Below are 59,232 nucleotides of genomic sequence, written 5' to 3'. Positions count from 1 at the left end.
TTTTTTCTTTGCGGATACGGATATGATCGGATATTTCAAATTTATTTCGGATACAGATATGATATCAGATAGAGAAAAATTCTAAAAATCGAATTCAGATACGTCCAAATTAAAATCAGATATCAGATACAAATGCAGATATCCATATTAGCATTTTAAGCATATACGAATACAAATAATTCAATGTTCAGCCATCCATATCCATCCTTAGGTCGGCTAGCTGTGGCGGCGACGCTCTATGGGGGCAGGCGCGCCGGGGTGTGGACAGGTGCGGGCGGCGACGCAATCTAGCGCAGCAGGCGGAGGCCTGGGCCAGCGTGGGGCAATGCAGGCGGCGGAGGCACAAGCCGGGACGACCCCCGTCTGGGGCGCCCCGACGCGAACGGTGGGGCGGCAGCATGGGAGGATGCGCCTGCGGGCGGTGCAGTGGTGGTGCCAGGGACCTGGTGGGGAGGATGGTTTTGCAGTGTTAAAGTTTGAGCGAGATCAAACATATGTAATTATTTGCACTAATCTCAAATAGTGCAAGATCGGGAAGAAAAAAACTTCTAGGAGATACAGAGAATTCCCGATTTCTATCTATGGGTCCAACATCCAGCCCGGTCCACCAGCCCAACCCTATGAGTCTATCACCCAAAACTGATTTAACAATGGTTTATATTAATTATTTTTGTTCCATGAAGAGGTCGAAAAATACAGATTTCTGATGCAATTCGCTGAACCCATTTGCCGGGCAGTTTGGACTTTGAACAGCTAACGCAGAGCATCTCCAAGAGTTTTTGTAAATTTCACTCTCTAAATTATCATTTAGAGAGTTTTTTCATAAAAAAACACTCTCTATATGTTTCCACTCTCCAACAGTTTTTCTATATCTTGAGTACACTCTAGAAAGCTATTTCCGTTATGTATCTTTGGCTAGCTAGAAATGAGGAATTAAGGGTGGCTACATTTGGATGACCATTTAGAGAAGCTGTTGGAGGATATTTTCAATCGAAATCTCTATTCCTAGTAATGAGAAAATATATAGAGAGTCTCTTGGAATGGCTCGCAGCAAACAATTAATTTGGTAAGGAAATTGGAGGATACAGATCCTAGACTCTTTTCACACACATCCCCATCACATGCTACGGAAATTGTAGGACAAAATTAATTGATAACTCAAGCACATACATATATACTATATAGAAATAAATAGGCTTCTGTTTATTCATTCATTCATCGTAGATTAATTAGATAATTGCAAGCCATATCTTATTAGTAGTTAACAAGTGATCTAGACTTGCAGTCCATCCTCCCTCTCCTCTCAAGGGGTAACACTGTAAAGCCGGTCGCACTCCTCCCAAGGTCATCTGCTGTGGAATCAAGGTCTGGTGAACTGGGAACTCTCGAAAACTCCCATGAACCCTCAGCCAAATTCCTGCGTTTCAAGCAAGCCTTGGTTGAGTTGTCAGGTGCGATCCATTTTCCAACATCGAGGTTCAGGTGCTCGTGCAGCCTCCTGTTGCCACTGTCGACGCGAATTTCTTCAAGAACCACGGCGTTTTCAGCGAAGAACTTGAGCAGCCGCACTCCAAGGCAGCTGGAGCCGGGGTCGCCGCCCAGCCGGAACTGCAGGCTCACTCTTCTCAGGCTGCTCTGCAAGCAGGCGAAGGAGCTCCCGCTCAGGCCAGGGATCTCATCAGGAACATCACCGTATCCGATCGTCGTCTTCGAGCTCCGGCGCGTGAAGCGATCGATGGACTTGCTGTAGTCCAACCGATATTTCCGTTCCAAGAAAGGCCTGCCATACACGGCAGGCTTCCAAGACCGAGGCGGCATGGTGCTCAGCCGGAGCACGAGGTCACGGACGGCAGGGCAGCAGCGCAGCAGGCTCGCGACTGCCACGGCCGCCGTCCTGCTCGCCGGGCGGTGCACCCCTTCCAGCTCGAGGCGCTCGACGTTGGGGAACGCGCGCAGCCGCGCGGCGCGCCTCGCCGCCTCGCCGACGGCGGCGATCTCCTTGAGGTCGAGGTTCACCTTCAGCTTGAGGGCCCTGGCGTCGGTGAAGTTGTGCATGAACTCCCAGAAGAGCACGGTTGTTCTCTCCCTGTCCTCCTCGCGCCGGGGGCCGTGCGGCTCGTCCTGGAGGAAGTGCAGGTCCACCCGGGCGAGGTCCGGCGACGGCGATGTCAAGAGGAATCGCCGGAGCAGGCCCTTGTATGACAGGGACCGGAGCCTCGGCGCGTCGATCTCGATGGCACAGCTGTGCCAAACCCCTCCGCCGCAGTGTGCCAGCACGAGCGTGGTCGCCGTCCGGAGGCGCAGGCGCAAGCCTTCGTGTCGGGGGGGACAGACCAGGAGTGGTCGTCGGGTCTTCCCGGAGGCGGCGTGAAGAAGGCGGAGTCGAGGTGCACGGCGGCGAGCTCCGGCGCGGCGTCCGCCAGGGCCTGGAGATGCTCGCGCGGCACGGTGCAGGAGCGGAGCCGCAGCGTCGCCAGCCGCGGCAGGGCCGGCGGCGCGAGGGCGAGGTGGCACCCGGTGAGGTCGAGCACGCGGAGGGTCTCCGGCGAGTGGCGACGGCAGGGAGAGGAGGGTGCAGATCGCCGGGACCGCGACCCTGTCCGGGAAAGCCGAGGAGTCGGCGCCGAGGGTGACGCGGAGGTCCTCGACGTGGCTCGCCGCCTTGGGGTGCGAGAGCACCGCCCCGACCACGTCCGCCTGACCCACATCTGTGTCCCAAGCCTTGACGCCGTAGAGGAACTGGCGGATGGAGGAGTTGTCGCCGCCGGCGGCGTCGAAGTCCACACGCAAGGTGAGCCTCGTGACGGGGGCCTCGGCGGCGGCGAGCGCGGCCGCGGCGGCGCGGGCGAAGGCTTTCTGCTTAATCGCCGATGAGGATGGGTAAGTGTTTTCTCTGCTTAATCGCACGGTGAGGTTGACGGCGCCGGATCGGAGGAGCGCCAGAGCGAACCCCACCGCCGCGAGAGCACGCTGGTGGACGCCGCCTCCTTGGCCGGGACCAAGTAGAGGATGCGCCGGAGAAGGTCGTCGGAGAGGGCCGAGAGGCGGTCCACGCCGCCGTCCATCGTACGTTGATCGATTAACATTCCAGATCAACAGTCTATCTGGCTGCGGGGCGACGGAGATCAGATCGATCTGACGGGATTATATATATGGCCGGAAGCGGAACGTGCCGTGCTTTAAGAGCATATCCAAGAGTGTCCAAAATAAAGTCATACAAATTAGTTTTGGGAAGAAATGAGAAAAACACAGCTCCAACAGTAGCCTAAAACGGTGTCCAATTTATTCGCACGCCCAAAACCAGCGGCGGACGGAGCTGGATTTGCCTCCCTCGCTAGCACGCCCAATCCGCGCGATTCACGCGCTCCTCGGCTGCTTCGTGGCGGTTTGCAGCTGGGCGTCGACCCTGCCTGCGTGACCACGTCACTTTTCTTCGGTGGAGACCAGGGTGGTGTTTTTTTTTTCCTTGGCGTCCTCCTGATTAGTCAGGTGATGGAGATCAAGTAGAAGTAGGAAACACTATCCTCTTTTTTCACAGCAGTAGGGGGCTTGGTCACGGTTATTTTTCTTTTTTTTATTGGAATGTCGATTAGCTTCATCAAGTAAGTATAGCAGGAGCGTTGCATTTGGACATTTGGTGGATCCTGTATAAAAATTCATGAGCTGGAACGAGTGAATTATGACGTGGAATAAATAAAATCTATTTTGGGAGTCAATTTTTGGGAACAGTTGGTGGATGACATTTTTTTAGCTCCCAATAACTTTTGGCAAGGTCTCAAAACTGATTTTTTTAATTCTATTTTTTAGGCACTTTTGGAGATGCTCTAAGATCTCATCTGATTTTCTTTCTTTTTTGTTTAGAGATCTTGATTTTTCGCGCAACCGACTCAACCGCTCCATATATAGAGAGAAATTAAAGGCGCCGCGTCCTCGGGACCCCCATGGAATCGGGCGGCGCGATGGATCGCTCCCAGCCCGAGCCCTCCGCCGGCGTCGGCGACCGCCTGAGCAAGTTGGAGGACCGCGTGCTCGGCAACATCCTCTCCTTCCTCCCGGCCAAGGAGGCGGCGCGAGCGGCGCTGCTCTCGTCGCGGTGGCGCCACGTCTTCGCCGCCGTGCACACCATCTCCCTAGAGGAGCCGGAGCCCCCGATCCCCGACGACGACTGGCGCGGCTACTGCGACTCCCCGTCGTGCCGGCCGCCGGGGGACCCCAACGCCCCGCCGCCCTTCTCCAGCGCCGTCAGCGCCGCGATCATCGCCCGCCAGCGGCGGCGCGGCGCGGCCCCCCTGCGCCCCCTCCGCGTGGCCATGGAAGACTACCGCGCCGGCGACTCCTCCGCCGTGGACCAGTGGGTCTCTTACGCCGTGCAGCAGGCCGCCCCCGAGGGCCTCGACCTCCGCCTTAGCTGCCGCCGCCTACCCTGCCCGGGGGCTTACTACGAACTCAGCGCCGGTGACGACCAGCAGTTCCAAAGCATGGACGATCCGGCGGCAAAGAGACGGAGTTCGACGTCCGATCCGGGTCCGACGACGACGACAGCAGCAGTAGCGCCGCCGTCTCCACTGACGACGAGCTCGAGGATGTCCGTCTACCCCGGTGGGAGTGGGTTCAGCCGGAGTACACCGTCCCGAGACTCCTCTTCTCCTGCGCCGAGCTGCGGTCGCTCTCCCTGGGCTCCTGCCGGCTCTCCCCGCCGGCCGCCGCCTGCCTGCCGTCCCTCGTGACCCTGCTCCTGTGCGACGTCCCCGACGGCGGGGCCGACGTGGAGCGGCTCATCGCCGGCTGCCCGCGCCTCGCCGACCTGACGCTCGAGGCCTGCGACGCGGTGACCGCGCTCACCGTCGCAGGCGGCGCGCGGCTCCGGAGGCTGGCCCTCCGCTGCTGCCACAGGCTGGCCGCGGTCGCCGTCGACTCCTCGGAGCTGCGAGCCTTCGAGTATCGCGGCGCCGTGCCGTACTACGCCGCCTCGTTCCTCACCATGCGCGGCGGCTCCGGCAGGGTCGCCTACTGCAAGGTCCACATCTGCGGCGCCGAGACCAGTAACCCGTGGCAGCTTGTGCATCTGTTCGCGAACTCCAGGCACCTGCACCTCGAGTCGGCTCGCCTCGGCTCAGGCTTCGGCATGGCCGTGCCGCCGGCGAGGTCGTCCGCTTCCTTCTCCAGCATCCGCCACCTCGAGGTGAGGGGATGCCTGCCCGACCACGACGCCGGCGTCATCGTCGACGCCATGAGCGGGATCCTCGAGCTCGCCCCGAACCTTGAGGCGCTGTCGCTGGCCTTCCACCACCAGGAACAGAGATTTCTCGCTTATTCAGCGAGGAGGAGCTGCTGGACGCGCACCATCTCGGCTACAAGTCCTCGCCGCGCCGACGACCGCCGCCATGATCCCTTGTTGCCTGAGGAGCCGGGTGAGGGAGGTCAACCTGGTGCATTACCAGGGGGGCAGGGCGCAGAGGGCGCTGGCCAAGTTCCTGCTCTGCAACGCGCCGGGGGTCGACAAGCTGTGGTGCGAGTTCGCCGAGGGGCCCCTGTGGACGCAGGTTCAGTTGATGCGCGAGATCAAGTGCTGGCTGATCAACAAGTCGGCCAGCACCCACTTCGCTTGAATTCATGTATGTGAGGCGTCATCATCTCATCTTTGATGCAAGTTTATAAGCCAACTTTTAGCAAAGATATATACATCAGAGGCTATTTTGTTTCCAATGCATGGAGCGAGGTCTTGTTTTCCCTCCCCAGGTCGTGTGCCACATCACTGGGAGAACTGATTGCTATCAAATCACTACGGGAAACGGCACGTTTGCCGTGTGCTCAACCCTTTGCCGTCTTTGCCGACGCTTGTTGCCGTGTGCAACACACGGGAGTTTGCCTTGTAGATTCCAGCCTTTGCCGTGTGCATCTGGCACACGGCATAATGAAATCTTCCTATTGACCTTGAACAGAAGATCATATAAAAAAAAATCTCTGAACGACAAGAAATGCACCATCACATGACACATTCACATTCTTCAAACCGAACACCCGTTTTATCACACTTCATTTATGTAACGGCATGTGTCTCGTACTACAAAACAATAATACAGGTTTTAAGGTACACAGTACACTTTCCAGTTCCCCACTTTATAATTAACTGAACTAATAACTAGCTAGTAGTATTGCAGATACGATACGCATAGTAGAGCTAATAATTAAGTAGTAGTATGCTTTTTGCTGAGCGCGCGTGCTTCAAGTCAAGTTGAAGAAAGCAAGCCGCTGGTGAAGGGCACGCCGGTCTGCGGCAGCCAGTTGTCGCCGAGCACCATGGTCGTGACGGTGAAGTTGCCGGCGTCGGCGCCGTCGCCGAGGACGTGGTACCCCGGCCACGCCACCCGGCGGCTGGTGTCGGCGCCCGGCCCGGTGTTGTTGTACTCGGCGTAGTAGAGCGTGTCGAGCGCGAAGTCCCCGGACCACGGCATCCATCCGGCGGGGTCGACGAGCGCGCCGACGTACGACTCCATGACCACCGTGCGCGAGAAGTTCTTCCACGGGCGGCCGAGGTAGGTGAGCGTGGCGAAGGCGGCGTTGGCGGCGAGCTCCGGCGCCGGCACGAGCGCGCAGCCCTGGATGGAGGTGCCGGTGTTCTGGTTGGGGTCGCTGCGGCCCTGCGCCGTGACGGTGTTGCTCTGGCCCTGCATCGGCAGCCGGGAGTAGAAGGTGCAGCCCTGGAACACGACGGCGGCGTTGCCGAAGACGTAGTCGACGGTGCCGTAGACGTCGCAGCCGCGGTAGAACTGGCGGAGGGAGTGCGTGTAGAGCGTGTCCTGGAACGCCTCGAAGCTGCAGCCGTAGAAGGCCGACAGGTCGGCGCCGGAGCGGAGCGCCACCGCCTGGTGCTTGGCCGGCCCCGCCGTGTTCCGGAACGTCATGTTCATCGCCACGAAGCCTTGCCCAACCACGGCTAAAGCAGCAAGGAAGGAAGGAAAATTATTATTGGGGGAAAGAACAATAACGAAACAATATATCTAATTGATTTGCATGTGTTCGATCGTGTGCACGATCAATGATGCGACGAGACCACAAATGATAGAGATCTTGTGGAATGGGACCAAATAAAAGCGACGTGTTTTTTAGGTTTCAGCCCCCCTATCCACTGTGCCTACTGTCACACTTGGCAGGCACTCCAATTTCATGTTTTATTTTTTAATGAAAGTGCAAGGTCACTAGTGTTGCGGCTCTAATTTTGAATCAGTTTCAAATCATTATTTTGTCCTGTGTCGTTCAAATCTCAAAATTTTAGCCTAGTGAGATTGTCTACCAGCAGTAACGCAAGCTAAGCGATGCATACCGAACGTGGCCGATTGGAAGGTGGTCCAGCCGTCGACGACGCTCCGGTTGCCGGTGATGACGGTCTGGCCGATGCCGTCGCCGACCATCATGATGTACTTGCTGTGCTTGGGCACCGTCACGTTCTCCTCGTAGACGCCGGCGAGCACGTAGATGAGGTGGTACCCGCCGCTGCCGTCGAGGTTTCTTGGCGCCGCCGCCACGGCGTCCCCGACCGTGGTGAAGTTCCCGGCGCCGCTCTGGTCCACGGTGACCACGCTGCTCACCGCCACCGTCCGCTCGGGCCCCTCGATGGCCATCCGCCGCACCATCTCGTCGTCGGTCACGTCGAACAGGCCCCTCCTCGCCGAGGGCCGCTTCTTGCGGTTGCCGCCGCCGTGGCCGCCGTGGTGCCCGCCCTTGTGCGAGTGCCCCCCCGCCTTCTTCGCCGTGGGCACCCACGCCCTGGTGAAGAGCGACAGCGAGAGGCTGTAGAGCTTGGTGCCGTTGGCGATGGGCGCGTCGAGGCCGCCGCCGTCGGACCACGCCGCCGCCTGCAGGCCGTCGAAGCACGTCTGCTGGTTGGTGAGGATCGCGGAGAGCAGCGTGTGCACGTCGTCGGCCTGCGGGTCGAGGAGGGTGTCCGTGGCCCGGATCGTGGCGCCCGCGGCCGAGAGGAAGTCCATGTTGAGCTCCGCCATGAGCTGGCAGTCCCGCAGCGCGGCGACGGCGCCCGGGGAGAGGTGCCGGTGGCGCGCGAGGTAGCGGTCGACGAGGGCGGCGAACCTGCGGGCGCCCGCGAGGGACTCGGCGACGGAGAAGCGGCCGTACGTGTAGAGGTCCCCCTTGCCGCGCGGCGGGAGCACGGACCGGCAGAAGGTCGGGTCCGTGGTGGCGTTGCACGCGGCCGACGGCGACACCGGCGTGGACGGCGGCGCGTCGGAGAGCGCGAGGCCTGAGATGGAGAGCAGCAGGAGGGCGCAGAGAGCGGCGGCGCAGGGGACCGCCATAGTAGCAAACGAGCAATGCAGCTCTGAGCTTGTTTGAGGTGCGTGGTGATGGTGGAAGGAGATGAGGTGAGGTGTGGCGAATTTATAGGTGAAGGGCACGGGGATTTCATGGTAATTTTGTGGAGAAGAGGGGTCAAGGAACTGACAGAATGACAAGAGTAGGAGTGAGGGGAGTGACGAGTGAGTTTTTTTTTTTTGGCCTTTTTGCGTCTCGAAAAGGCGCGTGGCCGCCGGAAGACGAAAGAATGGATGTGTGCGTGGCGTGGAGTGAAGACGAAAGAAGCTAGCACTTGAGCTGGATAGAAGCACATGCTTGGACGATGTGGATGGTGGCGCTAGCCTTCATCATTTTGGGTTGGGTTGGTTTGGTCGGATTCAAATGGGGTGCTCTCTGTTGTTCTTTTGTACTTTCGTCATCGTAAAACGGCTAGGGTTGACTTGCTTTTCAAAATTCTCCCGTAAAATTTGGTCTAGGCCTCTTGCTATATTATCATAGAGTCTAGTATGCTTGTAATGTACTACAAGTCACTTTAGAATTCAAAATTTGTCCCCAGAAAATAATTCTAGGATCCAAATTTTGTCATACATCTTACCCTATTTAGAAAGTGCATGTGCATACATGTAAGAACCAATTAGTGTCAAATATGGATAATAAATAGGGGCAAAATATGTTTATTTTATTACCTTGTTAATTTGTCCTTGAATTCCTAGGTGAAATTTTCATCTTAGGAATTACATGACTTGAATCCTAGAGTGAACTGTAAAAATTATATAAACCAATGAACATGAAATTTTTGCTACAGCTCAATCATTTAATGAGTAGCCCACAATAAAAATTTCATCATAATTGGACCACAAAAACTGTAACTATAAATTAATTATAGAAAAAAATATACAAAAGTACAAAATTTTTTTACTAAATTATATCATATTTATATCGTGTGTTCACTACATAGATCTACCATGCGGAGTTCAATAAAATTAGAATTTTTATTTTATGACTTTTCAGCATTTACTATGATTTTTCAAAGATCCAGCCATAATAAATATAAAAGAATGAGAAAAACCACCAAGCAAAAACAGTCAGAGAGGTCACGTGTCCGGTGTCGTGAGTCTGGGGAGTCCAGTCGGGTGGTTCCATTGTCTAGCTAGGGAGGAAGCGCGAACTTTGCCCCAAGTTCAGAGATCTAAAAAAAGACTTTTTCCGCCATTTAAAAATATGCATTCATGTTTGGTTTTCGGCTACAACTTGCAAAAATTTGTTACACCTATAGTGAGGCAAATTTAACTAGCTTATTACACAACTTTTTAGTTGCAGCCACAGCTGTGTTAAACTTCCTACTAGATAGCATATGCATATATTTTATAAAAATGCAACCCAAAGTCATTAGTAGCTATTTCTCTCACGTGTGATGAAGCCACATCATCATTTTATTTCCACCATTGGATCTGAATGGAAGCTCATATCCTGGCTTCCGCAACTCACTAAGAGTTATTACCTTTTTACTTAGTTTTATTATTGCTATATAAATAATTTTTATGCCGGAATTAAAACGTCAAAAAAATAATGTATTCAACTAGTAAACTAGATCCTACACGCTAATGACTCGGAAAAGTAGTGTGGCAAGATTCTCTCAAACTTGCCAAGTTGTGACGAAGACTTGGAGCACCTAAATTTAGTCAAGTTTGACAAATTTTTACGGCAAATTTTGCCAAGAATTGTGACGAAGACTTGGAGCACCTAAATTTAGTCCAGTTTGACAAATTTTTACGGCAAATTTCCTGGTGTGAACTTTTAGCACATAGCAACCTTTAGATATAGAAACATGATACAAAGCACAGGCAATGTTAGGCTTCTTGGATCAAGCATACATTGTGAACCAAGTGTGCTCCGTATTTATAGTTTTGTATATGTCCAGGATATATACACGCACTTTGTGGGGGTCAGAACCCGCAACAAAAAGCTCACGTACGTAGGCCAGGCCAGCGACGATGACGGCGACGGCCCGTGTCCACCCCAGCGTCTCACCGCCGGCGGCGGCCGGCGCGCGCGTGCGAGGCCGCAATTCAGCACTAGTGCATCGTCAAACCCCACCGAGCTGTTCGTTGTTAGTCGACCTGCAACTAAAGCACTGGCCGGTGTGATATGTGGTGGAGCATGCATGCCGGTTAGATAGATCGCCGTTAAAAGCGCACTTACTTGCACACGCACACGAGCGAGCTAGACATGAGACATGGGCAGCTATAGCAAGCTAGTTGCTGTTACGTATGCCATTGCCGCCGGCGAGCTAGCTAGTGCGTATGGATGTGACGTCGCAATAGCAGCTTAGCTTGATGGGTTACTAGCAGACGCATGTCCGATGCGACAGCTCGATCTGCGAGGGCTGGTTTGAATAATGGTTTCACTTCGGCATCCACCGTGTTCGGCTGTTGGGCTACTGCTACAGCCCTACAGTTGTTCTTTCTCACATCATTCCAACTCCAGCCCGTGATCTGTTTGGGATGTGGTCCTAATTTGTGTGATTTTGTTGATCATATCCTAATAAATTATTAGTGGTTTTTGGCTTTTTTAAAGCCAAAACGACTAATAATTTGTAAGAGGGAGTACGCGCGTGATAACATAGAAAATGAAATTAATTATTTTATTTACTAAGTGTATATGTTAGAAGATTTTATGGATACAATACTTCAAGAGTCAGCAAAGCCGGGATAAAGTTTGGATTGAACTGGACAACTGGGCCTGGGCATGTCCCAACTCTCAAGATCCATAACCGCTGAGATGGGTACAACACTTTTTGGAAGACTACCAAGCCGCCAAATTAAAGTTCTAGAATTGAACTCCTAGTCATTTAGAACACAAGATTGAAGACTGACTAATGCAAGAAGAGAGAGAGAGAGAGATTTCACCAAAATTTGAGAAATTTCACAAGATTCAGAATTTTTGTCAGATTATTCACAAAAAATATATGAAAATTTAGATGATTGGATTGGACCGACTATCAAAGGTACTACAGATATTAAATGCTTCTCATATGTTCACGTATATATGGCTCCTTTGTTTTGTAGATCTGGATGCAAAAGTTGAGACTATTCAATTTTCACTTGTGAAGAAGTGCTTTCAGTATTGGCAAAAGTCCAGTTTATAAAGTCCAATTTTCAACCTTCAACTATGAAATCGGATAACAGAGGCCATCCAACAGTTGAAACCGAGCAAATTTGACCCCCTGGGTGGTTTCAAAGGTGGTCTTCTATTGTGTGAGAACTAAAAATATTTAAATTTAAAAAATATAAATAATTCATTTTACATAAAAATACGAAATGGGTACCAAAAGTTTTTTTAAAATATAACATATCTATTGACACAATACTTGTCAGTTATTCAGATCTAATTTTTTTATGTTCACGTGTCAAAAAAAATTTTATGTTCATAATATTTAGTTGCTTGTAGTTATGTCTATTATTATTGAATAACTAATATTCAAATAGAGCAATAATAGATATGTCACAGTTTTTAGAAATTGTTTGGTACTAATTTTGTATTTTTATGATTTAAAATAAATTAGCTTTAATTTTTTAGATCTAATTGGAATTTTTATTTTTTAAAAAAATATAAAATCACCTTCAAAACCACCTTAAGTGTCAAATTTGCCCGGTTTTGATAGTTGGATGACCTTTATTATCCGATTTTGTATTTAAAGGTTGAAAATCGAATTTTTGCAATAGTTTGAGGTTATTGATCAGACTTTTCTCTTCAATATTTCATTTGTTGATTTGTGTGTACATGCATTTGTTAATTATATCCTTGTAATGCAGGGAGGAAATACCAGAACTCGTCGTATAGGAATTGAATTGTGCTGTCCCAAAAATATATTTATTTGTCATCAACCAAACAACTTGTGCTCTGCAACTGTGTGGCACATTAATAACGTAACAAGCCCGTACGTACGTTTAGGTTTAGTGACAAGTCTTAGCTATCTCCATTCAAGAAATACAACGGCAGACCCGCCGGCCGGCCTCACCAACAAGAATAAAACAACAGGAGCCCGCAACAGGGGTCAATCAATTCTTAATAAGGTGATCCTTTGTGGTCGGTCAAGTGCTACTTTAATCATCTCTGTCAAATTAACGCACTAAGCCACGCTGCATGCACGTTGACCTTAATTTTCTTTGCAGCTTACGGCGATCCCAACGTGTTTGGTTTCTTCATAGAAGATCCTAGAATGTATTTTGACTGTTAATTAAGAGTATTAAATAAAGACAATTTGCAAAATCAATTACGGAACCCCTGTGCTAGGAATCCTGAATAATCTAATGATGCCTTTGACCGCGTGACTATAGAGGATAATTACTGTAGCATCACTTTAGTCAATCATCAATTAATTACTGTTATTAGATTCGTCGCGAAAAGTTACACTCATTCCTAAAGAGGTTTTACAAATAGACTTCATTTATTACTCCATACATGTGAGATTCTCTTTTTGGAAAACATATTCTAGGATCTCTAGAATGAACCAAACACGACCTCAAACAGCTTTACGCACTACGTACGCAGGACCCGGTAGAGGACTGCCCGTTAGAGTTAGGCACCAAAAGTCATGAGAAATTTTCAATACACTATTACAGAAATAGCTTTTGATCCTTTACATTTGTCCCAACAAATATTGGACCCGGGACTAAAGAGCCCTTTAGTCCCGGTTCCAAAAGCTAAGGGACGAAAGGGCTCTTTAGTCCCGGTCCGGGTTGGTGGCTCCAACCGGGACTAAAGAGCCCAACCCTTTAGTCCCGGTTCCAAAAGCTAAGGGACGAAAGGGCTCTTTAGTCCCGGTCTGGGTTGGTGGCTCCAACCGGGACTAAAGAGCCCAACCCTTTAGTCCTGGTTCCAAAAGCTAAGGGACGAAAGGGCTCTTTAGTCCCGGTCCGGGTTGGTGGCTCCAACCGGGACTAAAGAGCCCAACCCTTTAGTCCCGGTTGGTGGCACCAACCCGGAATAAAGGACTCTTTGGTTCCGGTTGGTGTTAACAACCTGGACCAAAGGCCCCTCCACGTGATAGTTCAAGAGCAAGCTATCCTATATTGAGTCACATATGTTGCGTAGATGGGTTGCTAAAGTAATTGTGCGCGAGGGGTCATGGGATCAAATCCCGCAGGGCGCAAAAATTTTTTTAGCGTGAGGGACATTTGGTCCCGGTTCTACCACCGGGACTAAAGCCTCTAGGCTTTTGTCCCGGAAGCCTAGTCCCGGTTCCAAAACCGGGACAAAAGGCCTAATCTGTAGTAGTGTTTGTTAATTGGCGAGGTCAAAATGCTAGGTGGGTGAGGTTGCAGTTAGCTCCATGAGAAATCAAATACTTATACAGGTACTCTCTAGTCTCCCAAAGTTTGAAAGCTATGAACAGTGAACTCCACATTCAGCAAACAGCACAGCACACCACAAGGTGGATGTCCCCCGGACATGCAACAGGCGAGATATATGAGCAAAAAGGTTCACCAGAGTCAACGCGGTACCACCAAACATGTATGGTACGTTTGGATCCTTTGGTGTTTGCGCATACGGTAGGTACGTATCACGGACCAGTTCAGTTCGTTTTATTGCGGGTAATGAAAACAGCTAAACCTTGCAAACAGGGAGAGAAGTCAAATAACATGCATCACTAATAATATGTTAATTGCAAGTCCAAGCTCTCGACTATGTCAAAGGGTAGAGCCTCCACCTCCTGGAGGTTGAGGTTCTGCTGAAATTGCTCCGGTGTGCAGTTATTAGGAATTCCCTCCCCTAAGTACCTAGTGTCCAGTTGAGGGTACCAAGACCTAATAAGTCCAAGTATCTGTCTGGCTACACACTTGGATGTACTCAACATATATCCAGCAATCTGAGTCGGCATATTCGCGCTCCAGGACGGATCTCGAGTTGAAGACGCCAGGCTAAGGAGGATCCACTATGTCGATGATCGCCCGCGCCGATGCCTCCAGGCCAAACATTTCCTTGTCCTTGTGTTCCTTGTCACGGTTCAGCCTCTGGATGGTTGCCATATTCTCGGCAAGCTTTTTGTCTGCATCCTTAAGCTGTTTCTCGACAGTCTTCTTATACTCTTCGAGATTGGCATATGACATCTGCAGATTCATAATCCCGAAGACCTTGATCCATTCCCCCTGAGAAAGAATAAGATCAATCAACAACAAAAATTCTCCAAGAAAACAAGTACTCGACAAAAAGTACTCGGAGAGCGACTTACTTTGGCTCTGAGCTAACAAGTCATGATTCCTCCTGGTCAGACCATTGCATTCCTGCTGCATCCTTATAACCTGATTCCGGGCATTAGCTTGGGCAGCACCGAGACGATTCTCCAAATCACCGATCTGAGTAGTTTTCCGAGCAACTTCCCTCTTTAGGAGATCAACCTCCGTGGACTTTTACTGGAATCGCTCAATAATTTGCTACAAATTCAAAGAAATGACAAAAATCTAAGAAATCAGAACAGTAAGTACCCGGCGGACACAGACAACAAAAGTTTCTTACCTGGTGATGATCAAGCGCACGACATTGCCCCTCAAGGATCTTCGTACAAGTTCCAACCCCCACCAGATCATCGTTCTGGTGACCGCTCAGTAACAGTTGCGCACCACATGAGCTAAACATCCCCATACCACTACTGGGCCAGCACTGGCAAGAGGCGCAGTATCATCCCGTGGAGGTAATACAGCAGCAACACTAGATACGCGAGTATCACCACCTCCTTCCTCCATCACAACATCTTCCACAGCAGTGGATGGTGCACCTTCAGCCGACTCCGCAGGTACATATCCTCTTTGTTCTTCACCCTATGCTCAGGGGCTTGTTGGGATCTTAGCTTCTTAGATGTCCAGACAGGGAGAATGAACAGAGTGAAAAATGGTAATGAAAGTAGGAACAGAATTCTCCAGTAATAGCCAAGAAAATTCCATCCTTTACACTGTGGAGAGAGGGGGTTATTTATACCCCTAGCATTCGGCCGGGTTTTCCTAAACTACCCCCCTTCCAACTCATTTAAAACTCACTTACAACCGGTTTCAGGGTAAAATTACAAGGTTAGAGGTGTACAACTCCGACCTTCTCACGTATTTAGGTGTACAAACCCGACCTTCTCACGTATTAACGTTTTACACGCACGCCTGCTCCAGGCGAAGGCTTTTGTTTCCTTCGGGGAGCTCCGAAGGCGGTCCTCGTCCCCGAAGGTCTTGGTCTTCGAACTTGTGCTTCTGAGCAACCGTTCGTCACCTTCGGCCGGACGGAGGCGATATCCTTCGTTACCGAAGGTCTTGGTCTCCGAAGGTCCTGCAAACGAGTTAGGGAGCATTTCCGAGGGTGAGGGCTTGACCCAAAGGTCCAATCCCCAACAGTAGCCCCTCGAGGGCGAGGTCCGAAGCCGACGGTCCGAACCCGCGTTGAAGAAGAAGATTGCATGTAACCTTCGGGAAGTTCCCGAGGAAAAACGTCTCCCGAACCGTCGGCTGCAACGGTCAGTTTTGGTGGTGTACATGTCGGGCTCCTATTGCGCCGCTTGGGCGGCCGACTCCTCAATTTTACCGTTGGTACTGTTGCTTTCCCTCGCCTATATAAGCGGAGGGGGGGGGGGTAAATTCTGTGCCCTCTCGAACTTTGCTTACCTTCGGCGCTTTCCACTATAAAGAGTTTCTTTCGAAGGTTCCGCTTTCGTGCGTGATCAAGCTGGTCGTTTTCCTCGGTGTAAGTAGATTTGCAGCTCATGGCTCGTACTAAGCAAACAGCGAGGTTGATCGAAGGTTCGTTTGAACCCTTTTTCCTAATTTGCCTTTTTTTTGTTTTTGTGTAGATATGGCATTCATTAAGAGGGCGGTTCTCCGTGCAGACTCTGGTCCAGCTCCCGAAGGAGAGGCGGGTGGTTCGCAGCCTTCTCAGCAGCAGTAGTCCAGCGAGAGCCTTTCAGCAGTGTCCGTGGACGTGTCGGAACTAATGGCTCCGGAGAAACGTAAGACTTTGCTTTTTGAGCCATCTATCGTTTCTCAGAGCACGATAGACTTCTACGTTTCGAAGGGCTATTTCGCCAAGGGGGTTTGTCGCCCTCCAGGGGCAGAAGTGATTCCTGTACCGGAGACCGGCGAGGTTGTGGTCTTTAAGGATTTTTTTACAGCGGGGCTTAGGCTTCCGATGGATCCAATTGTGCCGAGGCTTTTGGAGCCATTTAACGTGAAGCTCCACCACTTTACCCCGAACGGGATTGTTGCTTTGGCCAAGTTTCTGTGGGTGGTGCGGACCTTCGGAGGGGAAGTGTCCGTGGATGCCTTTTGTAGGCATTTTCAGCTACACTGCCAGCCTCGTAAGGTCTATTGAGATGATGATGCCGAGCTTAGCGAGGTTTAGAACGGCTGCTGCACCTTCGTTCCTCGCAAGCCGAACAAAAGGACCGGCCTAGTGAAGGTTATGCTCTCTACGGCTTACAAGAACAAGTGGGAGGGGAACTGGTTGGGATACTGGTTTTACGCCAAGATTGGCTTCCCTGATCCCGAAGGTTCTGTCAAGGAGAAGTATCTGCTGGCTTTGGACATTGAGATGTTCGATCACGTCTATCAGCCTGCCTTCAGCAAGCGTGGGCCGGGTTTCAAATCGTGTCTGGAAGCCTTCATGATGGCTTGCCAAGTTTGTGGTGGCAGGGATGCTGTCGAAGAATTTATGGCTGCGAAGGTTTGGCCTTTAGCTGCTGGTTGGTCTCCGTCGAGGTTCGAGCGCAAGCGCTTTGCTGGTTTGAAGTATGATGTGACTTCTCCGATTTTTGGGCTTCGTAGGCCCGAAGGTTCCAGTGACGAAGTTATTGTGGGTGAGCTGGAGCGGCAGGCTGCGGAGATACTGGATCCTTGGAACAAAAAGGAGTATCATTCTTTGGTGGAGGTGTGCGGCGGTAACCTTCGGTTGAACCGGTGTTTGGCTGAGATGGGCGTGGCCTACGAGGCTCGGCCGGTGCCGGCGAACGCCGTTCCTAGAATGACTCCGCCGGGGAACATTGGTTCGGAGGTTCCTAGGTCGAAGTCCAGAGGTAAGGCTAAGGTGGAGGAGGCGGGGAGCTCCGGGGCTGTTGGCACGCGAGGTCGCGGGCACGGTCGGAAACCTTCGAGCATGAAGGTTTCTGTTGCGAGGGCTGAGAGCGCCAAGAGGAAGGCGCAAGATGAGGAGGTTTCTTCGGACGACAGCGGTACGCCCTCATTCATGGAAGAGCTCATGGGGACGGTGGGCGGGGAGATTGTAGTTCCCAAGGAGAGGCTTTTTAGATCCCGTTATGATCTCAGCGATGAGTACGAGACCATGTTTTTTGGTTCCGGCCGTCGGGTTGAGGTGGCGAGAGCTCTGATTAACCTTCACTGTTCCTCCGAAGGACGATGAAACGCCGGAGGATTCAGAGTCTTGTCAAGACTATGGTCAAGCCTGCGGACATTCCGAGGCCGCCTGAGCCTAGGCCTACTGGGCCTGTGATTGGTGTCCCGAAGGATGCAGCGCTGACGGCGGCGGTCGCCACACCTTCCCTTGCGGCGGGTGCCGAGGAGGGGGAGATCGCGGTTGGTGAGACGCTGCTCTCTCTCAGGTGCGGGGATTTCCCAAGCGGAGCCTCGGCTCTACCTTTGGATAGGGAGGTGGATGTTCTGGAGGGGTTGAGCTTCGATGAAGCCGGTAAGATTTGTTTCCTTGGTTTTGACAACCCTTGGTTTGTTTGTGATCTTAGATGGTCCCTCTTTTTATTTTCTTCGCAGTTGTGTCTGCGTCGATGAAGCAACTTTTGGCGGTGATGCATGGGCCTGGAACGACTGGGATTCTTCCCCCTGAAAAGGGTAAGGCGGGGTCGTATTGTGTTTAGCTTTTGTTCACTTTTTGTTGTCCCCGAAGGTGATTTTGTGTTTGATTCAGAGTTTAATGCAACCGTAGCAGAAACATCCACCTCCGATGCTGCATTCATCGTGGCCGACTTGAGCAAGAAGCTTGCCCACGCTAGCCGTATTTTGATGTAGAAGGCTAAGGCGGACGCGGACCTTTGGGTCAAGAGCGCTACTGAGAAGCTGAGCCTGTCGGAGAAGCTACGGCGGGCTGAGGCGGAAGTTCTCGCTCTGAGGGATGAGAATACACAATTGAAGGGGAAGTGTACCAGGCTGGAGGCGGCAGCGAGGGACAATGAGAGGGTTCTTGATAACCTTCGGAAGACGGTAGAGGATGACGCCAATGAGAAGAAAGCTCTTAAGGATAAGGTTAGTGAGTTGGAGGCGATTCAAACTAGGGTGGCGGAGCTCGAGGGGGTTTTCTCGGAGGTTGCCGCTCGGGCCGATGCGGTGTACCAAGAGTACAGGAAGGCTCTTGCTGCCCTTGGAGCGGAGCCTTTGCCCTTGCCTGAGCCGGCTGAAGGTCCCCAAGTTTTCTTTCAACTTTTGGACTGGTTGCTACGGAGTTCGAGGGCCTTGGGGAGGTGATGAGCGTTGCGAATGATAACGCGTCGTCCGTCTCCTTCGAGGGGCTTGTTGGGAATCTTCTTCGTGCCGGCGCCGTCGACCTCTCTAAGGTGGAAGGGGACTTTCAGTACGTTCCTACGAGGGTTTGTCCGAAGAGGTTGACAGGATTCAGAATGTCAAGATTGCATACTTCGAGCGCTTCTGGGAGCCTTCGGGGAAGGTCGCTGTTAGGACCCTCGCAACTGCTACGACAGGGGTAAGCTTTCTTTCAGATGGCTCTGAGTTTTTTTTGGTTTTTGGCTTTCTCGTGGTAAAACTTTGTTATTTGTGCAGGAATTAAATCCTGATCAACCTTCGGGGGTCGATGGGACATATGAAGCGAGCAGGTCTCCTTCGGGACGCGAAGCAGATGGATCTCCGAGAGCTCAAGTGTAAAGATTAGCTTGTAGGGGTTTATTTTGGGGGCTTTAGAACTTGTTTGTAAATATTCCCATGCTGCAGGACATGAACAACTCTAGGGTTTCGATGAGCTGGGGGGCTTTCAGCCTTGCTTGTCCCGGATGCAGCATTGCAGAATACTTGTGCTGGTCCGGACGTGATTCATTGTAATCTTTTTTACTTTCGTTCGCATGTTAACTTTGCGTTGCTTCTCGATGTGCACATACTCTCGGGATTGTTTTTCCCGGGGCTTCTTGTTGCGCATCCTTCGGGCTCCCTCTCTGTGTGCATCCTTCGAGATGCCTTTGTTCGGGCATCCTTTGAGATGACTCTTTGAATGCATCCTTCGAGGTGCTGTGTTTTGTGCACCCTTCGAGGTGCCTTGTGATGTGCATCCTTCGAGGTGCCTTGTGATGTGCATCCTTCGAGGTGCTGTTTTTTGTGCATCCTTCGAGGTGCCTTGTGATGTGCATCCTTCTAGGTGCTGTGTTTTGTGCACCCTTCGAGGCAATGCTCGTTAGGGTTTTGTTTTGGGAAAAAACGTTTCCCCCCCTTCCTAACGAGTTGTTGCCCGGAGGCAGTTTGTGTAGTAAGGTGAGTTCTCTTTTGTGGAACTTTGTTAGACTATTTGTTTACCACTGAGGCAACGCGAGGAAATTTCGAATTTTTGAGAAAACGTCTCCCCCCTTTCTTGCACGCTGTTGTCTTCGGGGGGTTTTGTTCTTTTTGTTGTGTGGATCGAGTAATTGATGCCTAGGGGTTTGAAGGAAAAACGTCTCCCCCCTTTCTGGCATCCATATTTCGATCTTTCCGAGGGTATTTTTCTTTTTGTTTTTTGCCAAAGGTCTTTTGGTTCGGTTCGTCTTAAAAGTCGAAACCCCCCTTGGCGTTATTTTGGCACATTTCGTGACTTTAGTGCCGAAGGTTTTTTGGTTCAGACCTTTAAATAGCCTAAGCCCCTTAGCGTTCTTTTTGCACATTTTGTGTCTTTATTGCCGAAGGTCTTTTGGTTCGGACCTTTTTGAAGATCGAAGCCCCTTGGCGTTTGTTTTGCACTTATTGTGCCTTTTATGCCGAAGGTTTTTGGGTTCGGACCTTTTTGAAGGACGAAGCCCCTTGGCGCTTGTTTTGCACTTATTGTACCTTTTGTGCCAAAGGTTTTTTGGTTCGGACCTTTTTGAAGGTCGAAGCCCCTTGGCGTTTGTTTTGCACTTTTTGTGCCTTTGGTGCCGAAGGTTTTTTGGTTCGGACCTTTTTGAAGGTCGAAGCCCCTTGGCATTTGTTTTGATAAGTATGTAAAGTTTACGGATTTTGTATACTTTGCTAACTTATTGTTTTGTGTAGCATATAGATGCTTGCCGAAGCTTGCCATTTGGGCTGCTTAGGCGAAGGTGACACTTTGTTTGGGGGAAATTCATTTCATTGAAATGGTTTACAATGGGTCCGCCTCGTCAAAAATCTCACCTCCGGTGTGGAGTTTCCCCCTGTGAAGAAAAGAGTACGGCCCTTTTACAAAGTAAAAAGAACTGAAAAAGTCTGCGAAGGTCCGCGATCGCTTATAGTTTCGCGATGCGGCCTTTTCACAATCTTAAATGTAGTACTTTTTAAGGTTATCCGCATTCCAAGGATACTGCAGCTCATTGCCTTCGGCGTCAGACAGGTGATATGACCCTGGCCTGTTGCTCTTGATTACTAGGAATGGCCCTTCCCACTTGGATTGAAGTTTGCCGGAGGTTTCGGCGTTTGGCTTTCTTTTTAGGACCCAGTCTCCTACTGCGATGCTCTTTTTTACAACCTTCTTGTCCCTCCACTTCGTGGTTTCTTGCTGATACATTTCTAGGTTTTCCGAGGCTTGTAGGATGTCTAGCTCCATGAGGTCTTTGTCGTCCAAGGGGATGGCCTCAACTTGGTGGGTTACCCTTAGGCTTCGGTTTTTGAGCTCCTATGGTGTTATTGCTTCGGCACCGTAGAGTAGCCTGAATGGGGTGAACTTGGTGGTTCTTGATTCGGAGGTGTTGTGCGACCAGATGACCTTCGGTAGTTCATCAGCTCATTTGCCCTTTTTCTGATCAAACATGCACTTTTTGATGCTGCCGAAGATGATGTCGTTGGCTCTTTCAACGGCCCCGTTGGATTGCGGGTGGTACACCGAGGCAAAGATTACCTTCATGCCCACACTGTAGCAGAATTCTCTGAAGAGCTGTGAATCGAATTGTTTGCCATTGTCGACAGTGATCTCCCTTGGGACCCCGAACCTGCAGATGATGTTCTGCCAGAAGAATTTTCTGATTGTTTCTGATGTGATGTTGATGAGTAGCTTGGCCTCGATCCACTTTGTGAAGTACTCAACAGCAACTGCTGCGTACTTGTAATTGCCCTAGGCTGTTGGTAGAGGTTCAACTAGGTCAATTCCCCATCTTTGAAGAGGCCAGATCGGAAGTATCAGCTGAGTTGACTCCGAAGGTTTAGAGGACTTTGGGCCCATCATTTGGCATGCTTGGCATGTTTTCACTATGTGCTGAGCGTCCTTCAGCGCCGTTGGCCAGAAGAATCCTTGCCTAAAGGCTTTGGAGACAGGTTGTCTGAAGCCAATGTGTGATCCACAAAACCCGGAGTGAATTTCTTTGAGGAGTTCGATTCCTTCGGTTGTCGAGATGCACTTTAACCATGGGCTGGTGACACCTGACTTGAACAACTCTCCCTCGGAGATGATGTAGCCCCTCGCCCTCTGGAACATTTTTTCTCCTCTTCCTCATTTGGCAGCTCGATGTTTCCTCGAAGGTACTCCATTATCGGTGTTCTCCAATCTTCGGCTGAGATGACTGAAACTTGTTTTTCTATTTTCGGCTTGACAGAAGGTTTTGTGATTTCTTCGAAGAATACATCTGAGGGTAATTGTTCCTTTCTAGATGCTGCTTTTTCCAGTTTGTCAGCCTCGTCGTTCATATGCCTCGGGATATGGACGATGTCGAAGCCTTTGAAATGCTTCTCCATGGCTCTGACGGCATCGAGGTACTTGATTAGTTCTGGTTTTCTTGCCTCTGCGTCTTTTTCGACGTGGTCTCTGACGACCTTCGAATCTGTTCTGACTATGAAATTTTGATGGCCAAGGGCTTTCATTTTGCGAAGGCCCAGGAGCAAGGCTTCATACTCGGTGGTGTTGTTTGTTGATCATTCGAGGTTGCCGAAGCTTAGCCGTGATACGTATCTTGTTTTTGCTCCCGAGGGAGATTCTATGATTGCAGCAATTCCTGCTCCTTCGTTGCACCAGGCTCCATCGTAGTGCACGGTCCAGGTTTCAGCTGAAGGTTCCTCCTTGAAGATTGGGGATGTCCAGTCGGCAATGAAGTCTACCAATACTTGTGACTTGATGGCTGTTCTCCTCTCGAAGTCTATGTAGAACTCAGATAGTTCTGAAGCCCATTTGGCAATCCTGACCGAGGCTTCCCTGTTGTTGAACAGGTCATGCAGAGATTGATCTGTAACTACAATTATCTTGTGGGCTTCGAAGTAGTGTCGAAGCTTTCGAGCAGACATGACTACTGCATATGCAATTTTCTCTAGCTCTGAGTACAGGAGTTTCGAGCCAGCTAGAGCTTCGGATACGAAGTAAACTGGCTGCTGCTTCTTCTTCCCCTCGGTTTCTCTCTCGAGCATGAGCGCTGCACTGATAGCAGATTAGGATGCCGCGATGTACAGGAGCAACACATCCTTCGGCTCAGGTGAGGTCATTTTGACCATGTTCTGGAGATGGTTTTTGAGTGCATGGAGGGCTTCGCTTTGCTCGGGGCCCCACTCGAATTTGTTTGCATTGCGAAGGACCTTGAAGAATGGTAGGCTTCGGTCAGCAGAGCGAGGGATAAATCTGTTTAGGGCTGCTATCCGCCCTGTGAGCTTCTGTACGTCCCTGATGGACTTGGGCTCCTCCATGTTCCAGAGAGCTTTTACTTTGTCAGGATTTGCTTCGATGCCTTTGGTCGACACGAGGCCTCCTAACACCTTTCGTTTGTGAACTCCGAAGATGCACTTGTTGGGGTTCAGGGACAGGGCTGCTTTTTTTAGGCTTGCGAAGGTTTCGGCTAGGTCTGCCACATGATTGCCTCTTATTGAACTGGTTACTACAATATCGTCAACGTAAGCCAGAACATTTCTTCTGAGTTGGTGCTCCAGGACCACCAAAGACATTCTTGAAAAAGACTGTCCTGCATTTTTCAATCCTTCGGGCATCCTCATGAAGCAATAGGTGCCGAAGGGGGTTATGAAGCTTGTTTTTTCTTCGTCCTCTTTCCTCATCTAAATCTGATGGTATCCGGAGAAGCAATCCAGCAGAGACATCAGTTGACTGTTTGCCGCATCATCGACGACTCTGTCGATTCTTGGCAGCGGGAAGTCATCCTTCGGGCAGGCTTTATTGAGGTCAGTGAAATCGATGCACATGCGCCACTTGCCATTCTTCTTTTTGACCGGCATGGTGTTTGCCAGCCATGTTGGATATTTGACTTCTCGGATAACTTTTGCATCTAGCAGTCTCTGGACCTCGGCCTTAACTGTTGCGACTTTTTCATCTGCCATTTTGTGAAGCTTCTACTTCTTTGGCTTGATGTTTGGGTTGATATCCAAGCGATGCTCAATGATATCTCTGCTGACGCCCCGTAGGTCACTGGCGGACCATGCGAAAACATCTTGATTCTTGCGGAGAAATTCAAGAAGCTCTTTTTCTTCCTCGGGCTCGACGGTTGCATTGATGGTTACCATTTTGTCAGGTAGATGTACGTCAAGGGGGACCTTCTTGACTTTGCAGTCTTCCTCGAAAGTTGCTTTCTCGTTGTCTCTCTGCTGCTCTCTGAAGGTGGCAGGCTTAGATTCAGTCCGAAGGTTGTGGACATTTTTCTGGCCTGGGGTGTATCCCCGCTCTATGTCCCCCGCAAGCTGCTGGTATCCACGGATGGTGATGACCCCCGCGGGAGCCGGAATCTTCATGCATAAGTACAATTGATGTAGGACATCTTCAAACTTGTTGATTGTCCCCCTTCCTATGATTGCGCGGTATGGGTAGGGCATCTCTACCACATCGAAGGTGATGTGCTCTGTTCTTGCGTTGGCCGTGTCTCCGAAGGACACAACAAGCGACAGTTTGCCGATTGCATTCACTCTATTTCCTCTGAAACCCATTAAAGGGATATCCGAAGGCTGAAGCAGATTTCGGTCGATGCCCATCTTGTCGAAGGTGTCGGAAAAAATGATGTCTGCAGAGCTGCCAGTGTCAACCAGTATCTTGCCAATCCTCCAGCCCTGAATGTTTGCCTCGATGACAAGAGCATATGTGTGTGGGTAGCTGATGAGGTTGACATCTTCTTCGGAGAAAGTGATCGGAGAGTGTGACCACTGGGTTCTCTTGGTTGGACCTTCGGAGACGATGCAATGGACTTGCCTGAAGTGGTCCCTGCGCTGCCTCTTATTTTCGAAGTCCAGGGTGGAACCTCCGGAGATGGCCATGATCATACCGAAGGATGGTAGTGCCGTGGGTTGGCTATTTGCGGTTTGGTTTTCTTGTTTTGGTGGGTGGACTGGGGGTGGTGGTAGCTGCTCTTGAGTTGGTTGAGCTTGGGTGGTGGGTTGAATGGTTTGCGTTTGAGGGTTTGGCTGCGGCTGCCAATTGTGATTGTAGTTGTAGTTAAACATGGGTGGACGGTATGCTTGTGTAAATGTGGGTGGTGGAACGAACGAATGTTGCGCGTACTGTATTTGTTGCGGTTGTGGAGTCTGAGGCCATGCAGTGTGCCCAACTAGCTTGTCTTTTTTCTCGGACTCCATTCTGTCAAGGGTCTTCTTCTTCTCTGGGCACTGGTTTGTTCTGTGGTCGGAGTCAGACCCACGGAAGTGACAGAAGAATTTTTTGGTATCACGCGAAGGTCCACGACCTCGGCCCCTTCCTCTGCCGCGATCTCTGCCTCGTGCCCCGGACGAAGGTTGCTTGTCGTTTGAGCGTTGGGGTTCCGACTCTGGCGGTGTTATGAAGGGATCGAAGGTTATCTGATCCTCATCTTCATGCGAAGGTTCCAGAGGTAAGATGAGCTGGAGAGCTGGCTGCTTCTCTTGCTGCCATGTTTGCTGGTTGTATTTTTCTGCCTGACGCATGATTCTTCTTTGCTCGACCCTTCTGCGGTGGTCGGCGTCTGACTTCACGTACTTTTCTGCTTCTGAATAAAGCTCCTCTAGAGTCCTCGGAGGCTCTCTTATGAGGTGGGAAGCAAGCTGGCCAGGCAGGAGACCCTCGATGCATTTCTCTATCGCATCTTTCTCTGGGAAGTTTGGAATTTGAGCCTTCTTTTGGACGAACCTCCAGAAGTAGTCATAGAGAGGCTCACGGTCATGCTGGGGGCATTTGAAGTCTTTCATAGTGTTGGTGTTGAGCCTTCTGAAGCCCTGGAAGTCATGGAGGAGCCTTCCTTTCAGCTGATACCAATTGTTGATTGATTGCGGAGGCAAGTACGAGTACCAGTTGGCCACAGAACCTTCGCAGGCCATGACAAAGGACTTGGCCATGGTGGAGTCGTCACCTCCGGCCGAGGCGATGGTTGCTTCGTAGGCCATGAGGAACTGAGTTGGATCTGTTGTAGCGTTGTACTTGGGGAGCTGTGTGGGCTTATAGCCGAGCGGCCATGAAGTTCGCTGCAGAGCGACTGAGAGTGGCGAGGTCGGGTCAAATGGGAGGTTGACCGGTGGTGGCCTTTGGTTTTCATTGTGAGCGAAGGCTGTCTAGAGGATGACGCGGTTTTCTTGCTGGGAGGAACCTTCGGGCATTTCTTGGTATGCCCCCTGCAAGCTCTCAACTTCTGTCTCCATCTCTGCTAGCCTGCGCCTGGCCTCGGCTAGCTTGTTTGCCTGGTCCAGTGCCCTCTTTTTGGTGGCAAGCTGAGCTTCAATGTTCTTTTTCTTCATTTCAAGGGCCTTGAGCTTGAGTGCCGCTTCTGTGAGTTGATGAGCTTCGGTGTTTTCAGTGTTATCAATCGGGTCTCCATGAAGAGCAGCTTCGTTGGTGATGTCTTCAATTTGTGGGTTGGCTCCTTCGTGCTGCGGTTGAGGGCCATCGAGGATACGGCCAGGCTCAGTGGAGGTACTTGTGGTGCCGGCGGTGGCTTTCTTCTTCGCTGGGGCCATCGTGGGTTGTCTTTCGAGCTGGAACGGTGGGCGCCGCTGTTGGGATCTTAGCTTCTTAGATGCCCAAACAGGGAGCATGAACAGAGTGAAAAATGGCAATGAAAGTAGGAACATAATTCTCCAGTAATAGCCAAGAAAATTCCACCCTTTACACTGTGGAGAGAGGGTGCTATTTATACCCCTAGCCTTCGGCCGGGTTTTCCTAAACTGCCCCCTTCCAACTCATTTACAGCTCACTTACAACCGGTTTCAGGGTAAAATTACAAGGTTAGAGGTGTACAACTCCGACCTTCTCACGTATTCAGTTGTACAAACCCGACCTTCTCATGTATTCACGTTTTACACGCACGCCTGCTCCAGGCAAAGGCTTTCGTTTCCTTCGGGGAGCTCCGAAGGCGATCCTCGTCCCCGAAGGTCCTGGTCTTCGAACTTGTGCTTCTGAGCAACCGTTCGTCACCTTCGGCCGGACGGAGGCGATATTCTTCGTTACCGAAGGTTTTGGTCTCTGAAGGTCCTGCAAACGAGTTAGGGAGCATTTCCGTGGGTGAGGTCTTGACCCGAAGATCCAATCCCCAACAGGGCTGGAGAGGTTGGCGGCACGAGAATGGAAGAACTAGTCTTCTCCTTCCCCGGTACCCTCTTTGGTTATGGCACTGCCAAACCAAGGGACACAGTAGTCCTGAGCACAAAGGGTGCATTAGCATATATCTCCGTAGAAAGAAAATCCGCTCAATAGGGTTAGGAATACCTACACTTTTGCCTGCTTAACAACAAGCTTGGAAGGCACTTGGAGTACTCGATATGCTGGAGCAGAGCCGGTCGACACTGATGCGGCCACTTCAGACATCGAGGGCACATTCACATTACTCGAAGAGCTTGACTGTGTGCCCACAATCTTCACCCCGACTACATTGCTCTCATCCCTGACTCTTGAAGCCTCGGGATTCTCAGCAACACTACATAATGAAGAGAAGATATCAAACAAAAGAATGCAAAGGCGCAAATGATACAGATTAAGCCTCAACACCTTACCTTCTGGCATGGCGGACACGTGCAATGATCCTTTCCCTGCACGGTGGATGATCTTAGCCATTTGACCGTGGCGACCCATCAGATGACTCTAAGATCAGTACCCTAGTTCTCAAACTAGGTGCGAATCAGGCTACCAGAGTCATGTCATCTTTAGATGATGAGATTGGATCCTCTTCCACAATCTGCTCCTCCTCCTCGTCCAAGTCTATCCGAACTAGAATGTGACGAGGTTTGGCATGCACAGGCCGGGCAACCTATGGTACAGGGGGGGTCATTCTTGAAAAACCTCACATTATCCTATACAAGACAACAAGCTTGCATTAATACTTCATGATCCAAGCACGAATGCAAAACAAAACCAGTCAAAGTACAACTCACCTGTAATGGAGGATTGCTAGCCCGGTAGACAGGGGGCACATATAGGACACTGAATTGGTCTGGGAACATAGTCTGGATTCTCCTCAATCCCTCGACTCGCTCCATCAGTTCTGCAGATAATCAGGAACTATCTTCAGTACCTTCTTACTGAAACCCAAAATGATCTCGCTTCTGCAGAGGCTGAATCTGTGCTGAGTCCAATTAAACATAACAGAGGCGGTTGTTACTCTCAGTTCCCTCATACACCAGATGAGGTCTAGCAATTCTTTCACCTAATCATCACTCCCTGGAGTACTCTTTTGAGACCACTCATATACATATACGGGAGGTTCGTTGTTCGATTTGGGAAAAGCAGGGTTTGGATTACCAATAAAAAACCACTTGTCCTTCCAATTGATGTCAGTGTGTATGGCAGGGAACTTCAAGTATTTATCCTCCATACCAGATCTCAGCTGTAGACTAGCACCATCTGCTAATCCAATTTCTCTGGATGAAGGTTGAGGAATCAAAGAATACATACTAAGGAACTAGTCAAAATGCAGCTCAATTCCGAGGAAAGTCTCGCAGAAGTGGACAAAAGTTGAAACATGCAGAATAGATGGTGGGTCCAAATGATGGTGTCGGTTGGTACGAGAATTTCCCGTACCACTTTCATCCCTATACTCTCCCTTTTGTTTAAGCATAGTTTTCCTCCGTATGCAAACATGGTCTCCTGTAAATAGCGATTCAAAACTCATGGGAAGGATTAGAACTAAACTCTTATTTCTAGTTTGGTGTTTGTTTTGTCACTATTATTATAGGAGTTGACAGTCAGATAAGACATTTAAGGACTATCAACAGTTAGTCAATGCAAGTTGAATAAACGTTCATTGATCGTGCTATGTTGGTCCTAAGACTAAATCAAGCTAGAGATGTGAGCATGAATACAAGCATTGTCACACACTAAAGCAGCAAAAGAATGCATGGGAAACAACTGTTTTACCCCCTTCTCTATTAATTTTTGCTCTTTTCTTTCTTTCTTTCTTTCTTCCTTTTTTTCATGAGCCAAAACTCTTTTGTTCAGTATCACAACAACCAAAAAAACGGTGTGGGGATGGCACATCTCAAATCTCCAGCGCTATTGCGAAGCGCTCGAAATGAATTTGGGGACACGGTTAGATGTGTTGGAAAGACCGCAAGATAAGTTTTTCAGATTGTATTTAAAATCTTGAATCGGACAAAAGAATATAGAATTGTTTTCTTCCGGTGTTTAATTTGGGGAAGATAGATTCGTGGTGATAAAATGGACAAGAAAATAGCACACAACTAGTGCAAAGGATGAATTTGATACGCACAAGTTTGGAGTTCTGAATCAATTAAATCAGGTGGTCTAACAACATGCGCGCTTACAAGAAAGTGGCAATAGCTAAACTTACATATGAACAAAACCCAACCTTCTCTTAGCGGTTGGGGCATGTACTTATACATGCGAGATAGCCCGGAGGTGTGGAAGGCTATAAACCCTAACATAGAATGGGCCCCTAGTGGGCTTAACTTGATACAGAGTGGTTAGCTCAAGACTGGAGGTCCAAACATCTCTATATAGTTTCTCAGCGACTTTGAAAGAATTTGATTGTGTTTCTTGGTCCATCTAAAAGTAGACTTCTAGAGTTTCCAACAATTGCTCATGGGCCTCAAACACTCTTCATATCAAAGAGTTATGTCCCAAGGAAGTCTTCAGTTCCTGGAGGCATAACTGGCTCTCCGAACTTACAATCCGATTCTTTGGTTCGATCCTTCTTTGGACAGCGAGAAACGACTTTACATGATAATTGAGTTGTCGTGCATGAGCTCGAGTCATTGATTTTTGTTGTGAAATAGACATGGTTGTATTAAGGGATGTCCACATCATCCTGGCCATTCCTGGCCATTGTCATGGCTGGCCGTGGGTGAGGGCAGAGGGATGGAGCTAGGCCGACCGGCGATGAGGTTGTGGTGCGGTCACCAGTGGTGCTCGAGGAGCGGATAGGGGCCCCTATCTCCCTCCTCCGCCGAGCTACACTTGGGTACTACATGGCCGCCACATAAGCAAAACCACGGTAAAAAAACTACTTTGGAACTGTCAAGGGGTAGTTTGTCTGGTTTTGATAGTTGAGGTATCCAAAACTTCTATTTTTGAGTTCGGGGTTGTTTTTTAGATTCGGTAACAATTTCAGAGAGATAAAACAGACTTTTCTTATTCTGAAACCATGTGCATGGGGAAGGAACTAAACAAGGGCATAGCAACTAAACAGAATGAAGCAGCTGTGGATGTGGATTTTGTTTCACACTGTGGCCCAGAATCGTCAATCGATTTTGCCTGTTCGGAATTGTAGCCTGGAACATTAGTCACATCGCTGTAGAGTATGCTATTTTTTCCAAATTGAAAAATCATTATAAAGTAGAGCTCGGTTATTTGGTTGGCATAGGCTCCAAATGGGGACCGTGACTACTATAATTTGTGCAGCAGAACCTGATTAAATTGTTGTAGTTTTTTTTTTTTCTCCCAGAGGAAATTGATTGCTTTGGTTAATCTCATATTGGTTCATTGTTTCTGCTGAACAAACTGAAAGCGTTATTGAATTCGGAAGTTTTAGCAGAGCTCCATTAACTCCATAAATAATATATGAGAATGTGTTATACCATTTGCAATACACATGCTATAGTATTGATCACATATACTCTCTTTTGTGCAAACTATGCAGGTATATAAATCAGAAACTGGTCATAAACTAACACCGCCGGGGGGGGGGGGGGGGGGGTTCTCATAACTAGTCACAGTAGATGGCAATACCGTCTATTTTGGGAATGAAACTTACATCAAGTGCCAAATAGGGAAGTTTGAACTTTCGGCGGTCAAGGAAGCAATTAATCATTTTGCTAGTATCAAATAGGAAATTTCCTCATAAACTTGTCAAGGAAAACCGTACTAGCAATGGGATTGAAGAATGCCTGAACAAAACGATGGAGATTGAATCCACAAGATCTTTCTATCTTGTCACCACTCAATACAGAGGTAGTACCGCATGGAAAGAGCGAAAACTGAAAACGTTAGCAGCATTTCATCTTTTCCTCAGCCAACTCTATGCAGCGGTACAACACTAGTTGAACAGGATTTAACGAGCACAAGATCTGATTTGCAAGCTCACTGTCATCCCTTTCGTTTTCTGACTGAATTCCTGAGACAATTGGTCTTAATGGGATCAGCCACTCTGAATGCACCTTGTGTAAAGTCTCTTTCTGGAACAATTTCCCTGATCTTGGTCCTGAGCAAAATAGGAAGGAAAAAATAATAATCAAGCACACAATTCACAAATGACTCACTCTGCTGCATGCAAACTTTGAACAATTTATCAAGTGTCTCCAAAGTGAAAACCAACATCCTTTCATTCTGTGGGTTTACAACAATGGAAAAACTTCGAAGCTTTATAATTGATTCCACACCCTATTGCGATCCGTACTCCATGTGTCCACAACATAGTAGCTGAATTTTACGTATATATATGTTTGTTACCACTTCCTTTCAGACACGAATATGCATATAGAACAGGGATGTGCAAGAATTAAAACTTAGGAATAAGAACCTATGCTGGACCAAGCTGTTGGTTTGGACATTTGTTAAGCAAAATATGAACTTGCAAGATGCAATGATTTTGCTAATTGGACACATCTTTGGCAAGCAACCTGGTAAGCAAAAGTTCGTAGCATCTGCCAAAACTTGGCATTGAAAATGAAACCAGAATGCATAATTGAGAATCACAAAAATAAGAAGTTTACATTGACATGAAAATCCTGGAAAAATCTGAAACATATAATAAATAAATGGTAGTTGCTGCATGAGCAATATAGGCATAGCAACAAAGGTCATGCCATGGTTGTGACAAATTTATCAATACTTGAAGATAAATTATTAACATTAAGGTTTGGGATTGGATGTTACCTCTTGAATCTATTATCAGAATAAATCTAAGCAAGTTCAGAGCTGATATTACCTGCATAAAAATAGGAAATTGTGAAATATCATAGAAGATTGGCAGACAAGTACACATTTACAATAGCAAAGCACTCCAAAATGAACCACTGAGACCACACCACAGCAATCAAACAGTGGCCAACATATAGCACCAGAAGACCACCTTGCTCGACCACATCCACATGCAAGGAAACAGGGTGTCTATGAAGACAAGCAGCAGTACTGTATTACCAAGCAGGTTTCATAATTCTTTGACAAATATGCTAATAAAACTGCAGAACCAATAGCACAGAACAGCTTTATCCAGATGTTCAAATACATGTCTTATCATCCCGGCTCTTCTTTTTTTCCTTTCAGGACAAAATGCAATGGCAGCAGCTTTAAATGCTTGCATTCTTGTCCACTATGGACAAAGATCGATCTGGTCACTGCAGCTCTCAAATAACATATTTTAGCTCAGTAACATGGATTTTGTGCCCCTAGGGGTGTGCTACACGATGTCTTCAAAATCAAAATATTATAGCATACATCCCAATGCACAATGAATGGAGTAGAATAAGGGAAACATATGCACTTCACATCGGCTTTGCTCCACTTCACGAGCAGGGTAATTTAAGATAAAATGTCCCTAACTATTTTAACCATGAAACTAAGCAAAATTGCTGATTTGAACCCCCAACTAATCATGCACAAGTAATCAAAGAGGTCAATCAATTATATCTGTGCAGTATTTAAGGAGTTGTTTGGAAGACTGGGATCAAATCCCATCCTTTTATATTAAGAGGGAAAATGACTACTTCCTAGTCAAAGGGATTTATTCTTAACTCCTTTCCTTATACACAAGCAACCATTATTTAATGCACAATAGTAGACCAGTAAAAGGAAATGTACCTGTTCACTGTGATCAGGAAGGCAAGGAGGGCCACCTTGTGGAGGCCTCAAAATCAACTCGACTAACTCAAGTGCATGAGAAGCCCAAGGTGGCAATCCATCAGATTCAGCACAATTGTTTTCAGCTTGACGACTCTCTCTCAAAACTTCATCTCTCGCTAGATCTAGGAGAATTGCGGTCTGAACAGTAAGCAGAAGCCAAAATTTTATTGATGAAGTTAAAAGAGAAGCAGAAATTTTAAAAGATAGTGTTTATGTCATTCCTAGCACACTGTCCATCAAAAAAAGGTTACGATAAGGCTCACAATATTCTTATATTTGTGTTGTCCTCCAATAGATTATAGGCATCAATAAGATGGGAGTTACCAAAACATAAAGAATGTACCACTTGAACTTAGTGTCAGAGGACAAATAGTGTCCTTACCAAGGATGGCGACATGCTATTGTTTACAAGAGCTTGTAAGATGTCGAATCTCTGAGATGAGGGCACCATTGAAATAACCTGATAAAATTAGTATTATAAATAAAGGAAACTAGGCAATGCACAGTACATATAATGTTAGAGATAACATTCAAAACCAAGCTATCATCATGTTTTCCATAAGATTTCTTTTGTCAATTGAATTATAGTGTTATACTTTGCCCACTTGTTGCAAAAATACGCCCAAACCAAGGAGCAAACTAAAAAAAAAAGTTCTCCATGCCTAGAAAAAACGAACACAGGGTACTTACCTTTTTCAAAGCAGCAAAAGCTTTTTTCCGCATTAATGCCTCAGGGGCAGCCATCATGACGCTTTCAATGGCCTATCAATGTCCTTAAAATGTTTATACAGTAGAATAAAAAACATACCATATTTTTAGAAATGTCACAATGATACCTTGAGTGTTGCAAAAGTACGAGGAACATAAAATGTGAAGTCTACATGATTGTTGATTTCTTGAACATGATTTTCACCAGTTAGACAGAGCAATAAGTTGATACCGTGGGATTTGATTATCCATGGGTAACGAATTGAGGACAGGACATATTTAAGCATGTTAATTGCTTCCCATGTCTTCATACAGTTGCCCTGAACTTCCTTCAGTGCCAATTCCAACTCTTCTCCAGCATACTTTGACATAGCATCATACATAAATGTCCATACAACTGTAAAACAGGTGAAACATGTAGCCAAGGAGCATATGAACAATACAATACACATGGTCAAAAGAAATTGCTACAGTAGAAGCTATCATCACACCTGTAAGCGCTGCACCATCCATAGCAAAGGAAAACCACTCTAAAAATTCAGCATTGTCCTCTACATCACTTTGCAAACTAATGCATCAGTTGAAAATAAAGCAAACTAAACACAAATAATAACAGAAAAGAAAACTGAAATCAATTGGATGAGTTAGACACCTTTGGAAAGCTTATCAGTGGCTACTGTGGCATCAATACCAGTTAGTAGACCGAGGTAGGTGAATCCACTAGATTTAAGAAATCTGAAATGCTGAAGAACAACGGAACCGCAAGCAGAGAGAATATCCTGCTGCCTGCTTTGTGATACAAGAGCCTGCAAATAACAGAGGCATGTATTGTACCATTACAGCACATATTAGGGGAAAGGAAAGAAAGTGAATTGTAAAGAAAAGTATCATGAAGAACTTCAATTTGGTACTCACAATATTCTGAAGCGAGTATAAGCCAAGAATTGAACAGAGGTCTTTGTTCTTGTCGACCTTTCAGTAAACAAAACAATAACGCAGAACCAATCATAACAAGAAAGTGATAAAAACAATCAAATAAGTTTCAAGATTCAACAGCTCATCAAAATTAGTTAAATTAACAGACCATTGCTTTGCACATTTCTTGAATGGCATTGCCAATTTCAACTGCTGCATTGAAGAGATCAACAGCAGCATTTCCATGTTCCTCATCACATTCTGATACAGTAGTACACATAACTTTAAGGACAGCAGGAAGCGCCACCTTTACTTGCTCGACATGTCGCCTCTGAATTAAAGTAAGCACTGGCCAATGAACAATTAGTTGATGCACATGTAATAAAATGTATATTCATATTTTAGACAGCAGGTGAGCAACATAAATCTAGAGTGTATATCAATCCTATACAAGCCAATATTATAAAATCAAATGCTACAACTCTATTGCAGAACAAAATTAGGTGTGTGCTAAGTTTAATTTTCAGGCAAGACCCAGTTATCCAGGAGCAAAACTATTAACAATTGACCATGGGAATGACAAAATTGAATGTAGAAGCATTTTCAAGAAAATATTGCATGTACCTTTAGCAAGTGCATTGAGTAGAAGAACAAAGCTGGATGAGTCATTTGGCACCTCCATTGGCGCATCTAATGCCTATATCAACAAAAAATGATAGGTTAAGCAAAAGAGATCACATAACTAAAGGAGCTGAGTTGAGAGATGGAAAAAACACAACTATAATTTCAATGTTACAAATGGTTATATACTTCTTAAGAATGTGTGATGCTAGTATGCTAAACCATTTGCATTACACAAATCTGGGCATGCTAAACCATTCGCATCACACAAATCTGGGCATGCTAAACCATTTGCATTACACAAATCTGGGCATGCCAAAGTAGTATCCAGGTAGGCCCAGGACTACCCTGGATTTTGGCCCAAACATTTATTGATAGTTCCCTTTCGTAGCCCACAACAAAGAATTGGCCCAACAGCATGCATAAACGCCTGCCCACCCCGTCCTTCCTGGACTTGCTTGTGTTGCCACCATCTCGATGCGTCGCAAGCCCCCGGCCCACATCACCCTCGATGTCGTTCACGCCAGTCCACTCACCCGTCATTTCTCCATCTGAATCTGAGGCCCAGCGCTGCGCCTGAACACGAGAGCGGGCGAGCCCAAGCATCGGCCACGATGTCTTCTTGCCGCTGCGGTGCGAGTGCGACACCCTGACCTGCAACCGGCAACCAGCTGGCACCAAGAGCCACGAGGCCCCATCCCCGCATCTGGTCTGCAGCACAACTCACAGGCACCTGTGCCCGACCGGCAATGTTAGCACTGGAGCCATCCCCATTCCCAATCAGCAAGTCCCTTCAAGGTGTTTGTACTCTACTGTCTACTCCATCTCAATCCACGAATTGCAAATTGAAAGCGTACTTCACTGATTCAGTGATTAATTGGTCGTTGGTGTGTCCATAGTCAATTGGCTTTATGTGCTCATTAATCTGCTTTCAAATTGTAAATTGGAAGTGTAGCGTGACTAATTAATTGGTCAATTGTTGTATCCGTAGTCCATTGACATGTTAGAATGTGAATATTTCATATTTTATACTTGTATACCGCATTGCTAGAGAATTTTGTAGCTGTGTTATCAATTTTTTATTGTACTTGCATACTAAAAATTTTGTCTAGGCATATCCTAGATTCAAATCCTAGGTCCGCCACTGGATGCTAAACCATTTGCATTACACAAATCTGGGCAAAGACAACATCACTTAAATATTGAAGACTAATCCATCCAGATCTATTTGATGGTAAGAAACCATATGAGGCATTTTAAAGGCCAAATGGGCATCAGTTATAGCCTTTTGCCAGTCAATGCACATATAGAAGTACATCAAAGGAGCCATGTTTATACATTATTGCTAATTGCTATCCCACATCTAACAGAAAGGAGACATGTTTATACACTATTGCTATCCCACATCTAACATTGCAAGTTCATTCATCCTTATCCCCCCCCCCCCAACCCCACAAACTGCAATCTAAGGGGGTGGTGCAATTTTATATCAGCAAATGTAGTCAAGCTTGCAAGCATTATCAAGCTCAAGCTTCCATGTGTGGAGGGACATCCTATCAGCCGACACGACAGTTAACCAACAGCCAGAACTTAAGAAAAACAAAAAGCGTAATCACCTCACAGAGGATGGAGAGCATGTCCCTCGGACTGCAATTCGTCACGAAGAACTTGAGGATAGCGGCGGCAAGGTCCCAGCATCCCCCCGTTTGAGCTCCCAGCTTCGCCACATGTTTGGGGAGCACAAGCGAGAGGGCGTCAATGGCCATCTGTTCTCACAACAAAGCAACGAAATCAGCATGACAATCACCAACCGTCCCCCGCCCCCCCCCCCCACCCCCCACCCAAAAAAAAACCACAATACGATACACTGCTTCAATGAGGAACGGTGCCGACCTGGTTCGAAGACGGACGAGAAAGGAACTCGTGCACCTCGCGAAGCATCTCCTCGGAGACCCTGGCCGCCGCCGCCGGCGCGGTGTCGCCATCGCCGTCGTCCCTCCCGTCATCGGCCTCGGCACTCGTGGCGGCGGCGGCGGCGGCGGCGGCGGCGGCAACAATCTCGGATACGGTGAAAGAGGCGGCTTCCGAAGCATCGGAGACGCCGGATTCGCATGCCTGCAAAGCAGACGTAGATGGGGGGAGCGTTTAGAAGGGTTTGGGGGAAGAAGCATGTCCGCGAGATCGATGTATAGTAAGATGGTGGGTTACCTGGGAGAGGACGTCGAGTGCTTCGCGGAGGCGGTCAGGGTACGGAGTTGCAGAGCAGGAGGTGGCGGGGCCGTCGCTGGTGGTCGCGGCGGAGGCATCGCCGGCGGCCATGAAGCTGCCGCCTTGGTGGATGCGCGTGCGAGGGTCGATAAACGGGATCCGTTCCACTGAAGCTGTTACATCTACCTCAGAGTCAGAGGCACGTCGGCGCTGCGGGCACCGTTCAATCAGCATCCAACGGCAGCACGAAGGAGCGCTGCGCTGATTTGGTCTAGAAGCATGATGTTCGGCCTACCTGTTTTAGCCCATTTGCTGATCAATCTATAGTTGTCCAAACGGGCTCAGCCCGCTGGGCTAGCACGGGCCCGGACCGAAAAAGCACGGCCCAGGCCCGGTGCGGCATGGCAGGCATCGTGCCAGTGCCTAGCCCAGCCCATGTCGTGCCCGTGCATGGGCCGCGACTTTGGCCCGCCGTGCCGGCCCGGCACGACACGAAAAATGGGCCAGCGCGACATGCCCAGTAATTTTCTACCATTGGATGCCTTTGGATGAATAATAATAGTTGGATCAAAACCCTATCTATAAAAACATCTCTCTCACACAGCCTCTCCATCCGACTCATGCGCCGCACGCTCGCTCTTGTTCCTCCATGCTCGCTCTCGTTCCTCCTACCTTTTCGTGGCCTCATCAGCCCCGGCGGCGATTGCGTGGGCGGCCTCGCTTGGCGGTCGGCGATGCGAGCAGCGGCCTCGCCCGCGGCGGCACCCGCGCGGCCTCGTTCGCGACGGCCCGGCGGTCGATAGCTTCCTCGAGCTATCCCCTCCGTCTCTCCCACGGCGGCACGGCCGGCAGCTTCCTCGAGCTCTCCTCTCGTCTCTCCTTGTCCCTGCTTCTCACACAGGCGCGGCCGGTGGCGAGCTAGCACGGGCACGATGGGTCGCCGTGCCCATCGGCACGGCACATCGAAGCCACCGTAGTGTCGTGCCTGGGTCGCGACCTCGGCACCGCGGCACTACGCGGCACGGCTAACTGGCTGTGCCTAGTAGTTGTTGACGGTCCTTAGTGCTAAAATTGACCGTCAACTTTTGCAAAGATTTGTGCCAAAACAAACACCGAACTAGAATTAGGACTTTGACACTAATCATTTCCACAAGTTTTGGTGAATCGCTGTTTACAGGAAGCTATGTCTGCATACAGGTGAAAACCGTGCTCATACAAAGGGAAAAGTACACACCAGAGCATTCTACGCGAGCACAAGAATTAGAGGGCCCACATCCTGAAGCAAATTAGTCCAAGCCCAAGAGAAAAGACACTTCCGACAAACACAATGGTGCGCACATGGATCCTAGGACCCAAATGACATGCTAAACCAACATATCTCCAGGAATGCACCCCGCGATCCCCACAAGGAGCCCACAAGGAATACACCGACCAAAGATGAGTCCGAAAGGCCTAAGAAGGGGGGTCGGCCGACCCCTTGTTGGGCCCAATCAGGCCCAGCTTTCTCCGGCAGTCTCCCATGGCTCCCCTACATCCATTCCGGACGTGCATAGTACCACCTCGCAAGTCTAACCGTGGATCCACCCTTGGAGAGGCTATATAAGGAGGAGGAGAGCCCCCCATTCAAACATCACAACACAATACAAGATACACTTTGGTGGGGGAAAAGATGTAGATTAGGATAGGGAGTGTGTGAGGAGAAGTGAGGAGGAATGCCGGGCTTGTCGGCATCATTCTCCGACTTGTATCTCCATAGGTATGAATCACTTTAGTAAGTACCTGAGTTTATCTTTTGGTTATGTTCTTGGTAAAGTTATTCTCTGTTGTTATTCGTTTGTGGTCGGGTTCATCGTTCGTTCTTGTGACAGATGCTCTAGTAGAGGGCCCCTGATGACGATGGGTAAACCTTGATCGCCACTATAGTAGTAGTCTAAGGATTAGACGTGGTGTCTAGGCCCTAGATTACCTTTGTTTGTCTCGAGCTCAGCTGGCATTGTGGGGTAGACGACAGGTGGTGACAACCCTGTCCGTCCGCTAGGGAGACAGTCTGCGTGGTTAGTGTAGTCCCCCGCCTGGGTTCGACATAGAGCGATACCGAAGGTCCTTGGCAGACCAAGGTCAAACTGGTGCCCAAAGTAAATGAATAGCAGCAGAGCGTAGCCTTCCTTGATCCTTTCCCTTAGATAAACCATGCTGCCTAAGCTATCCTATCTCTTGTTCTCCTGGGTGAACTAGCTCAAAGACCATTACACCTCCGTACCTCGTGGAAAATATGATACCCTGAATACTCTCGGGTGAAGTGCTACAACGGTATTTCCGTGCGCTTGTGGACTTCTCTGTAAGAGTTAAGAAATACCAACAAGCATTTCTGGCACCATTGCCAGGGAACGGTTGCTATAGTTGTCTTCGAACCTAGTTCGCCCTTGTATCTTAAAAAAAATTCCTTTTCTTTACCTCTGCCTTCACCCCCGCTACCAAGTTTACCCTCGTCTACTTTTTCTTTTCTTATCTCTACCTTTACCCCTACTACCCCAGAAAGGTTATCCTTGTACAAACCTTTCGACCCTTCGGGGTGAATCTTTAGAGCCATCATTTCAGGAACTCATTCCTCATTCGGCTACGAGATTCATCCCACTCTCATAGCGCTAGTTCAGGAAAATTCCTTCTCAGGGTTAAGCTACGAGAACCCTCACGAGGAGGAATCGTTAGGCATAGCATGAGCTTGGTCATGCTTGCCTACGACTTGACAATCTCTTTGAAGGCTTGTTTTTGCTTAAAGATCCGACTTGAGGGAAAGAAATCTTGGATATTATCAGAGAGACTACTCCCTCGTCAATCTGCATAACGATGCCCCGTTAGGAGGAGAGTGCATTGAGCAACTGAGGATTATCATTAGTAAAATTCGAGCTTTCATCTCGATCTGCTGACGGTAGCTCTCCTGAACAGTAGGAATCTTGGGACAAAAGTACTTCATGCAGGTCCAACCGCCCAGATTCCCTTATAGTGCCTTCTACCTAATTCTTCCTTGAAACCATGTCTCGAGGGTGGTTGGAATAAGAGGATAATATTTTTATGACTCATATGTTTCAACCAAAATTTTAGGAGAGAGACACTATGAAAAAAAAGGGAACGGAATAAACCCAAAAAAAGAGAAGAAGCCTGTCATGTTCCTGTGTTGAGGTAACATCCGAGGTGTTTCCACCAAGGAATATGCCTCGACGTTGACCACCATGTCATAGTCCGTAGGACTCATCTTTTGGTCAAGGGATCATAGGGGCCATGTCGATCGAATCGAGTGAAACAAACTCGCTTGCTTATCCTCTATTATCGATCGATGCCAATCGAATAAAGTGATTCAAAATTCACATCTTATTCCTTGATTTCGATTGATGCCCGATAGAAGTTACAATCACTCTTCATATCATTTGTACTTCTATTGGATGCTTAGGATGGATTGCTTTGTCACCACATTCATCTTTGTTGAAACGCAAGGCTTTCCACCTAAGGAGGGGATGAGTTGAAAGAAACTCATTTACCTCGGGATCCGAATTTGGGATCGTTCATATGGCCCACAGAGTTACACCTCCTCTTTCATTATGGGGCCATGAACATTCTCGCTTTGTTCGGAGTTCCCTTGTGAATTCGAGGAAAAACTTTTTAAAAATAAAAAAACCTCGAATTATCCTTGCCAAAAGAAACCACCAGTTCCAAAAATCCCTCTTGACCCTATCAAAAAGCATTTCCAGAAAGAAACCTCGAGGGGTTTAACGACCATTTTGTGCAAAGAGTGATCAAAAGATGTGGAGTTTTTCTTCTGAAGAAATTCAGATTCGCACCCACTCTCAAACCACTCGATGCCGCATCCAAGGAACTTTTGTGGATGCTTTGTGCGATCTCGTTGCTGGTGCTAGCTCCTCGCCCAAACCTTTTGCTTTCACCTTATCAGATGAGGAGCCGTTAGCACCAGCTAGCCTTCGTGGGCAATCCTAGAAGGGATCGAGATCAGGTGTAACCGCAATCTTAACCAAAATTCCCAATGGTGACACCTCGAAGAGGTGATGCCCTTGCACCCACCGTTGTTGCCCTTTCTCTTCCAAACACCCATCACCTCCCTCGTCAAAGCCTAAACATTGTTCCTCTTGCCCTCAAACTCCTATCTTGATGTTCTTTAAAGAACTCAAGGGCCATGAACAATCTTCGTGACCGAATCTGGAGTCGCATCAATACAAGACCCTTTTTCATGAGCATGAGAGTTCCTCTTTTCGAAAAATCCCAAGGTCACTCTCATGAATCTCCAGATTCATCACCCCCCCTTGTGCTAGTGAAGTGCAACAAGTTTTACATCCTTTTTAGAGATCTGTGTTCTTGTGGTTGGATGTAAATGCTCATGGTTATCAAAAAATTTGCGCATCTTGTTGCACTTTGGCACTAACCTTGCAGCTAGAATCGATGGAACGACAATCAGTGGTGTAGCTGGGGTTTACATCACCTATCATGGCTGCAACAAGAAAACCCCCCATGGTCAAACTTGTGACCATAAACAAGCACTGTCGGGAGATAGCCCGGACTCTTATAAAAAAACTTTTGCTAAAAAAAAGAAGCAAGAACATGTTGTCGGTTTGTATGCACCCTCAGGTATTCTTTGTCACTAACCATTTTAAGGATGAGGGGCATGCGATGCACGAGGACATGAGAACTGCACCAACTGCACACTTTGTACCTCCAGATGGCGGACACACTTGGCTTTTGGTGTCGTAAGGCACAAAAGTCCAAATGTGGGGGAGATCGGTGAGCATCCCGCAACATGTTCATTCCATACCAAGGATGGTGCTGATTCTGCCTTGTTGAAAAGAAAAAAAGGAGAGAAGAAAAAAATAAAAAAATAAAAAAGAGAGAGAAAATATATGAGTGAAAAGAAAAAAAGAAAAAAATAATAATAATGAGAGAGAGAGAGAGAAAGAGAGCAGAAAGTGAGAGTGAGCTGGCAGGCTCGACATGGACTAGGGGCCGCATTATGTGCATGACTCTAGGCCATAGCATTACACGCTAATAGACATCATCCCGCCGCCTAGCTCCACATCCTTGCTCTCACCTACGCTTGCAAAACATTAGCATAATTCTCATCAAGTTCAAGCTTTGCATAGCCTCGCTCTAGCAGCTCTTGCGCATTCAAGCAAGAAGAGTTGCTCCTCTTCCGCTTCTAGGCCTTCGCTGCTCCATTCCGATTGGCACTTGCTGGTATACATTGCGTCACCAATCTTGGAGCATTTGTGCCCAGGAATCATGACACCAAGGCACATGATCCCCTACAAACTTCCCATGCGTAAGATCTGGCCTTGTTGTCCACCTGAGTCGGCATGGTCTACATGCCTTCCTCCACTTCAGCCTGCATCAACATGGTGGAATAATTGACAACCATTTGTGACCACGCCACCGCTGAAGCAACTTCAAAGCTTATATCTACATATGCTGCCGGAAAGAACACTCAGGTACGTACAAAGGTAAGATAATATTCACCTATAATTTACTCATGTTCATCTCTTTATGAGTTTAGCTAGTTCATGCTTTCATGCTACCTTTGTTTTTGCTCGTATGCTCTTGGTTTGAGTGTATGCTGCAGCATACATTCATAGGCTCTTTGAATTAAGCATGGTGCTTAGGTTAAAAGGTCTTCTTTAGTCAAATAAGGCATGGTGTCATGTTTGATTAATGAACCGTTAGAGTTAATACGATCATAGACTTTGGAGGTATATCTTTTGCGGACTAACCCCTGCAGGAAGATTTCAAATCAAATGGGTAAGTCCTCAAGCTAAATTCATACTAGAGATAAAACAAGGCCCGGGATGCACTTCAGCACAAAAAAAATTACACGACATGCAAAGGAGGTACAGATCACCTTTCAACGATCACAGTGGGTATGTTGTCAAAATACCCCTTCGTTATGTCTATGCAATTTTAACTCAGCCTTGTTTGAGCTTTTCTAAAAAAATGGTGAACAGTAAAAAAAACTTTACTAAAATCTCTCTCTTGAAAAAATATATAAATAATTATGAAAGAACTTGATGGCAAGCACTTTGGGATCCATGCCAAATAAATCTTTTGAATTTGAATTTCCGTTAAAGCATGGATGTGAGCAACAAATCCAAAAAACAAAGTCCTTTATGCATCTCTCGAGTATTTGTTATTCACTAACCTTTTGCAGGAACGAAAAACAAAACAAAACACTAGGAGCTGTGTACATAACTCCAACTTCAACACAATGCTCCTTGGTCCAATGGGAAGGCAAATGCACAAAGAACCATGCTGAACAAATGCAAAGCTTTGCTTCATATAAATAAAACTTCACTCTTGCATCTTTGTTCATTGCTTGGCATGTTCTTCCAGATAAGTATCCCACACACCTTGTGCATCACTACCTCATGTATCCACCCTGCTAAGTTACCCATCATGTTTAGCTTGCCATGAGAAAAAAACATATACATATTTATATAATAAAAAAGAGAAAAAAATTAAATGAATAAGAAGAAAAAACTTAGTATTACCAATGAAAGCATTCTTTTATTCAATAAAGTTTAGACTCCCCGGTGTTCAGAACCGGTAGAGTCCCTTGTCTCCACTTTTGTTTTTCATTTGAATAAAGCCAGGTACAAGAATAAGTGTGGGGGAGATCTCTCCAAATCACCAATTGCAAACCTGTTTGAGATCTCTTCCCCAAATATGGTGCACAACATCGACGATCCAACACGCTGAAGAACAGGACGGAAGGAATCCAGGGAGGGATGGCCGAACCCTTGGTTCGACCAAGCCACAGCTGACTCCCTTTCGTTTCGCGTTTCTTCCTCCTTCAACGATGGTATGTGCAACTCACCCCTCACAAACTCCCTCAAACTCCCTAAGTTCTTGAGTTTAAATAATTTCTTTGCTGATCATAAAAACTAAACTCTATGAACCTTGCTAATCCTCCCTATGCACTCCATGCTCTTCCTTGAATAATATTGCATACTCTTTATTCTTCGCTTTCCTTCTTGTTCTTGTGAACCAATATCTTCATAGGGAACCCATGCTATCTAAGTAATTGACTAATGTGATATGATTGGATGAGGGGAACCATGTTTTTCCTTGCAATGAACTTGGGATTTATTTTCAAAAAAAAAAATCGGCAATAGCTTGTCTCCTCAAATTAATATAAATTCCACCAGAGCCAAAGTTTGAGCATCATGAAAAACCTTTTGCAGCTTGTCTTTTGCTTTGAGCTTTGTCAAATTCTATGACCCATGTTAGAAACTTTTCATACTCCCATGATCAAGATCAGGTGCACATCCACTTACATGCCGACTTCCACATTGGAAGTTGCACGAAAATATGTCATCGATCCACCATAAAATAAAACTCCAAGTCATACCATGACTCCCTCTCTCCAAAGTTACCATCAGGGATGTAGGCTATACAAAAAGAAAAAAAGATGCATACCCAAAGAAGATATGCCACATGCCCACAAGGCATGACAAAGAAAAAAAAGATGCATACCCAAAGAAGGTGTGCCACATGCCCACTATTGGCACTCCTTAGCCTAAACGAATTATTCCGCAAGTGTACAGAGACTGATGTATCCTTCACCAGGGAGTATACCTGTGATATCGAATCCAAGGAATGGTAAAACTTCAACTAAATCTAGAATTATTCAACCAGACACACCAAAAGAGAAAAGGTAAGAGGGAGCCTAACTCCAGATAACTTACTACTCTACCTAGCGACAAGCTAACTACTGACTCGATCTGCTTTGGCGGCCTCAGGGAAGAACTCAGACTGGGGTAAAAAGGGATTCCAATGGCAGTCGGCACTACTGCTATGAAAACACAAGAACGTGGTGGACTACAAGGGACGGACAAGGCTGTCACCACCTGCTGCCTACCACAATGGTACCGTGGGGTGGAACACAACCTGAGATAGCTAACCAAGTCTGGGCATCACGCCCACAACTATCGAGCTACTTGCTCCTACCGTGTACTTAGATAGAAAGCAACCTCAAATAAGCAGAATTTGCTACTTACGCAGACTCAGGATCCCGCAGATCAAAAAAAGTAATTAAACAAGTAACTAAGGCAGAAAGTAAAGCTAGCGAGGAACTGAAGTTGAGACGAGGAGCTTACTCAAAGATATATTCCTCCGAGGTGGATACAAAATATGGAGTAAGACCCAAGAGAACTCGAGTCCGCTCCTTTAAGCTTGGTTTGCACCAAAGCTTTCAGCTCACTCTCTCCCTATTCTAATACAAAGAGAGCACAAGAGTGAACACTCTTCTCTAATGGATGGTGTGTGTTACAAGTGAGGGGTGGAGCTCTATTTATAGTGCTTCAGGGTCGGTTCAGAGGTTGGCGTCGGTTGCAAGCTGGTAGGGTAGTTGAGCTTAACTTCCACGCCAAGGGGGAGCTCTAGAGGATGACAAGTGGGGTCGGCCGGCTTAGGAGTGCTTTGGTCCTGCACTGCCTTCTCGTGGACGCTTCTGATTCTCTCATGAAGTCGGTAAACGTTGCATGGCGCCAACGGTGGTAGTTAGGGGCCGGCCGGTCTCACCTAGGCCGGCCGGCCTGGCTCTGGCTCACCTCGGCCGTTCGTTCCTCTGTCATGTTGATCACGTGTTGCACATTTGTTCTCAAGTTGGTTTGGGTCTCGATTGATCATCTTGTCGCTGAAAGTGGACCCAATTGGACTTGGTGCATGCCTTTCGATCTTAATTGATTGTACTTGTGTCAAGCACTCGATCTTTGCTTGATATCATGTTCAGGACCATCTCCGAGGAGTTGCACGATGTAATTGTACAGGGGTAGGCCGGCCGGCCTGGCCTAGGCCGGCCAACCTGGGATTTCTCCCATTTTGGCTCAATTTCGTATGTTGTGTTCCTGAAATCAAATAATCACCAAAACTCATGGAACTCATTAATGTTAGTGAAAATTGATGTATTATGGTCCTGAGAGCCTGAAATCCGAAGGAAAGTTAGCGGTAGAAATCACTGAAAACGACCGCCAACACACCCCCACACCTAGACTTTGCTCGTCCCGAGCAAAAAGAGTCGAAACAGATCCTGAGGATCAAGCAAAGCCCAGGGTTCATCAGATCGGGTATGCATAAGCATTATTTCAAAAAATTTCCTCCATACCTTGGATTCCGGGTGGCTAGCGCTGCCGTCTTCACCCATTGATCTCTAGAACGAGTTGATGAAAGTTGTCACTAGTTCCTGCTTCGCAGTACTTGGAAGGGTTTTTGGAATTTTATAAAACCAAGGCGTACTCTCCTGCTCGAACCACTCATTCACTCATCTTATTCAAACCTCACTTGGCCTACTCATTTTCTCACTAGGAGTATGTGGAGTTCAGGTAAGGGTGATTGCATATCTTAAACATTCATATTGCAAATGCAAATGGCATGTCTCCTAGTAGTTAAAGTGTTCATCACGCGGGTTATGTGCAAGTGTGAATGGAAAATATGTCCTTAGTGGTACTCAAGCATCTTCCTTTTCTCCCCTTCCTCATTCATCATTTTTTTCTTGAACTAGCATGAATGGTGTCCAAATGTTTCTTTTTCTTTTTATTTCAGGGGGATGAAGAGCCTTATGCAACCACATGGAGGACTTTGGAGTGATGACCGTGTACGTGTATAACCCACAGCGATGAGCAACCATAACTGACTTCAGAGGCATGACATTTGCATGAGCTCAAAATGAGAAAGACAGCTATAGGTTTGAACATGTATGATGTGAAGGCTTTGTAATAGGTATATGGCAAGCTGAGCACAAGAGTTGCCTTGTTTTGTGTTTTTGAAATAAAAACTTCCAAGACTTTGAATTGGGAACTTGCACAACCTCATGTCATCATATCACAAGGATCAATAAGCAAGACCGCGAGCGATCCTAAACATATGTTCCAAGGTAGACAGGTACTTGTATATGAAATAAAACTTAGCACATTCCGATTCCATGAAACAATTTCACTCTTCCTATGCAATTCATTCATGATTTTATTTGTGTTTAATCAGGGTAAATTTAGAACAAAAGCAGGAAGGATAGGGTAGTAGAGGGATCGAACCAGCACCACGCAAAGGCTCTCGGAGAGAGGCCGATAAGTGGGGCCGGCTAGCCTAGGATTGGCCGGCCTGCACCTGTGGCCAATCTCCGTGGCCCTTTTGCAGACATGTAGGCTCGGTGTATTCCGTCCCATGGAAGTTGCCTTGGCCAAATTGATGGAGAATGTAGGCCGACTGGCCTGGTTTAGTCCGCCTAACCTGAATTCCGTTCGGAATTCTTTCAAATTTCTCTGGAACGCTGGTTCTATTCTCCTTGTTTAAAATCACTGCGCACTCAGGGAAAGATCAGAGCAGGGGTGTGGTTGGCACACACATGTGCACCAATCACAAGAGCACAAGGAGGGACAACTCTTTTATTTTTATTTTATCCAAAAAGCAAAGTGGGGTGCTGCTGCATACAATTGATTGAACTAAAAGAATGAAATAAAGGAATTTAAATTGCAGCACCAAGACCTAGACCTACGACTCTTTCTAAACCTAACACCTATTTTGGGTTCGGGGATCGATATAGATCCTCGTTCCCGGTCGTCTTCGCAAGGCGTTTGATCTTATAACAAACGGCCTTACGAAGGGTGTCTTCCCGATCACCCAACTCCATCCGGTCGATCTCCGACTCGGCTACATGCTCATCCATGTTGTTGAGGCATAACCGGAGAGCAGAGAGCTGCGCACGGAGAGTGGCGACGTTGGTAGGCTCCTCCTCTTCCTCGTCCTCATCCTCATCCTCGGTATCCGTGTAGGCATGGATCTCAGGAGGGCCACAAATCGGTGGCGGCTTGTTGTGGCGCCGCACCATGTCCGGTGGAGAATCCACACCGCTGTGATCCAATGGTGGGGTGAGTACCTTCCCTCGCCCGACCTTGGCCCCGGCCACACGATAGCGTGGAGGGCTAGGACTGGTGGGGGAGTACTGCGGGGAGTACGTCGATGAGTTGATCTGCACCGCTTAAAGTGCAGCGACTTGAACGATGCGACCCGCGGAAGATGTTCCCACATGCTTGGTAATGACCTTTCTAGGGGAAAGAACCCCTGTTGTAGATCGCACTGGGCTGAGTGCGCGGGAGCGCATGATGACCCCTGCTCTTGGCCCCTGGGCAGCGCTCTCTGCCGAACCGGGAGACACCCGACCTCGGGGTGAGGCCGGCCGGCCTCCTCTGGCCGGCGGGCGGCGACTGAGAAAGGACGGCGATCTCCAGGGATCCAAGGGTCCTAACGCTGCTAGATGATGCTCGCGAATGGCTGGACTTTGAGGGTGCTTTTGGAGTGGAAGGCTCCACGGACACGGATTTGGGAGTTTTGGGCGAGGTTTGCGAGTCCATGGGTGTGATCTCTGTGGAGGAGTGGAAGGACGAAGAGGAATCTGGTGAAGAGAGTTGGAATGAGGAAGAGGGAGGTAGCCTCTCGATTTAAATCAACTCTGATCGATCCGAACACCCAGGAGATGAACGTTTACAACGATTGGAACGTTGCACGAAAGAATAAGGGCGAATGGGCTCGGAGCCAGGCCGGCCGGCCTCCCTTTGGCCGGCCGGCCCCACCTTGTCAGGTGTGGCCCTGGGCTTCTGGAATCTTCCACCTCAGTCTTTATATTTTCGGGCATTTGGGTGCTTCGGTCCAAAAAGGGAAAGAAAAGTAATTAAACAAGTAACTAAGGCAGAAAGTAAAGCTAACGAGGAACTAAAGTTGGGATGAGAAACTTACTCAAAGATATATTCCTCCGAGGTGGATACAAAATATGGAGTAAGACCCGAGAGAACTCGAGTCCGCTCCTTTAAGCTTGGTTTGCACCAAAGCTCTCACCTCACTCTCTCCCTATTCTAATACAAAGAGAGCACAAGAGTGAACACTCTTCTCTACTGGATGGTGTGTGTTACAAGTGAGGGGTGGAGCTCTATTTATAGTGCTTCAGGGTCGGTTCAGAGGTTGGTGTCGGTTGCAAGCCGGTAGGGTAGTTGAGCTTAACTTCCACGCCAAGGGGAGCTCCAGAGGATGACAGGTGGCTCCGGCCGGTGGGGAGGCCGGCCTAGGAGTAGCTCTGATCCTGCACCGCCTTCTCGTGGATGCTTCTGATTCTCTCATGAAGTCGGTAAAGGTTGTGTGGCGCCAACAGTGACAGTTAGGGGCCGGCCGGCCTCACCTAGGCCGGCCACCCTGGCTCTGGCTCGCCTCGGCCGTCCGTTGCTCTGTCATGTTGATCACGTGTTGCACATTTGTTCTCAAGTCGGTTTGGGTCTCGATTGATCATCTTGTCACTGAAAGTGGACCCAATTGGACTTGGTGCATGCATTTCGATCTTAATTAATTGTACTTGTGTCAAGCACTTGATCTTTGCTTGATATCGTGTTCAGGACCATCTCCGAGGAGTTGCACGATGTAATTGTACAGGGGTAGGCCGGCCGGCTTGGGATTTCTCCCATTTTGGTTCAATTTCGTATGTTGAGTTCCTGAAATCAAATAATCACCAAAACTCGTGGAACTCATTGATGTTAGTGAAAATTGATGTATTATGGTCCTGAGAGCATGAAATCCGAAGGAATGTTGGCGGTAGAAATCACTGAAAACGACCGCCAACACCCACAAGGCTTGTCAAAAAAAAGAAGAAGAGAAAAAGATTGACACCATTTTTTGACACGTGTCAAGGAAGGTGGTATTGCGAAGGAAAGGTTGCCGATTTGAAAGAAACCAAAACATTCATAGTATCCGGGTCTGTCGATTGAGTCGTAGCCGATGGGCCAGAAGAATATTCCAGGAAGATGCTGATCTACGCGGTTTAGTAATCGGCTGATGGAAGTTGCCGACGAGTCAGAAGGAAAGGAAAAGTCTGAGCTTTATGGGAATTCTGATGATTCGGTTGTAGATTTTTAGATAGTTTAAATTAGAAAGTCTTTACTTTTTAGTCAAGTAATGTACTTGCCGTAATCGGTTAGGACTTGTTAGCGTAGACTATATATATATCAGTTGTATGGGACCGGAAAAAAGTTGATACACATCCAATACAACAACCCTTTATAATTTCTTTGCAATTTACTTTTCTGTCGGTGGCTTCGCTATTTTCTTTTTGGCGAGTTCTTTCAAGTTGATCAAGGACGTCTCACATTCGAGCGATTTGATTTGCTGGTAAGTTTTCGTTTTACCGAGTAAATTTGAGCTTTAGCTACCGGGCGTATCGCTGTAGCTTCATACAAATCTATTCAAAAGTTATCGAATTCATCTAGGCTTTGAGCTCTGGCGTATCACTGTTTTCTCGTCTAGATTTATTCACAATTTATCGATATCGGCTAGATTTGTAGGTTTTCCTATGTTTTTTGCCATTATCACACTTATCTGCTTAGAAACATATTAGATCAGCTATAGAATTGACAATAATATCTTGTTATCACAAAGGCTAGTTTAGATCTGTTTCGAGCAACATCGTCTGAGTTACACATTCGTAGCTTAGATTTTGTTTTACATGTGCAATCGACTGTTCTAAGCTGATTCTGTCGTTTTCCGCATCAGCTTAACATGCCGACGCGCTCGTTTATTCCGCACCTGCATTTAGTATTCTTTTGTCGTTTTCCCTATCGGCAGAGCCTGTCGATACGCTGGTGTGAGAGATATTCGGAATCCCAGCCGATACGCTCTCGAATTTAATTTTTGTTTATCCCTTGCCAATTGCAGGTCAAATTGACTGGCACGCTTGGTTGACTTTCCGGAGCTTAGTGAACACTTGCCCTCGGATTCCAGTGTGTTGATTTTTGCGTCAACACATCTTTTGGCACGCTCATTGGGACTAGAAGCTTCAACATGACAATAATCGGTGAAATTGATGAAGGCAACTACATTCCTGTTGAAGAGGACAAGCTCAAAGAAGATCAACAGAAAGAGTTGCGTGAAGCTATGGAAAGATATAAACAAGAGTGTCTCAAGTCGTACAGCTCCACCAGATCTGGGGACATGGTGAAGAAGTTTGACTTCCCCAAGCTTCAGCCTTTGACAGAAACACAGCGTGAGAACAAGATGACAGACACGATCTACCAAGCTGTGGGGCAAGCCTTCGTCAAGAGTGCCACGGTCATGGGTAATACAGTACACAATGCAATGGTCAAGACCTTTGCAGAAGGTACGTTCCCAGGTTGTGTAGGTTCAAGTTATATACAGCCGGATCAGATGAACTTTGCTCCTCTGGAAACGGCTATGGCAATAGCTTTGTCGGCTCCAAATAGCCGACCAGAAACAAGTAATAATCAGGCGTCAACGCAAGCTACTATTGCAACATCAACAACTCCAGTAGATCCCATTTATTCAACTCCTCTACCTATTCCTACAGCTGTGTAGGGAGGATCTACGTCTGGATACCCAAAAGGATGGAATCCAACTACTGGACTTGGTATGTCGCCTGAATTATTTACAGTATCATCTGCGGCACAATTTAATGCATCGGCTACTCAGCCGATGACCCCCCTCAGCAGAGTGCATCGGCAGCACAGCCGACTGCTCAGAATACATGGAATCCACAGATGGCTGCACAGTTCAATGCATCGGCGCCACCGTCGATGACCCCACAACAGCATCTTGCATTACTTCTCCAACCTAAGTCCCCTTCAGAGATTCTGATTTCAAAGTATCCTCATCAGGGTGGAGTCAATTGGATTTTCCATGATCAGATGACTGGAGTGTTACGATATATTAACGTGCCATACATGGACCCTACGACTCAACAGTCAGCTAGTCCGTCGGCTGCACAGCCGACTACCAATTCTGCGCTGGCAATGTATCAGCAGCCAGCCAATCATATGGCTCAGCAGACACATCAGATGGCGTCGACAGGACGGCCGATGACCCTACGTCACCACAACCTGCAGCAGCAGCAAGTCAAATGAACATGGTTTCTCCTAAGCAAATACCAGCAGTTGGTCAACAAGTTGATTGGACCTCTAAAATAGTTAAAGTAATGAGGGAACAGTTTGAATTAAGGCCAAAGCAGCAATCTGTTATGTATAAGACTCCCTATGCTTCGGCTTATGATCAAATTCATCTCCCACACAAGTACAAGATGTCTGATTTCACCAAGTTTTCAGGACAGGGAGATGTTTCTACTATGGAGGATATTAATAGATTCCTCCTACAATTAGGAGAAGCAGCCAATCAGGATCCGCACAGAGTTCGATTGTTTTCTTTGTCTTTATCTGGATTGGCCTTTGCTTGGTTTACTACACTGCCAGCAAATTCCATATTATATTGGGCCGATTTAGAAAAGCAATTCCATTAGTTTTTCTTCTCTGGGGTTACTGAGTTGAAGTTGACCGATTTGACTAGTTTCAGAAAGAGAAATGATGAATCGGTAGCTGCCTTCATTCAGAGGTTTAGAGATGTCAAGAACCGATGCTACAGTTTGATTCTGCCAGATCAGCAGTTGGCCGATGCAGCCTTCAATGGACTCTTGCCACACATCAAGGATAAATATGCATCGCAAGAGTTTGAAAGCATCAGCCAAATCGCGAATCGGATGATAGGAGAAGCTTGGTCATACGAGTCTAAGAAGCCTTTTCAGAAGAAGGTGAACTTTGTAGAGTATTCTGCTGATCATGATTCTGATGAAGAGCAAGAAACGGTCGCATCGGCTGAGTGGATTCAAAACAACAAAAAGCTGCTGACGTGTCCGGTTGGGAAGAAAGAACCCGAGTCATATGGGTTTGACATCACCAAAGCCGACAAAATCTTTGACTTGTTATTGTCAGAAGGATTGATCAAATTGAAGCCATACCACAAGATCCCGTCGGAAGAAGAACTCAAGAACATGAAGTACTGCAAGTGGCACAACGCCACATCACACGATACAAATGAGTGCAAAGTCTTCCGACAGCAGATTCAGTTGACTTTAGAGCAAGGGAAGCTGAAATTTGAAACTCCCAAAAGGACAATGAAGATTGATCAGCATCTGTTTGCCACCAACATGGTAGATGTGACCAAAGAGAAAAGTCTTCCTCAAGCCAAAATTCTAACGTCATCCACGCACTAGTGAGTCTAAACTGGAAGTTCAGAGGATCATACATTTGCAAAATCTTGCAAATGAGCTGCCAGATGCCATCACTGATCACAAAAAGGTGACAAGGTCGCATATACCTGCAGTAAATGCGCCGAAGAGAGTTCAGGTACCCCTGAAGGCTAACAACTCTACAGTCTCTGCCCCTAATCCTAGGAAGAGGGGGAGACCTTTGGGCACTCAGGACAAGGTCCCGTGGAGACGTCCGTAGAGACGAGTACCTAAGCCACTTGCATCACTTAAGGAATCAGTTGAAGAAGCTCAATTTGAAGTTGAGAACGCCCCTGGAGCGGTGGCTCGACTTGGAGTCAAGTTGGTCCCTGAAGAATCCCATCCTGAAGATGGAAACCACCATGCGTCGCGCGCTCAATATCGCATTGGTAGATCGGAACACCCTAGCTCAATCATTATGGGAAATCACGATGAGCGGGAGGATGATCATGAGGAAATCGCCACTAATTATCACTACTAGAAAACAGGCCAAAGATCCTGGCCAAAAGTACCAGTTGTTGTTTCAACCGGTACCAATGTGAGGTATCAGCACCGGCTGCAACAGCAACCGGTACTTGTGGCTTGTACGAGCCCGGCACTAGACATTGGGTACCGGGTCATGGCACGACCCGGTTCCAATGCTTCAACATGGGCACCGGGTCGTGCCACAAACCGGTACCAAATGGAGAAGACGACAAAGGCACCGGTTTGTGACATTGACCGGTGCCTATTTTATCGTCATTGGCATCGGGTGAATGAATGCATCGGGACCAAAAAATGGTTGCCCCTTCCTTCTCGATATTTTTAAACCTGACCGGCCGCGGCCAATGAAAGAGATGCTTTTTAGTCCCGGGTCGTTTCACAGCCCGGTACTAAAAGCTGATTTTCGGCATCGGTGGAAACTATCAACCGGTACCAAAGATGGACGACCTCTCCGTGCTAGATATTTTTAACTCGCCGGCAGCTGACTCCTCTCTCTTATCCTCTACCTCGCATCTCTCTCGCTACCTTATCCTCTAGAGCCGGCCACCGTAGGGCGCGCGGGCCGCTGCGCCGCCGCCGCTTCCCTTGTCGGCTCCAAGGCGGCGAGCCTCGGCGAGTACGACGTCCTCTTCACGCTCGCGGAGTCCGGCCGCCTCCCGCACCCGCCGGCGGGCCGCATCTCCACTCTCTCCGACAATGATCGCGCCGACCTCGTCTGCTCCGTGCTCCGCCAGGCCACCGACCTCCGCTCCTCCAAGATCCTCGCCACGCTCCGTTTCTTCCGCCACCACCGGGGGGCGCGCGGGCGGGAGCCGGCTACCCCCAAATCCGGAGCTCTTTCCCCGTCTCTCTCCCCGGCCACTGCTGCCGCCTAGTCGAAGAGGCTGAGGGTCTACTCGTCGCCTGCCGACAGCGCGGGGAGCGGCATGCGAGTCGGGACCCACAACGGCAGCTTCCACTGCGATGAGGCGCTCGGCTGCTTCCTTATCCACCTCACCTCCCAGTTCGCCGGTGCCGACGTCGGCCGCACCCACGACTCCCAGGTCCCTTCCTCGCTTCCCTACTGTTTTTTCCTTAAATAATTTTGGGTTGTTGAGGACTGGAGAAGTGAAGGTTGTTTGTGTCTGGACTCTTGCTGCTGGCTTATAGGTTAGTGTGCGGAGACTTCACCGACCGTGGGAGCCGCCGTGGGGCGCAGGCACGCCGGCCGCCGCCGGCCTCCGCCGCGGGAGCCGGCCTTGGGTGTTTTTTTCTTCTTTTTTGATTTTTTTCTGAAATAGAGATGTATGTGGGATTGTATTGAATGTATCAATCTTGTAATCGATTCTTTGAATGATTTGTGAGATTTATGGAATCTGTATCGGTCGATTTAATATTTTGTGGTTGATTCTTGGAATGATTGTTGGCATAAGAACTGGAGAGGATAACAGGGGACGGGAGAGATGCGAGCGAACGGGCACCGGAGCCGTTGGTACCAGTTGGTAATAAACCGGTACCAAAAATACCTTAGGCACCGGGTGATTTACCCGGTGTTCTAGACGGTCACATTGGTTCCGGTTTCGGGGTACCGGTTGCAAAACCGGTACCTAAGCACATTTTTAACCGGCACCGATGGCTCTTTTTCTAGTAGTGTATGTAGAATCGGGAGAGTCATTTAATAGAAAGACCACTGTTGTCGACATAAATTTCGCCTCAAAATTTGCTGACTCAATGGATTCGAATCCAGAACTAAAATCCATAATAGAGTGCCGGAAGCGCTCTGATTGGGACAAATGGAAAGCAACAATTGAGGCAGAATTACGCTCGCTTTGCCAAAGAGAGGTTTTTGGACCTGCAGTTCCAACACCTCCAAAAGTCATCCCTGTAGGATGCAAATGGGTCTTCCTCCGGAAGAGGAATGAATATGGTCAGGTGGTAAGATACAAAGCGAGGCTGGTGGCACAAGAGTTCACGCAGAGACCCGACATCGATTATGATGAGACTTACTCTCCTGTTATGAGTGGCATAACGTTTCGATATCTCATATCTATGGCAGCTAACTTGAATTTAAAAATGCAGTTGATGGATGTTGTGACCGCATATTTGTATGGGTCACTTGATTCGGAAATTTATATGAGAGTCCCTGAAGGACTCAAGATCCCTGGACCGAATCAAAACCGCAACATGTTCAGTGTCCGCCTGCAGCGGTCGTTGTATGGGTTGAAACAGTCCGGAAGGATGTGGTTAAACCATTTGAGTAACTTTCTCCCGCAGAGAGGTTACACAAACAATGATGATTGTCCCTGTGTGTTCATCAAGAAATCCACTGATGGATTCTGCATCATCTCAATTTATGTTGATGATTTGAGTATCATCGGAACCACAAGGGACATTGAGGAAGCATCGGCTTACCTCAAGAAGGATTTTGAGATGAAAGACCTGGGTAAAACCAAGTTCTGTTTGGGCCTGCAGGTCGAACACCTCCCTGAAGGAGTGTTTGTACACCAGTCCACCTATACAAAGAGGGTACTTGAAAAGTCTAATATGGATAAGTGCCACTCTCTGAAAACCCATATGGTCGTTCGATCCTTGGAAACAGATAAAGATCCATTCCGGCCCAAGGAAGAGGATGAGGAGGTTTTGGGACCTGAAGTCCCATACCTGAGTGCCATCGGTGCACTAATGTATCTTGCCAATTGCACAAGACTAGACATTGCATTAGCAGTGAACTTGTTGGCAAGGTACAGTGCCGCCCCCACTAGAAGACATTGGGTTGGTGTGAAAACTATCCTCAAGTACCTACAAGGTACTCAAGGCCTTGGATTATGGTATTCAAGAAAGGGGGTTTTCTCTATGGTGGGTTATGTTGATGCTGGCTACATGTCTGACCCGCATAATGCCAGATCACAGACTAGTTTTGTGTTTCTCTGTGGTGGTGCAGCCATCTCCTGGCGGTCTGTGAAGCAGACCCTGGTTGCCACATCAACCAACCACTCAGGGATAATTGCCTTGTATGAGGCCGCACGTGAGTGTGTTTGGCTCCATCGAATGATTGACCACATTCAGAAGTCATGTGGTATGAATGTTGTTGACACCCCCACCATTATCTATGAAGATAATGCGGCTTGTGTTGCACAGATGCACATGGGCTATGTTAAAAACAATCTCACGAAGCATATTGCTCCTAAATTTTTCTATCCCCATGAGCTCCAGAAGAGCGGGGAGATAAAGATCCTGCAAGCTAAGTCATTTGACAATCTGGCAGACCTGTTCACAAAGTCTCTGCCTGCTTCTAGTTTCCATAAGTGTGTCCGTGGAATTGGCATGAGACGACTTAGAGAGTTGCAGGGTTCAGGGGGAGACCATCCCTGAAACTTCAGCCCATAATCGTGACCCCGAAGATCATGGGTCGGTCCCCAAGAACCAACACAACATCAACTGTTGTACTCTTTTTCCCTTGATGAGTTTTTCCCACTAGGTTTTCTCATGCAAGGTTTTTAACGAGGCAACAGGTGCAACATAAGCGAAACATGTGATGTACTCTTTTCTCGTACCTTTTTATCACACTGGGTTTTTGGGGGGGTTTTTTTAATGAGGCATACACATAGCGTAAATTTGGTTGTAAATCAAAGTCAAAAAATAGTATGTGAAAGGAAGACTTTGAATGATGGCCAAATTAATGAGAGGAGAGGAAAAATTCAAGGTGTTCACATGGGCAAGCACTTGTATTCATCTCCTATAAATAGCTTTCATCAATTGGATGCTGTTGAAAGTGAAAGCAATACAAACTCCTCTCTACATACATGTGTTCATCTGTGTTCTTGTGTGATTGTGTCCAACAAAAGAACTCGATTTCTAATAGTTTGTCTGGTTTTGATAGTTGAGGTATCCAAAACTTCTATTTTTGAGTTCGGAGCTGTTTTTTAGATTCGGTAACAATTTCAGAGGGATAAAACAGACTTTTCTTATTCTGGAACCATGTGCATGGGGAAGGAACTAAACAAGGGTATAGGAACAGCCGGACAGAATGAAGCAGCTGTGGATTTTATTTCACACTGGCCCTGAATCGTCGATTGATTTTGCCTGTTCGGAATTGTAGCCTGGAACATTAGTCCCATCGCTTTAGAGTATGCTATTTGTTCCAAATTGGAAAATCATTGTAAAGTAGAGCTCGGTTATTTGATTGGCATAGGCTCCAAATGGGTACTGGCTACTGTAATTTGTGCAGCAGAACCTGATTAAATTGTTGTAGGTTTTTTTTTCTCCCAGAGAAAATTGATTGCTTTGGTTAATCTCATATCGGTTCATAGTTTCTGCTGAACAAACTGAAAGCGTTATTGAATTCGGAAGTTTTAGTAGAGCTCCATTAACTCCATAAATAACACATGCTACAGTATTGATCACATATACTTTTTTGTGTGCAAATTATACAGGTATATAAATCAGAAACTGATTATAAACTAGGACCTGACTAACTTACGGCCGTCCGTAATATTACTTATCCCTATGGCCTATCTACTTTTGGAAAGTCTATTATATTAGCAATTCCTTTTTTGTTCCCCCATCCCCAACCGTGGTCCCTGCATCTTTTGGCGCCAAATTGCGCCAGATGCGCCAAAACAAAAGGCAACTGCCCCACATAAAACAAGCTAACTTGCCAAGCAAACCATTAAGAAAAGCAAAAGTAGACGGCCCGCATTAAATCAAACAGGAGGTAAAAAAGCGGATCAGGTGAGCAAGAGAGCTTTTTTTACTACTATGCACCAATCATCTGCAGCTTGGTTTTAGATTTCTAGCAACATAATAGATCCACATGGGAAAAACACATCCTCCAGAGACAAAAACCAACAGATCTTCTTTGTTTTACCCCCCAACAAATTGCTATACACAGGGATTTGAAAGTAGCATGCGTGTGTGAACTTCTGGACAGAAAGTACTAATTGGCCCCCTAGTTGCTTCCCTGTCGTCCACATCATCAAAATCCAATGTTGTAGTTTGTTGTCAGTAGATCTGCAGATTTGAAACTTGATTAGTTTTTTGATGCTGAGTGAACCAGAAACATGCATGATTTGCCTATGTAAAAAATGCCTTGTACTTCCTACTGAAAGTACAGAATTGCCTAACTGTGGAACCTGATGTGCTTGCAGTAAAAAACATAATTGCCTGAAAAACTGCCTTAAAAATGGTTTTCATGATGCTACTGTGTAATGAGGTTTGTGCTTGGTTTTAAAATGGCTGTGCAGGGTAAGAAGGAAAAAAAAAGTCAAAAGCAAACAAAATGGATTTAAATGAGCCCCCACCCGAATTTGATTATGATTTCCTACAAGAGTTAGATGGCAATCCTACATATTGCACTCAGGTAGTTGCAGTACATGACATTAAGCCTGCTCAAAATCAGCAAAACCCAGTTGTAATTAGCAATATCGAAACTGCTGCTGATAGCCTACCCCAACTTGCTTGGGAAAAAAAGCTATGTTGTTGTTGAAACTGCTGCTGATGGCATTGTGACAAAAGTACGGGGAAAAAGGGGGAGC

General features: G+C 47.5%; 3 protein-coding genes and 1 pseudogene across 4 annotated transcripts; 1 reads left to right on the top strand and 3 right to left on the bottom strand.

Annotated features, from left to right (window-relative positions):
* Positions 1 to 1,237: 1,237 nt before the first annotated feature.
* On the bottom strand, positions 1,238 to 3,065 carry LOC120700839 (annotated as a pseudogene).
* An 876-nt stretch (positions 3,066 to 3,941) lies between these two features.
* Positions 3,942 to 5,609, top strand: LOC120700838. The gene is made up of 3 exons (XM_039985056.1): positions 3,942 to 4,455; positions 4,500 to 5,350; positions 5,442 to 5,609. The coding sequence occupies exons 1-3, from the start codon at positions 3,942 to 3,944 to the stop codon at positions 5,607 to 5,609; spliced, it is 1,533 nt and encodes a 510-aa protein (XP_039840990.1).
* Positions 5,610 to 6,004: 395 nt separating this feature from the next.
* On the bottom strand, positions 6,005 to 8,384 carry LOC120698982 (pectinesterase-like). Its single transcript, XM_039982798.1, has 2 exons — positions 7,325 to 8,384; positions 6,005 to 6,937 (listed from the first exon to the last, which is right to left on the bottom strand). Exons 1-2 carry the CDS (start codon positions 8,310 to 8,312, stop codon positions 6,231 to 6,233), a joined length of 1,695 nt encoding a protein of 564 aa, XP_039838732.1. The 5' UTR covers positions 8,313 to 8,384; the 3' UTR covers positions 6,005 to 6,230.
* A 22,245-nt stretch (positions 8,385 to 30,629) lies between these two features.
* On the bottom strand, positions 30,630 to 37,315 carry LOC120698981 (aberrant root formation protein 4). Of its 2 annotated transcripts, none has more exons than XM_039982796.1 (14): positions 37,141 to 37,313; positions 36,826 to 37,047; positions 36,549 to 36,698; positions 34,936 to 35,008; positions 34,481 to 34,659; positions 34,312 to 34,368; positions 34,049 to 34,202; positions 33,888 to 33,947; positions 33,525 to 33,793; positions 33,379 to 33,450; positions 33,071 to 33,148; positions 32,647 to 32,826; positions 31,723 to 31,774; positions 30,630 to 31,048 (listed from the first exon to the last, which is right to left on the bottom strand). In XM_039982796.1, the coding sequence occupies exons 1-14, from the start codon at positions 37,249 to 37,251 to the stop codon at positions 30,834 to 30,836; spliced, it is 1,872 nt and encodes a 623-aa protein (XP_039838730.1). In that variant the 5' UTR covers positions 37,252 to 37,313; the 3' UTR covers positions 30,630 to 30,833. The 2 variants fall into 2 exon arrangements, with proteins under 2 accessions (XP_039838730.1, XP_039838731.1); XM_039982797.1 differs by having other exon boundaries at positions 30,697 to 31,048; positions 33,888 to 33,896; positions 37,141 to 37,315.
* Between the last annotated feature and the right edge of the window lie 21,917 nt (positions 37,316 to 59,232).

Source organism: Panicum virgatum, chromosome 3K (assembly GCF_016808335.1).
Source record: "Panicum virgatum strain AP13 chromosome 3K, P.virgatum_v5, whole genome shotgun sequence".
Taxonomy (NCBI): Eukaryota; Viridiplantae; Streptophyta; class Magnoliopsida; order Poales; family Poaceae; genus Panicum; species Panicum virgatum.
This window is presented reverse-complemented; position numbering and strand designations above follow the sequence as displayed.

What these genes read in the sequence shown, in the direction of transcription:
- LOC120700838 (XM_039985056.1), top strand. Translation starts at nt 3,942, where the DNA reads ATGGAATCGGGCGGCGCGATGGATCGCTCCCAGCCCGAGCCCTCCGCC. An exon ending in TTACTACGAACTCAGCGCCG is followed by an intron (nt 4,456 to 4,499) that starts GTGACGACCAGC and finishes CCGGCGGCAAAG; the next exon opens with AGACGGAGTTCGACGTCCGA. An exon ending in GCTGGACGCGCACCATCTCG is followed by an intron (nt 5,351 to 5,441) that starts GCTACAAGTCCT and finishes GTGCATTACCAG; the next exon opens with GGGGGCAGGGCGCAGAGGGC.
- LOC120698982 (XM_039982798.1), bottom strand. Translation starts at nt 8,312, where the DNA reads ATGGCGGTCCCCTGCGCCGCCGCTCTCTGCGCCCTCCTGCTGCTCTCC. An exon ending in CTTCCAATCGGCCACGTTCG is followed by an intron (nt 6,938 to 7,324) that starts GTATGCATCGCT and finishes TTGCTGCTTTAG; the next exon opens with CCGTGGTTGGGCAAGGCTTC.
- LOC120698981 (XM_039982796.1), bottom strand. Translation starts at nt 37,251, where the DNA reads ATGGCCGCCGGCGATGCCTCCGCCGCGACCACCAGCGACGGCCCCGCC. An exon ending in CTTTTGCTGCTTTGAAAAAG is followed by an intron (nt 33,149 to 33,378) that starts GTAAGTACCCTG and finishes TAATTTTATCAG; the next exon opens with GTTATTTCAATGGTGCCCTC. An exon ending in TTCCTGATCACAGTGAACAG is followed by an intron (nt 31,775 to 32,646) that starts GTACATTTCCTT and finishes ATTTTTATGCAG; the next exon opens with GTAATATCAGCTCTGAACTT.